The 72,089-nt window shown below is 35.4% G+C and overlaps 3 protein-coding genes across 5 annotated transcripts; all 3 read right to left on the bottom strand.

Moving 5' to 3' along the window:
• Positions 1-18,960: 18,960 nt before the first annotated feature.
• On the bottom strand, positions 18,961-32,117 carry LOC110455781 (collagen alpha-1(I) chain-like). Its single transcript, XM_021506139.1, has 7 exons — positions 31,927-32,117; positions 30,487-30,585; positions 28,491-29,124; positions 27,020-27,024; positions 22,631-22,699; positions 20,623-20,928; positions 18,961-19,473 (listed from the first exon to the last, which is right to left on the bottom strand). Exons 1-7 carry the CDS (start codon positions 32,069-32,071, stop codon positions 19,184-19,186), a joined length of 1,548 nt encoding a protein of 515 aa, XP_021361814.1. The 5' UTR covers positions 32,072-32,117; the 3' UTR covers positions 18,961-19,183.
• A 14,351-nt stretch (positions 32,118-46,468) lies between these two features.
• LOC110455799 (hippocalcin-like protein 1) lies at positions 46,469-51,168 on the bottom strand. 2 transcript variants are annotated; one of them, XM_021506179.1, is made up of 4 exons: positions 51,102-51,168; positions 49,477-49,544; positions 48,305-48,736; positions 46,469-47,794 (listed from the first exon to the last, which is right to left on the bottom strand). In XM_021506179.1, the coding sequence occupies exons 3-4, from the start codon at positions 48,680-48,682 to the stop codon at positions 47,603-47,605; spliced, it is 570 nt and encodes a 189-aa protein (XP_021361854.1). In that variant the 5' UTR covers positions 48,683-48,736; positions 49,477-49,544; positions 51,102-51,168; the 3' UTR covers positions 46,469-47,602. The 2 variants fall into 2 exon arrangements, with proteins under 2 accessions (XP_021361854.1, XP_021361853.1); XM_021506178.1 differs by having other exon boundaries at positions 49,477-49,566; positions 51,102-51,165.
• A 6,106-nt stretch (positions 51,169-57,274) lies between these two features.
• On the bottom strand, positions 57,275-71,168 carry LOC110455801 (neurocalcin-delta B-like). 2 transcript variants are annotated; one of them, XM_021506182.1, is made up of 4 exons: positions 70,922-71,168; positions 68,455-68,523; positions 60,297-60,680; positions 57,275-58,516 (listed from the first exon to the last, which is right to left on the bottom strand). In XM_021506182.1, exons 3-4 carry the CDS (start codon positions 60,654-60,656, stop codon positions 58,343-58,345), a joined length of 534 nt encoding a protein of 177 aa, XP_021361857.1. In that variant the 5' UTR covers positions 60,657-60,680; positions 68,455-68,523; positions 70,922-71,168; the 3' UTR covers positions 57,275-58,342. The 2 variants fall into 2 exon arrangements, with proteins under 2 accessions (XP_021361857.1, XP_021361858.1); XM_021506183.1 differs by lacking the exon at positions 68,455-68,523.
• Between the last annotated feature and the right edge of the window lie 921 nt (positions 71,169-72,089).

Genomic DNA, 72,089 nt, shown 5'->3' with positions numbered 1-72,089 from the left:
TCCTCAAGAGTATGTCTGTTATCTCTGATGTTAAACGGAAATAGTCGCATGAGTGACAGCCTCAGCAAACAAGGTTTGAAATAATTATCAAAGTCAATACGACAACAACAGGAAATAAAAAGCTCCAGATAGGAGATCAGGTCTTTTGTCGATCATAAGTCACATGAGGCAAGGTGAATACGTCTTTAATCAGGGCAGACACTAAAATCCCAAGGTCAAAATGACAACCATAAACGGCCTTAAATGAGAAAATAACCTAGCTAAGATATTTAATCGGACTATATCCCTAATGGAATCTTTACCTGCTGTAATGGTATTGCAGACAACTCCAACCCGAGTGTTAAAATTCTAGATTGTCTAATCCGAGGCTTACTTCAAGCCGAGGGTCAGACACTCAAGAACCTCATTTCGAGGGTTGAAATTTATGTGGCATACCCTCAACTTCGGGAAAAGTATTCTTTTCTCTCATCCTATCGATAATATGCCCCAAATCCATGGTTATCACTATTAACAATATGATTTCTTTCCTGATTTACACGTTATCTCGTCAGAAGCTGATTGTGACATCACACATTTTGTTACATTGTATAACGCCACGTCATATTGTTAGACTTGTATGACGCATAACTGCATATCTCCCAGCTGCAATGGGAATATTTATCTATTAACGAAAATGTGAAACTTCTAACAAGCAGTGATGAATCAGCTCTGACAGATATACTCTAAAATCAGGGCAGCCATCTATGCAAATATACATAAGGAAACAATCGACTGTCTTTGCAAATTAACTCTTAAATATATCAGTCGACAATATCAGTGACTTACGGTTATGTACACTAACTGTCAGTTGACGGAAAGGCCAAATCCACGTACATATATGTATCTACGCCTGTCTGTAAATCACCACAGTTCTGACCCTTCTGTTTGCATATACAGAAAGAAAAGTACAATATATGCATCGCATCTGAATCTGTAGAGACCAAATCACCATTAAAGTTTACTTTGAATGAAAAAATTGAGAGTTTTGAAATGCTTTCCTGTTCGTTATTCCTGATACTTCGATGGAGTATGCTAATCCAAGTAATAATTTCAAGAAAATGTGGCTTACCTGTGGATAAATACAGACACATCAAAACCAATGTTAAGAACCAAGGCACTCCCATGGTATCAGAGGCAGTTATATGTCATTTGTTCAAAGATTCTCCATCATGTTTTCATATTTTGAGTTGGATACTATTATCACTATATGTATACATGTAAATATTTGATGTATACCGCTATCAGCGACAGGGTATGTTCCTTGCTATTTCATTCATATCATGAGACTGTATTATCTAACGTTATCAAAATCAACAAATGTTAGTAGGTACACACGCTTGACGTGGTAATGTCCGATACTTTCTGTAAACAAATGATTCATTTATTCATTCGGGGTGGTCGGGTGGCGCTGTGGATAGCGCACTTGCCTTTCACCTTGTCGGCCGGGGTTCGATTTTTCGATAGGTCCCCAGTTCATATGCCTCCCCAACCCCATGATGTATCGACAAACCCCTTTATAAAACATCCTTGGCCCGAAAAATGGCATTAGTATAGCGAAGTGTTATTGTATGAGCAGCATTACTGTCTCGGTAAAGTTAATATTTTACTGTGTATATTAACATATGATAGTAAACGCGCACTGTCCTGACAATATGAAGCATTTAGTGTCCGTATGCTTAACAATGGTTTTGTTACTAAAAATAGTTTGTACCCGTATGGCAATCTAGTTGTTTTGACTAAAATATGACCAGAATATCATTGATATCATATTACTTTGTGCCATTATTTTGTATTTAAACCTGATTTACCGAAAGGGCACCTAAATCATATACGCACTGTATTTTGATAGAGATAAATTTATTTTATCAAAGCTGTTATATAATAAAAACGGGATACATCTATCACATTCACGATGGTGGTAGCTTATTGTAGGATTGGCTGGTAATTCAAAATTACTTAGATAACCATACAATTATATACCTGTAACTAACGTTCAGGTATGTCATAATAAGTTTAAAAAACAAACGAAATTTGACCAATAAATAAAAAGCGTAAGAATTTATATGATATTTGTAAGCCTCAAATTTACTAAAACTTTAGAAACAGTTTTCAATAATGAATTAATTGGTTGTATTAATTTCAGTAGACAATGGTATGGTCAGGATGAAACTCCAGACTAAGATATGATATTTTATCCTTTACGAGGATAAGAGTAGTTTTATACATGGGTACAATTATATAATGAAACCTAATACTACAAGAGATAGACTTCTGTTCGTTTAGTAACTCAATTCAAAGAAGTACTATCCCTCTGATCATAACATGTTTTGAAGTGCCACGATGAAATTTTATGTCGTAAAGTGTATTGAAACTTTCTGCCCAAAACGTGTGCACGTAATTGATCTCACATCTATTTAAAAGGTATTTTGCTTTGCGGGCTGTATAAACTGATCAACTAGAATTCTGTACTTTGTGTGCATGTATAATTTTTACATATATAATATACATTCTTATTCTAAATGAGAAAAAGATAATATATATTTAACAGAACTGCCTCGATATCTTTATTATCAGTCCACATGATATCGGTGTGTTTAATCAGACTACGTGTTATTCTAGTACAACACCACGCGCTGAAACAGGTTAACCAAAGTCCCCTTGAACTTCCCAGGTTATCTATGATTACACTTGACCCAGCCATCATCTGATATTTACACGAGCCTCAGAGTACCAACTAAGGCAGCGTGAAACCTTCACCATCCCCGGTATGTCGCACCTCCAGCTTAGCAAGCAGTATTAAAAATAAAGATCGTTCATAAACAATATCTTGAAAATATACATGGAGAAACTTTCTCACGTTGATTGATTGTGTCTCTTGAATACTGAAAATAGAAATTAAAATGTTCGCACCCATATTGGTATTAGTTTATAGGAAACATCTTATATTCGGTTTGCATTGTAAGCATCTAGAATGGAGTTTACCTAAATTGATACGTTTTATGATAACTAAGTATTCAACGAAATATATTAATGATGATAACAATGTATGTATCTATGTACAGTATATATTATGGTAGCTACGTAAAGTTAAATTTACAAAAAGAATTTCAAAAGCGACAAATATCGGAATGTATACAAAATCAAATTCAAATTCTAAATCGATGAAACTGGGGCAAAGTGTGAACAAAGAAGATTAACTTGGTGACTTGGCAAAAATAATAAAATAAGGTTCCCGGAAAGGTGCCCACTGCTTTATCGACTACCCACCATGTATATTAGTTCAAATCCAGGTAATGTTACGTTCCCAAAGAGATATCCGGCGAAGTGATAACAAATCCACAAGGATCACTTATGAGCGTAACCATGATGTTGCCATTCAGATCGAAACATGGAAAAGAAAAAGTCCCAATGACATCGTGAGATCATTCTTTGTTGTGAGTTCAGCCTTCAGATTTCGGTATCTACCATTGACATCGTGATGTTTTTAGCAAATTCTTTAAAACTAATTTGACTTAAAACAACGATAAGCTGACAGATTCATAGAAACGAAGCCCCGCCCTTCAACATTAACATATGGTTTATATAATATGTAAAAATATAAGAACCCTTAAGGAACACTTTTGAGTATATCAAAATGTAAACGTTAATGACGTACAATGAAAATTTATACTTCCCCATTAGACGATAAGGTCGTGATAGAGACCATAACGCTTCCCCATACTGATCATTAATCTCTTTAAAAAATCCTGATTTGTGATTAATCTCTCAGCATTCGATATCTGTCATGTGAATCGTGGTATTCAGAGAAGAAACAGTTCTCATTCTCAAACTCAGATTCCATGCTTAAGCCTTATGATGGTTCCGTTGAAATTATGAAAACTTCACATTTTGTCAGTGATTTGGATTTGCAATATTGGAGGGACTTTAGTTTAGTTTACTCTCGATATTTGACCTTGTCGCATGATGAAAGCGGGATTCAGGAAAATTTGCTTTAGCACAGAATCCATGCTGTAATATTGTTATGGTTTCATGAATGCGGACCCAGATGTTTCCACAGGATAGGAAGGGTAATCGCTTCAAAAACGGTACATACTCTATAAATCTAGGTCACATTACAGGTGATGTCAAACTCTCAAAGTGGAAACTGCGGTAATGATACTGAACTTACAATCCACAAGACTTATACCATATAATAAGAAGTTTCGATATTCAAAATAATTCCCAATAAGATTTCAATTAAATGATACACATGTTACGGTACCTAGAGTAATACTGTTCGGTAGAACACTGACAGGTTTCATTCTATGATACAAGACTGATCGGCCACATATTTGCTTATCTGTTTTTGTGTCTTTGGACAAAAATTCACCTTTTTATACAAAATAATTATTAAACATTGTTTACGTTATTAAATGATACCGATATAACCCAAACGGATTTTAACCAATTCTAAGTATATTTTGATCTGTAAACTGTCACCTAATCGGTACGAACTCCTTATCACTTGTTTCAAACCGTTTATAATGGTCGGATTGGTCGAGTGGTTAACACTTCGACCTTCCACACAGGCGGCCGGGGTTCGATCCCGAAGTCGTCGCACGCATAGAATATCAGAGAAATTGTTTTTCTCCTGCCCACACAACTCCAACAACCCAGGTGGAGTATAAAATGGTCTGGGGTGGATGTTACGGTATCTGGGATGTAGCATTCAACTGAGGTGGCACTATAAAAGATGCCGTTGGAACCACGGTCCCACTACAAATAGAACACAATACATCTCCAGCACACACGCAATCATATATACACAGGGAGATATTAGCCAGGTTGTATAGGACTAGTAGTTAGTGATAAGGCAGCTCCTGCGAATTCCTCAAAAAATGTATATCTTAATTGTGTTAATTGTATATCTATGTAGTGTAAAGCGCTTTAGAGTGGCTTATGTTAGCTAGATAGGGCGCTATATCAAATGGTGTATATTATTATTGTATTTAGTATTATGAACATAGGATTTCACCTTCTAATTTTTGTGGGTATGCATGGTGTTTTGATACCTTGACATCTTTATTTGTATATTGATGAATTTTCGTGGCGGATGACAGACCCGAGTATGTCTTTACTTGTTGAGGCAATAGTACATGTATGTTTTTCTTCTATTTCACTTACGCTTGTATTGTTAGTATCAAGGATATACAGTATAATTACAATAACTATGTATATCTCCATCATTAATTCTAATCTTTGACAATACTTTTAATAGTTCGTTAATCCCAAGACAATTCATAATAACGTAGCGATCTGGATAGACAAGGAGTTATAAAACAGTAGCTCCAGTAGGTAAAATAAACAGTTAAACTTTTATTATGCCTTTTTTCATACTTCATCATGTCATGTTAAATAATTATGCACAATAGTTTGTTGTTTTATTAATGTCCAAGCTCAACTTTAACATGCCTGTGTAGTATGTAGTACATACGTATCATAATGCTATTAGTATTACTGACTTTAAAACGTGCCGCTTTGTCGTTTAGGGAAAATGTTAAAGATGACAAATAATTTACAAATGGCATTTGTTTTACAGTGAAGATGTCATCCTTACTCAATAATCGAAAAACTTTAATCAGGCTTAACTATGACTAAGTGTCGCCGGAAATTTAGAAAATACGAAATGTTTCATATTGGTTCAAATTTGTTGACAAGGAAATATTTCGCTTAAAATACCACGAACAGTAATGTTAGTTATAATCACTTGGAGGTTCACTATCATGCAGATATACTGCATTCCGGAACAAGTGTTCGTGTTTTTTTTCTTTTATTGCATCAGAAGAATAATCATTGTAATCCGGACTAGGCTCATAGTATCCATGACGACGGTTCGCATAATCAGCGGCAAGGGTAATCCAAGTCCCCGACGTATTAGGAATTCGTGGTCTCCTTTTTTCACGGACAACTGCTGAATAATCGGGAGGCATATCCATCAATTTGTTCTGAATATTTGCAGAGTTTGAAGCACCTTCAGGTTCCGTTATAGCACCTTGTAAACGAAAAGCGTATCCCGGAGAACGCCACGTCAGGATAAACTCAGGAAGGTAGGAAGGTCTCTCTTCCTCATTGGAGCTAGTTTCAATCGGCTTTAGTTCATGTTTCCTCCTTAAAAGAAATGATTGATGTGATTTTAATAAATATGATATAAAGTGTTATCATATTGTTTGTCATGAAAGTATTTTCGTACAGTCTAACGAACGCTGAGGGTTAATTAACTCCTCTGACAAAAAACTCCTAGGGGCAAATCTTGCGAATTCGTTTTCTTCTCAAATTATTTTCTATTTAAAACCATCCCCTTGTAATCTAAGCTTTTTGTCTTTCTCTCATTTTAAAATGTAGTCCTACCTTACGAAATTGTAAATGCAGCAGCACATGGTTATCAATGTCAAAACACAGCAGGCGGATACCACTAGCAGTATGAGTGTGTCTGCAATTAGAATGAAAAGGTTTAAGTTTGTCATATTCATGTAACTAAGAAATTTGAAACATCAAAAGGTCATCTTAGTTTTTCAAATCAACTAACCCGTCTACATTTTTTTGGGCTCATTGCTTCTTTTTTCTGATGCCTTTTAAAGAGTGATATCATAATATTGACAAAACACAAGTATGTGGAGTGAGTTTCACATATTGACACAACACAAGTATTTGGAGTGAGTTTCACATATTGACAAAACACAAGTATTTGGAGTGAGTTTCACATATTGACAAAACACAAGTATTTGGAGTGAGTTTTACATATTGACAAAACACAAGTATTTGGAGTGAGTTTAACATATTGACACAACACAAGTATTTGGAGTGAGTTTCACATATTGACAAAACAAAAGTATTTGGAGTGAGTTTCACATATTGACAAAACACAAGTATTTGGAGTGAGTTTCACATATTGACACACCACAATCCTCCAAAGTTAGCTCTGTATGGTGATATATAATATTCTCAGTTTATCGCTCAGTATATTGACACCATAATCGAGATTATGGAGGCCTTTTTTTGAAGATTTTTTTTATTCCGAAAGCCTATACACATATTGTTATTATCAAGCGCGATTTCTGTCAATTTTTATTCTTTTACCGACATGATACATTCCTTATTGAGAGAGAACTCTGCAGACAATCATGACATATTACCGAGAGGGAGTCCGGACGTTTCCTCATTACTAGGATACTCAGAATGTTCTGTCGTGTGATGTATCATCGTAGTTGTTGTAGGTGTGGTCGTGGTTGTTGTTGGTGTGGCTGTCGTCGTCGTTGGTGTGGCTGTCGTTGTTGTTGGTATGGTTGTCGTCGTCGTCGTCGTTGTTGTTGCTGGTGTGGTCATGGTATCTGTTGTTGGTGTGGCTGTCGTTGTTGTTGGTGTGGCTGTCGTTGTTGTTGGTATGGTTGTCGTCGTTGTTGTTGGTGTGGTCGTCGTTGTTGTTGGTGTGGTCGTGGTTGTTGTTGGTATGGTTGTCGTCGTCGTCGTTGTTGTTGTTGGTGTGGTTGTGGTTGTTTTTGGTATGGTTGTCGTCGTTGTTGTTGGTGTGGTTGTCGTCGTTGTTGTTGGTGTGGTCGTCGGCGTTGTTGTTGTTGGTGTGGTCGTAGTTGTTGTTGTTGTGGTCGTGGTTGTTGTTGGTGTCGTTGTTGTTGGTGTGGTCGTAGTTGTTGTTGGTGTGGTCGTGGTTGTTGTTGGTATGGTTGTCGTCGTCGTCGTCGTTGTTGTTGTTGGTGTGTCTGTCGTTGTTGTTGGTATGGTCGTCGTCGTTGTTGTAATTGGTGTGGTCGTCGTCGTTGTAATTGGTGTGGTCGTCGTCGTTGTTGTTGGTGAGGTCGTCGTCGTTGTAATTGGTGTGGTCGTAGTTGTTGTTGTTGTGGTCGTGGTTGTTGTTGGTGTCGTTGTTGTTGGTGTGGTCGTAGTCGTTGTTGTTGTGGTCGTGGTTGTTGTTGGTGTCGTTGTTGTTGGTGTGGTCGTCGTAGTTGTTGTTGTTGATGTTGTTAGTGTTGTTGCAGTTGTTGTTGTTGTTGTTGGTTTGGTCGTAGTTTTGAATGGTGTGGTTGGTGTGGTTGTCGTCGTTGTTCGTGTGGTCGTCGTCGTTGTTGTTGGTGTGGTTGGTGTGGTTGTTGTTGTTGTTGATGTTGTTAGTGTTGTTGCAGTTGTTGTGGTTGTTGGTGTGGTCGTGGTTGTTGTTGGTGTGGTCGTCGTTGTTGTTGGTGTGGTCGTGGTTGTTGTCGGTGTGGCTGTCGTTGTTGTTGGTGTGGTCGTGGTTGTTGTTGGTGTGGTCGTGGTTGTTATTGGTGTGGTCGTGGTTGTTGTTGGTGTGGTCGTAGTTGTTGTAGGTGTGGTCGTAGTTATTGTTGGTGTGGTCGTCGTTGTTGTTGGTGTGGTCGTCGTTGTTGTTTGTGTGGTCGTCGTTGTTGTTGGTGTGGTTGTTGTTGTTGTTGATGTTGTTGTTGTTGTTGTTGCAGTTGTTGTGGTAGTTATTGTAGTTGCAGCTGTTGTTGATCTGGTCGTTGTTATTTGTGTAGGCGTTGTAGTCATCAGGTTTATTTGTGAGGTTGAAGCCATGGTGGTAGAATCAGGAATATCTGTAAACCATTGCATATCCGCATTTGGGATCGAATTGTTTTTTCTGTTATTTTTTTTAATTTCTTAATTAAGATGTCACGTGAACGTATTTGAAATATGTTTTTGTTAATGTCATTTACAAATTCATGCTTATTTGTACATTTCATAATAGTAAAAAAATACACACACGCCACAATGTTTCCTATTGGCTAGAGTTTGTGACATTATATTCCTTCTCCATGTGACGTCACTATTTCTGGTAGTACAGGTTTCATATCGTCTATTACATTATGGCGTTGTTAAACAATACAACAACTTGAGCATATGATTACTATGTAGTAGTTTTGATAAACAATAGAAACAGTAATCCAAAATGGATGCTGATGTATAATCTCACCGTATTCACAAATAAAGAAATACTTTTGATTGTTGCAATCTGAACGGCTCAAGGTCATCCGCCACGAGGAGGTTTCGTATTCGTAGCGTGCCAACATACAATCTCCTCCATCTACCGGCAATGTTACATTATGTAGCTGTGTTACATCAGAACTATACTCGGGTCCTAATAGCACAAAAACGAAATTAAACATCGGCTAGCTTTCGCAGAAACCATTAATACATTGTATCAACCAAACAATCTTTGATACAATTAAGAGTAGTTAGATATTGTATGCCTCTTTGGGTATATGATTTATTGTCATGCGCAGTAAAGTGGTGGTATATAACACATTGCATACTACTGCCAATGTAAGTTTTCTTACCGTAATCTTATTGGAAAGCATACCAGTGTTAACAGTTAAAATGGAATTCAACATCTAAATATCACTTTATGTATACACCTGTATGATCTGCATTGCCACTACATAAACAGCGGTGATTTGATGATCATGAGTATTTTGACGTCATGATTCATAATGCTAGAGATACATGTAGTAGGCCGATAATTTAAATTATTATCCAAATTATCAACGAAAACAAACATTGGGGTGAATTGCAATGTTTTAAAAATGATAATCCAAATCTGAATAGGATTGCAGACAGCTGTATATTCATAATACGCGTAAATCCTGTTCGGAATTATAGGGCTTCTCATCTGTAAAATTAAATTCTATACCTATGATAGAAATTCTAAATGCTTACTACATGACGGATCGCCCACCACTTTTAAAGCTCCTACTGGAAAGCCAACGCGTTAGGAACATCTTGGTAGTCGAAATGTCTCTCTTAAACCCCAAAGCTATCCAGTGATAATTCGTTTAACGGCCTACAGTTTACAAGTATGATAAACTTGATACTGCTGATTGATAGACACTATTTATACAAGTTATATACCGAAATGTAGCCACTTATCAGTGGCAAACAGCAATATACCAATATCACACCAATCTTCCTTTTACACGCCAACCTACCAGAGTCCCAACTCCAAACTTTATCACCTTTCTGCAGCTGACCTCCTATCCAGTAGTTCCCGTCGATGTTACTCGCCAATAGATGGGATCTAAGTATTTCGTTTATAGTTTGATTTTGTATGTGGGCTAAAAATGCTTTTGGTTTCGTAGTAAAACCGCTGATTATATTTGTATATTGAAGATGTGTGCATCTGTGATGAGCTTCCTCCCAGGTTACAAATCCTTTATCATCATCCCGGTTACCGCCGAAATAATAGCAATCATTGTCAATGGCTTTACATATGGACGGCGTGATACAAAACTCTGCTCCTTCACATTGTGTAATATTTTCTGAAAAAGGATGAAAGAACTGTTTGATATATAGGGTTGGAGGTAAATTCTAGGGTCGGTCGGGGTACCTTAAACACACAAAATTTGTTTAGCATTACCTTTCCAGAGTACCTGGTTTCGCTTCGTTTATTTTGACGAAGTTCACTATTTTTGGAATCGACTTTTATTTCTTTTTTGTCAAAGTATATTGACACTGTGGTTCTTTTAAGAAAAGTTCCATACTACATAACTATTTCAATCAATCAAATCCACCAATCTATCGACATCGCTTTTCAACACATGAAAAGAGCATTTGAAAGATTTACAAACACAATTTCAAAGTCATGTTCGCACGGAGGAAAATACCCGCACTCGCATGGCCAATGATATTTTCTTTTTTCACAACTACTGCTTTCAATCACCAAAATGACCCACAAATATTGCAGTATGAAAAAAACCATTGAACTGTTTCATACAGTTTCTGTAAGAATATTTTCAATGTAAATATTATATTTACGGAGCTGGCAGATGTATTTTGAGGGTATTCCATCTGTGTTTTGTCTATCCTGTTGTTCATCATTCCAATGGTATCTTCCGTATATATGATTCCCATTGTTTACTGCACCATACCTGTCAGGTAAGTAAAGAACTATAAATAACATTTAACGTTTCAAATATAAATATATATAGAAAATCAAAATCATGGCTCTATGTGATATGTTTGAGTATTGGAATTTTGAATAATGTTAAAATGTTCATTCGAGTTTTGATTTTATTTTATTTACATGAAATATCCATACCAATGTCAATGAAAAACATACTTTTTAAATGCACATTTTAAGTCTATCATAATTAAACATAAAAGGAAAAATATTTTATAAAAATATACACTTTATATACTGTAAAAAACCTGCCTAATTCGACAACCTGTGGAACGCAACACATAAGTCACATTAGAAAAATCGGAACACACAGATACTGTTTGTACAGTATTCATTAGAGCTAGGATAAAATGTGTCACTGGATCACGTGAAATGTCGAAATGCCCATGGGTCGGATTAGACAAGTTTCAATGTACTTGTTCAACCAACGTTTCTTAAATACCACATCATAATTCTGTTTTCATTGTCCTGCATGTAATTCGGTTCTCCTGGGTACCAGTCAAAGTAGGTGATAGGTGTATTTCCTAAAAATGATGGAAACTATCGTTCATATTGAATTTTAAATTAATATATAGCAGGAATAATTTTGTGAACTGACTTATCTACGAAATATTGGTGAAATTAGCAGTATTTATCCTATTTATAATTTGAAACGTTGGAAAGAAATAATCCCTCTATGCTAAAAAAAATCATCATTTTTTTTATCGCGTTAATTAACAAAATCTGTAATATATGCTTGAACAGAACAAATTAAATAAATCCCCCCCCCCTCCCCCCAATAAAAATGCTTTCCTGATTTTTTACGAAATGTTCGTGGGTACTTTCCTTCGTGGTTTGAAGCTATTCAGATGGTTTCGTGGTACAAACTTACGTGGACATCTTATATCAACAAACAGGGGACACGTACGTATATCATTCAAATTCGTTGTGGTCATTTTCCTGGTTCAATAGCAACCATGAAAACCACGAATATTTATACACAACGAACATTTCATGTTATACAGTATGCAAAGTATATATTTAGTACATATATCACGGAGGACTTAGTGGTTCAATCCTTTTTACTTTTCACAGGTAAAGCAGATGTAATTACATGTATCTTGTGATAGGAATCTTATTGAGGTTAGCTCACCTTCTTCCCATGTCCACGCATCACTTCGCCGAAGCCCTATCCAGTATTCTTTGTTACTAAGAACATCAGCCTTCGTTGAGTTTCGTTGTATCAATTTGAGCTCCTCAAGAATACTTCCAGAAGTTATAGAAACCAATGAACCGTTATATTGATGGCAATATTTCCGAGCATTGTTCCAAGTTTTGTTGTCTTGATAGAATGCATATTTCTTGGAATTGTCCGAGGTAGATGTAAAACACATGGCAGTCGTAGATCGGTTCGGACATTCAGAAACAGCTGCTGCTAATGATTGCAAATTAAATACTTTATTGAACCGTTTAGTATCGAAATATAAAATAATAATTTCAGAAAAGAAATCCGGTATGGTGAATTGTCATATCATCCTCGAAACAGTTATTTTTTTTACCTGGTTGTCGTTCTCTGTTTATCATTATCATAAATTTTCTAACATAAGCTGTAAGTAATAAGACGTTGGGTTGATAAACATATATTAAGTTGATACACACATTAACAATAGCTATACAATAATTAAATGTATAATATTTTTAAAACAAATACGCAAAAAATGCGTTTGCTTTTATGTTTACACATTTTGAGTATTATAAATGCTGTTTAACAACATTATTGATTGAAATGAATAACTTACCAAATCCGGACCGAAGACAACATATGAGAACTAAAATGAATAATATCCAGGAGAACATTTTATGATGTTAATTGTCGGATGAGGAGATATCTGTCTTTACGATGGTACGTGCGTGGGTTAGAGGGTATGATATAGCCTATGTGTTATCAACACCAGGGAAAGACAAGGCTATCACTCTCTTATGTTATATTTGATAAAACGACCCCCTACCTACTCCTGGTGTATGACTTGATACGCTATCTCTGACCTATTGTTAAAGTAATACAAGTTTTGTATGTGCTAAACCTGCCTAATCCGACCACTGTGAAGTCTGGCCTCATTTCTACTTCAACACAATGATCTAATCCCATTTCGTATGAAAACTACCACATACTGATTTAAATAATCAACGAAAAATAAACCACGATGAAATTGAATTCAAACACATGAGTTGTACTGTCGTGCCGATCAGTCATATTTTCTTACAATGTTTGTACTTCTTAGTTACCCCCCCCCCCCCCGCCCCCCTTTTATTTCAACCGGCGATTAAAGGTGCGAAGGAGGTCATTGGTTTTTATTATGCTCATAAGTGTACATGTACCTTGTAATTTCATTGTCATTACCTCAATTTTCACTTGCAGTACATAGTATTACTTAAAAGTGATCTAGAATAACATGACAGGTGTCATGAAATAGGCAGATGACGCTTACCTTTCTGTAACACCTGGTCTTAATCTTTATCCACCTTTTCTAGGGTAGCCGTGTAAATCTGTCCTCGCTCCATGTTTTGCCCTAGTTTGATCAAGTTTGAGGTTGTATTTTAATATTGTTCACCCATCAGAATTAACTTGCTGACTTTCTTTTTGAAACATCTTTCAGACGCATATACGTTCTGTTAATATTTCCCACAATGCCGAATTCAAAACGGTATCCAGTGGGCGTGTAATTTACATTTATATCGTTAGGTAAATAATGTATGAAGCTATTTATATCGTTAGGTTAATAATGTATGAAGGTATTTATGTCGTTAGGTATATAATGTATGAAGCTATTTATATCGTTAGGTAAATAATGTATGAAGCTATTTATATCGTTAGGTATATAATGTATGAAGCTATTTATATCGCTAGGTATATAATGTATGAAGCTATTCATATCGTTAGGTATTTAATGTATGAAGCTATTCATATCGTTAGGTAAATAATGTATGAAGCTATTTATATCGTTAGGTATATAATGTATGAAGCTATTTATATCGTTAGGTAAATAATGTATGAAGCTATTTATATCGTTAGGTATATAATGTATGAAGCTATTTATATCGTTAGGTAAATAATGTATGAAGCTATTTATATCGTTAGGTATATAATGTATGAAGCTATTTATATCGTTAGGTAAATAATGTATGAAGCTATTTATATCGTTAGGTATATAATGTATGAAGCTATTTATATCGTTAGGTAAATAATGTATGAAGCTATTTATATCGTTAGGTATATAATGTATGAAGCTATTTATATCGTTAGGTAAATAATGTATGAAGCTATTTATATCGTTAGGTATATAATGTATGAAGCTATTTATATCGTTAGGTATATAATGTATGAAGCTATTTATATCGTTAGGTAAATAATGTATGAAGCTATTTATATCGTTAGGTATATAATGTATGAAGCTATTTATATCGTTAGGTATATAATGTATGAAGCTATTCATATCGTTAGGTATATAATGTATGAAGCTATTTATATCGTTAGGTATATAATGTATGAAGCTATTTATATCGTTAGGTATATAATGTATGAAGCTATTTATATCGTTAGGTAAATAATGTATGAAGCTATTTATATCGTTAGGTAAATAATGTATGAAGCTATTTATATCGTTAGTTATATAATGTATGAAGCCATTTATATCGTTAGGTATATAATGTATGAAGCTATTTGTATCGTTAGGTATATAATGTATGAAGCCATTTATATCGTTAGGTAAATAATATATGAAGCTATTTATGACGCTGAAATGATGAACGCAACATACACAAATGAGGACAGTATGCCAAAAATAAATATCAAATGTACACTGTACAATCATACAGCTGTTTCGTCCTTCATCGGTGATGGTAGGCCCCCCCCCCCCCCCCCCCCCCCCCCAACAACTGAAAATCTGATATGTTCTTATCATGACAGAATAAATGCACCATAAAGGTACTACAGTCATGTGTGAAGTAAAGCTGACCTATGCCGCTGAATTGATCCTCTTTGACAGGGACACGTTCTGTACATTGTATTCCTACATTCTGGTGTAATTCAGGATAAAAGATTCGAGGATTCCAACTTAGATTAAGAAACGCACACCAGTACACCTGTCTCGTCCTCATGTTTATACAGGTAAATCGTATTTTTCCTTTTCATGTTGGTGTCTCATCGGATCCTGTTAGTGCATTTTGGTGTTTAATTTGAGTTCAGTTGTTTATACAGTTATAATTGATTTTTTATAGATGATGGAAGTCCGCATTATCTAGTGTTCTTTACACATGCACTTTATATTAGCTCCTGAAATCTTTTAGAATTTAAGAGATAAAAATTATCGATTTTTCTCATCTAATCATTTAATAATTATAATATTTTCTCCTTGAAGCAGAAAAGCTGTCTGTCGATTGCTTTATATTTCTAAATTTTCAAGTCAAACATCATTTCATCAATTGGAAATATTCGTTTTTATTTTTTATTAAAAAACAAAGAACTCTTAATACTCACACTAATTCAGATGCTTATTTTTATCAAAAGCTACGTTCATAACGGAAAAGAAGTTTCAACTGCATTGTTAAATCTTTCTGACAGTGGCGCAGGGGTACTCAGATTGAATACTTTTTGCAAGTCTTACTGTAAAAATAGAAAAAATACGCGGTAGAGGAATGCTTACGTTTTATCACCCGTTGAGAGAAATCTCCAAACGTGAACATATGGATGTTAAAGATATATAATATAATACATATATTTTAGAACCATTGTCAACGGGGAAGCTTCCACACCGCAATCAGTTAAAATAGTAACAACCCGACTATTTCCTTAGGCGGGAGTTTATACTTTTACTATATGATACAGTGTTGACGCCCAAAGACATCGTCCTCTCCAGCACCGAAAGACAATAGCTTTAACTGTTAACTGTAATGAAATTTGTGTAGTTCCATATCACAGTACTGACCAAAGATGGTGTGCTCCTTTTCAAAGTGCGCCAGGAAGCGGAGGCAACAGTTTGTGCAACATTAGAAAATAGAGCTCAGGTCGTCTTCAGGAAATGAAGGTATGGTCATTCATTGTTGATGTTGTTTCGTGAGTCGCTGAGTTTTATATAAGCAAACCTGTATTGACGAACGCATTCAGGAGCTCCCTAAAGAAGTCTCTCATTGTAAGTTGTCTATTCATTACAAGTTAAAGTTCTCATGAAAAGTGACAGCAACAAGGATTGTAAATTAATGGTTGCTTTGAATACAGGTGACCTCTTAATAGAGATGATTTCTCAGGAAGGTTTGAATAAAAGTTTCTTTTCAAGGAAAAATAATTTAATGATGACCATTTTATCCTTCACTTTAGTTTTCATTTCAGGAAATTTGATTGAATACTATGTGTAGTTACGGTAATAGTAGTGCAAGGGGAGTAACTCCCTCCGACGAAATAGTTGGGACGCTAATTTTAATGGTGTCTACTACAACAGCAACCAATGAAATTCATAATATTTCTGTTGAATTTCAGCTCTAACTCTTGTAATCGTATTAAATAAAGTTAGATAGGTTTATTTTGCAACATCGATATACCTATATATTTATTGATTTGTTGCATTGTGATGTTTTATACATTAAACATCAATTAAACTATTGCACTTTGTATTGACTGTTATAAAAAAAGAGTTTCCTTCCAATTTATGCCGTAAGAAATGGTTTTTATAGGACCCGTCTCTATTTTGCTACATTTCTATTTGGGATTCCAACACCCATGTATATTATTCCCCTTTACATTTCCTGCCACTGATGAGGTCCTGAATGGACGAAATTGTCGTTCTGGTGCGGTAAGTTTGGCTTTCAACATAGATTTACGATTAAAAAAATTTGAAGCTGTCCCTGCAGGTAGGGCGTGCGAATTGTACCTGCTGCGCCCATTGCATGTTCGTAAGAGGCGACTAAATTCGGGATTTTGTCTTTTCTCTTCTCTCTAAACAACTGTCTCCTTCATGATGTCTTCTTTGACGATGCCTCACTTTTGGCCTATAGTTGAGCGTTCGCCCCTGTGAGGCGGGCTTTGGGTTCTGTCCCCTGGCTGAGAAATACCAGAGTCTGTAAAAATAGTAGTTATTACTCCTGCTTAACGCTCAGCAATTTAGGAGTGGGACGACTGGTTCGCCCGTTGTCAGTATAATGTGACCGGGTGTGGTGTCCTGCTGGGTGTCTTCGGCAGTATGTTTCAGTGAGGTAGCACTATAAAGTCGGCATCAGTTCCGCCCTACCACAAGGAGACAAACACGAACATATTGCAGCCTCCCAAATTACACACGCATGCATCTTGCACACAGGGGAGGCCGTCCTTAAATGAGCATAGCTGTTTATAGGACGTTAAACGATACTAAACTAAACTAAACTAAATAAATGCTTCCTACATCGAATTTCTAGAAAAGTGTTAGATAAGTAAAAGAGATATTTATAGTGCAGTTATGTAAAAACAATTCTGTATGCTGCATAGGTGTAACACACAACCACTTACTCTGCCGTCACTTCATCTCAACTTGAAACTGAAAATCTACGCAGAGAATAGAATGTCCCGTTCAGATTGGACAATACTATGAGTGACGTCTTCACATGTGAAGATACAATATTTCGTATATCTTCACTGCATTATGATATGTTTTTATCAAATGGAGAATGTATGATATTTCACAAGTAAACTGTAATAAGTAAAGACACCGTAGGGTTTGCTATCATGTTTTTGAATACGGTATGCCGCCTTAATTTTCCCAGGAGGCTTCCACGCACGGGGAAGCACCGGAAGTGGACAAAATGTTTACAGATCAAACCCCGGCGGGATAAACGGCAGTATTTATAAACCTAAAAGGTATCCATGGCATTGCTTCAATCATATGATTAGATGAATGTGTACCAAAGGTTGTATTTAAAACTGCACCAAAACAAACCGCATATGTTTAACATTTTACTTAGTGAAAACCATATCGATTAGTCAACGGGAGATAACTCACAAAGCAAATGTGTGTATAACATAATAGCATCACCTAGAGATCATGTAATCTGTATAAGAGACGGGAGGCATTAGATATCATGACATCTGATATTTCCATGTATAAAGAGAGTAGTAAACATACTAGGCGAGTCGCCCGGTGACATTTTGAGATGTAACGTCAGGCACTAAAAGACTTGGGGCGTTATGGGTCATTATCGGCTTCATACAAAGGAAAAGTTTAATATCAATTTATTAACTATTCTTTTACAAACATCATATTTGTTAATAAGGGCTATCTTTTAGGGTGCAGATTTTTTCATTGCGCATGCGTAGATGGTCCACCATAGCAATACAATTGCGTTGTTATGCAGAAATAACCAACATATAATGTTTTTTGGATAGATGAAAGTCCCCACATGTGACAACCAAAAAATCCTTTCTCAGAATGACCACTGGTATATGACAATGTTTAAGCATACCTAATATTTGTTTGGTTGGTGAATGCGGAGGCCTTCAAAAATAAAATAGTATTTTGTTACATGATGTTTGCTTCAAAATGGTCAATTTTCAACATAAATAGCACACAAAGTAGATATTCACTCACTTTATTGTGAAAAGTGCGGCTTTATAACTCTCTTTGTTACGCTATTTCTGCTATACCAGTTGTCGAATGAATTTGAAATATCATATATGCGAACTTCCTTTAGCGCAGATTACGAATTTAACAATTAAAAAGGCCAGAAATCGCTTTAAAGTCAAAACTGCTTCGCTTTTTACCTCAACTTTATGTTTTTTATCAAGACATCTCTACTGGTGGGCGCCACCTAGCGAGTCAAACAACAAAGGGGAGTTACCCAGCTTGTTTCATTTCGATCAAACGGTTCTACCGAAATAAAACCATGTAAATGTAATTGCCACTATTATAATGTCGTAATACGATGAAAAGAAAAACATGACCAACAATTTATCAAGAAACCCACTTTATTTATTCACATCACAAGTACTTGTTTTCTCGATTTAAATACTTCACATTATTCCATTTCGAACATGATTTATAGTGGATGACGCTGATGGAAAGAATTCAAACATACAAAACAAAATTTTACAGAACTAATTTGATGGAATATGGAACTTGTTTTCTTTAACACAAACAGTGGAATATCGATCACATTAATTTAGATATTTTTAATTAATTATCCTTTGTATGGGGCAGGCCGGGGAGCTTGTGCGCTCCTATACTGAACGGCGTATGCTGGCCCTGGTGCTCCAGCGTATCCACGCTTTCCCGGTGTACCTTGGGGTCCTTGTCGTCCAGGTTTACCCGGTTCACCCATGGATCCCTGAGGTCCATGTGGGCCCCTGTTTCCCATTGGCCCTGGCTCACCTACTGCTCCTGGGGGTCCCATTGATCCAGGCTCACCAGCCATTCCTGGGTACCCTGTATACCCCATGAGGCCCTTATCTCCCTGGATTCCGGGGTAACCTGACAATTTAAACATTATATAGCTGTAGTCGACTGTCAATGTTGTGATAAATGTCTAATCAAATTATATAGCTGTAGTCGACTGTCAATGCTGTGATAAATGTCTAATCATATTATATAGCTGTAGTAGACTGGCAATGTTGTGATAGATGTCTTATCAAATTATAGCTGTAGTCGACTGGCAATGTTGTGATAGATGTCTAATCAAATCATATAGCTGTAGTCGACTGGCAATGTTGTGATAAATGTCTAATCAAATTATATAGCTGTAGTCGACTGTAAATTTTGTGATAAATGTCTGATCAAATTATATATAACGTGTTCAGGACAACTTTTTTGTGAGTTATGCCGTTTATTTACTAGAAAACAGTAAAAGTATGATTTTAAGATGTTTGAATGTTTTGGAGTATAACAACAAGTATAGACATTATACCAATAAAAGCTACTGGTATTCTTGATGTATCTGAGAATCAAAAATTACAAATACTATTTTTCACCTCTTGTATAAAAAATCCCCATTTGCATTATGACAATAATCTAAAGATATATCACCTGGAAATCTGTTGCACTGCTGTTAATTCACTATTTGCTGAGGAGAGCCCTTTGTTCAAACGAAATAATTGCGAGAATTGTAGTTCTCTAAATAAACCAGAGAAATAACCTTCATTTAAATGTGTTTATATATAAATAGGTAAATTTTATAATTTACAACAATTACAAAACAAGTTATCGCAACTGATATAAATCACTCTTGTTAGCCAGGATGGGAGCGCACAGAGGGTCCTAATAGGGGAGGAAACCAGAGCACTCGGTGAAAACTCACGTAGACGGGCAGGTGACCCAATGCCTCCGGATCGTCTTTATGAAAGGCGAATGCGCTATCCACTGCGCCACCCAATCAAATTAGTTTTACGTGGCTAATTATACCTTAGTTTTAGTACTCGACTCAAAGCAATGCTGGTAATTTGTACCTAGGTTGAGTATCCCCCCTTTGAATAAATATAGATATATAAATATACCGTCATATAGGGAACATCCGGGTAATCTTGGACACTTTTCACAATGTCCGACTTCAATGGCCGTCTGGTCGCAACTGAAGCGCCGGCTTGCCCCTAACGGTGACATGAGATTTACCACTTATTCACTGACCTTGTGATCCCATGTTTCCTGTAGCTCCCTCTTCTCCCTGGGGTCCGTGTGGTCCCGGCATTCCCTGTTCACCAGCATCTCCCTGCTCTCCCTGCCCTCCTACCAGTCCTTTGGATCCCTGGGGTCCGACGGCCCCGACCTCGCCTACTGAACCTGTATCCCCCTTGGGTCCCTGAGGGCCATGCTCGCCGACCGGTCCAGGAGCTCCTACAGCGCCCTGATCTCCCTTTTCTCCAGTATAACCTGGGTAGCCGGTAGGCCCCGCTGGACCAGCGGTCCCTGGATGTCCTGGGTGTCCGGGTGCTCCTGCAGATCAAATACAGTTTTTATTATTCAATGCAAACAAGTTAAATAATACAATGTAATTGTAATTTAAGAAACACTCGTTTTAACAACTTGAACAATTCATACAGATAAAGAATGTAAAAAAATAAATAAATATGATAGGAACTTTTGTCAAATATTAAAATGTTGAATAACACTAGACAACAGAAATCACTCAAGAAATAATAAAGATAAGTTTTCGGATTTGGGATATCTTAAACATAAATAAACAGCGGAAGTTGTTCGGATGTGAACATATCCCTATTACATGTACCGTAATTATTGAGCTAAACATTCTATTTTTCTGATATTATTATATTTATGAATAGTATCCCTCTCGATCATATACGAGTTAGAAAAACATCCTTTTACGTCTGAATAACTATTTCATGGCTGATAATAATAAAAAAAATAAATGAATTTCTAGCAATGAAATATAGAATTAAAGATAAAGAATAATAAGGGTTCCCAATTTCAGTTTTTGTTTTTGTTTTTGTGTTTGTTTTTTTTTACTCTCAGAGGAAAGCATTTCTAGATTTAAGGCAACTTAAATTAAATTTATCTCAGTAACTGTTTTTTCTATAAATTATGTAGAAATAAGGAATTTCCTTAAGTAACGGAATGTTCGTGAAACTTTGGCTTGGCTTGATGTTCGGACCCCCAGATAACTTATTATTGTCAATAGTAAGTGAGCTGGGGGTCGGACCATGAGGTATTGTTTTCATTCTGGGTCATAGGAACGTGGCAAGTCCCTGTGGTTTGGTGTAAAAATGCATGTGAGTGTATGTTTGTACTTACCTACTCGTCCGGGTGGACCTGTGTTCCAGCTACATGTATGCGAGGATGCATGTGAGTGTATGTTTGTACTTACCTACTCGTCCGGGTGGAGCTGTGTTCCAGCTACATATATGCGAGGATGTATGTGAGTGTATATGTGTACTTACCTACACTTCCGGGTGGACATGGAGGTCCAGCTTTGTAAAGATGTATGTGTGTATAGGTGTACTTACCTACACTTCCGGGTGGACATGGAGGTCCAGCTATGTGGGAACGTATGTGAGTGTAGGTGTACTTACCTACACTTCCGGGTGGACATGGAGGTCCAGCTATGTGGAGACGTATGTGAGTGTAGGTGTACTTACCTACACTTCCGGGTGGACCCCGAGGTCCAGCTATGTGGGGACGTATGTGAGTGTAGGTGTACTTACCTACACTTCCGGGAGGACCTAGGGGTCCAGCTTTGTAATGATGTATGTGAGTGTATGTTTGTACTTACCTACACTTCCGGGAGGACCTAGGAGTCCAGCTTTGTAATGATGTATGGTAGTATATGTGTGTACTTACCTACACCTCCGGGAGGATCTAGGGGTCCAGCTTTGTAATGATGTATGGAAGTATATGTGTTTACTTACCTACACCTCCGGGAGGACCTAGGAGTCCAGCTTTGTAAAGATGTATGGAAGTATATGTGTGTACTTACCTACACCTCCGGGAGGACCTATGGGTCCAGCTTTGTAATGATGTATGGAAGTATATGTGTGTACTTACGTACACTTCCGGGAGGACCTAGGAGTCCAGCTTTGTAATGATGTATGGAAGTATATGTGTGTTCTTACCTACACTTCCGGGAGGACCTAGGAGTCCAGCTTTGTAATTATGTATGTGAGTATATGTGTGTACTTACCTACACTTCCGGGTGGACCTGCGGGTCCAGCCATGTAAATGTGTCTCTTCTTCCTCAATTTACCATCCTCTTAAAACGAAAACAATATATTACAATAGTTACATTTTAAAACAAGTATTTCTGATATAATAATTGTTGTCAATATACATACACGTATATATATTATGATTCTCGGATTGAGAAATAATTGAAATATCTAAAATAGCAAGGATCTGTTGGATAATATGTCACACCATTATCGCTATCTGATCAAGATTTCACTCACAACTAAGGTAGTTTCTCTGTAACCCTTAGGGTATTGCAGACATTAAGTGGGAAGATACATTACGATGATGTCGCAGGAACAATATATTTATGACGTCAAAATCAGTTTTGCACTAGAGAAGTACTGTACAGATCAGGATAACAACATTATTGATAGGATAGAAGAAAATGCTTTCCTTACGGTTGAATGTACGCTAGAGAAATCGAAACCCCTGGGGTGAAATTCTTAAATGTCTAATCATTGTCTCAACGCAAGCCTCGGGTACCACACAAGAATACCATCACTCAGGGTGAGATTAGTCACAAAGTGAACTAGGATACACTACGATACAATGTCGACAGTTTTCATTTTTGTTTCTTTTTTCTGTTATTGTGATGCAGAAGTCAGTAGACATCATGATAGAATGTTCATTTAAACAACATCAATATTTGTCTTATTCTCAACCGTGGGGTTCGGAATCTGTGCCAAGCCCTTGTCACACGATCGCGATACGCTGTTACAGTAATGTGTTTCAGTTTCTGTGACATCGTATAGACTGTTTGCGGTTGTTGTTTTTTTGGAGTAAATTAGCGTGAAAATATCAAGGAAGTGATTTAATATTTGAATGAATACATTTTGTCATGTGAGAGTAGAAGTCTCCAATCATTGCCTGTTGAATTTAGTTGAAAACATGGCAAAGTATTTGTTATTAGTTTGAATTTTATGATAGTTTCGTGTGACTTATTCCGTCTTTGCGTATTGAGTTATCTTCTCTTGTGAGCAGGTATTGATTGTGACGTCATTGGTTTGTGTGAGAAAAATACGTTGTTTTCTCAAAAATTGATGACGTTACTCTCACAAACCAATGACGTAACAATCAATACCCGCTCACAAGAGAAGATAACTCTGCAATACGCAAAGACGGAATATAAACTAATATATTAAGATAAGAACATAATATTTACAAATGTTCGCCTTTAGAAAGGTTTGTTTCTATCGATGAAATATCATCACCGACGCTGGGACATCCTCGATATCCAGGGTCTACGCTCATTTTCTCTCTATGCACCCCTGGAATATGTCATAGCAAAATTGAAGGCTCGGTGTGCGCCACCTTGTTGATGAGACAAGAAGACTATAGTCCGATCCTTTGAAAAGAATCTCGCGGTCACGTAACGGCAAAATTTGACAGGCTTTGAAGTCGGGCGTCTCTCCTTTGTAATCTTCAAAGGACAGGTATCAGCCTAGCAATTGGTCAGTTTTTTACCCGAGACCAATCAAACAGCAATCTTCGTGCCTTCAATTTTGCTTTGACATATTCCAGGAGTGTAGAGAGCGAAAGTGAGCGTAACCCCTGGATATCGAGGATGACGCTGGGAGTTGTCATGCTGAAGTTGCAAAAGTGTGAAATAAACATCAAACCAAGTTCCGGGAGAATGAAATGATTCTTTGTAATGATACTTTCTAAAAGTTCAATAAGAAATTACCTTAATATCAACGAAACCATTATTCTAACTAAAAGAACAAGGAGAATAAGACCAGAGCCCTTATTCATGAAACCATTCTCAGGTTTTTTTTGTTTTTTTTTGTTTTTGTTTTTGTTTTTTTTATCTTTTGACATGATTTTAGCGAGTTACACGCAAGTTGGTATGAGCACAGAATGCATGCTTGAGCACGAGGACGGTTTAATGAATACGGGCCCAGGCGTTCCGGAAGGGTAAACATATTTTTTTATCGGTAGCACCCGCTATGTATATCTAGCTCAAAATGCAAGTAATAACAGCTGCTCAAAGCGTAAACTGGGGTACCAACGAAACAATTATGAAATACCCGATAATGTATACATATAAAATATAAATTTACTAAACAAACAGATAAATCGGTTACTGTTTATAAATCTTAATCGACTTTTATTTGTGTTCAAGCATAAAGTGTAAAGATAAATGTTTGAACCCAACAAGAACGTACCATTCCTCGGACTTGAACTTTATTTCAAATGTGTCTCCGCTCCACCTGGTAATTCTTTCTATATATATATATATTTCTTTTTCTATGGTCTATGTGTACATTTATTTTGCGAGTTTTATCGATATTGAGTTCCAAGTCCAGTTTTGTTTACCCTTCGGTATTCTGTTTCTTTCTATGGTTACAACGTTTCCTGTCGACAAAACTAGTGGAAATATCCTCATAAATGTGATTCTTATTAGATGCATTTATATTATCTTGTACAATATGTCGAGAATAATAAAAGTATGGAAGACTTGTTAAAATATTTGATATAATGTTCAAAAACTCAGATATTGAGACACTTATTGAAGTCAGATGGACTATGGTGGTTCTAAGACTGGTTAGCTTAGCGAAATAGATTACAAGGATTCAAGTATCCTCTTACAATATATCTACAATCCTAGCTTTATATCTCCTGAACAGCGTCGGGGTATCATCTGTGCAAATCGTTAACTCAAATACAAATTTCGGAATGGAAGAACTGTTAAAATTAGAAGTTTGGTCGACTTTTGAAGATAACACTGTTTTGGACAAACGGTAGGAATATTATCAAAATAAGCACACCGGAAAGCACAATTAGTTTTGTATTCTTACAATGGATATTTATATATTTATAAAGTAAGTGATATTAGATTGTGTTATTGTTTAATCTAAAGTAACATAACTCATTTCTAATGTAATATTCGAATACTTGTTTCAAATCGTTTCCCAATTAACTTATTAAGGAAAAAAATCAGAAAAAAATCTTTAATTAACATAGATATAAGATAAAGCTCTTTTATTTGTCAGTTTTCAAAATTCTGGTAAATTATTCAAGTAACGGGTTATCTAAAAGTTTAAAAATTGTTTCAGACTTTCCAATGTTAATCTTAAATTGTTTCAAAACTGTTAAATATAAAAACATCCAACATATGTTTGCGTTATGATATCATGAGTCAACAACTCGATAATTGAAGTGTCTGAGGATGTCATGTAGACAGCCATTTTACAAATTATACGATAATGTCTCCTTGTCTTACAGGAGACATCAAGCACGGATTTATTTTCAGTTACTCTTTCACCATAATGATATGCTGTAAAAAAGTGTATACACATTAATTTTATTGTTTCTTTCTCTGTGGTGTTTAAACGTTGTAAGATACAGATTTTGTTGACGTGCTGTATATGTTAAAGGTTTAAAATATTGTTTTCGTCACTGTTTTGTATTTACATTGTACCAAACATATAATATAAGTATATATGAATTTAGACCGACCCTGAAAACATGCCTTGGTACACAAGTTAGGAAGCACCTTTTCCTGTTGGCCAAAACATGCTTTACAGGTAACACCATATACAATGATTTATTGTTGCAAATTATTTCATAAATGAAAAATATAGTTCATTAAAAAACCTGTAACACATTATATTTTTCTACGCGAAATATAAAGACATGAAAATAGCCATAAGTGGCTGTCTAAATGACGGGGTCAAAGCACCGCCTAAGGTTCCATACCGAAAATGAAAATAGGCAGCGGCCAATTATCTAGTTTTAGGTTATGTATTATTTAAATCGACTTTTGTTGTGGAGCAAAGATTAGTTTACTTATGTAGCACAATTTCGGAGCCATACACGTGGTGAACGGTTCTTATATAATACATCATATCTATAATTCAAAATAATTGTCTGTTATACAGATGCCAAAATGCCTACTATGTCGATAACCCCCTCTGAAAGTAAGAGTCGAGTATTAAGGGATAACCTCATATTTTTCGAGTATGTTTCAAGTGAAGAAGTTCAAGCGTTCACGAAAAATTCAATGATATTAGCATATAGAGGGCGTTAAACGTTTTCCCGTTAAATATCGTTCATATTTCATGACCGGTGAAGAACTCTGATATATTCATCTACATATGTTTATAGAAAATCAGCCGCTTGGAAATCAGTGAATAGAAAATAGCAAATACCGTACTTATTAAACAGTAGAAATTGATATAATTTATTTACTGATTTTTTTTTTTTTTTTACTGTTTGATGGACGTAAATATCTGACTTTCCAACAATGTACTAGTTATACATGTAATATATGTATATATTATATATCACAGTGTACTAGTAATACATATTATATATGTATATATCATACATAACAATGTACTAGTACTACATATAATATATGTATATATCATACATAACAATGTACTAGTAATACATATATTATATGTATATATCATACATAACAGTGTACTAGTACTACATATATGTATATATCATAAATAACAATGTACTAGTACTACATATAGTATATGTATATATCATATATAACAATGTACTAGTAATACATATATGTATATATCATATATAACAATGTACTAGTACTACATATAATATATGTATATATCATACATAACAATGTACTAGTAATACATATATTATATGTATGTATCATACATAACAATGTACTAGTACTACATATAATATATGTATATATCATATATAACAATGTACTAGTAATACATATAATATATGTATATTTCATATATAACAATGTACTAGTAATACATATAATATATGTATATAGCATATATAACAATGTACTAGTAATACATATATGTATATATCATATATGACAATGTACTAGTAATACATATAATATATGTATATAGCATATATAACAATGTACTAGTAATACATATATGTATATATCATATATAACAATGTGCTAGTAATACATATAATATATGTATATATCATGCATAACAATGTACTAGTAATACATATAATATATGTATATATCATGCATAACAATGTACTAGTAATACATATAATATATGTATATCTCATATATAACAATGTACTAGTAATACATATATGTATATATCATATATGACAATGTACTAGTAATACATATAATATATGTATATAGCATATATAACAATGTACTAGTAATACATATAATATATGTATATTTCATATATAACAATGTACTAGTAATACATATAATATATGTATATAGCATATATAACAATGTACTAGTAATACATATATGTATATATCATATATAACAATGTGCTAGTAATACATATAATATATGTATATATCATATATAACAGTGTACTAGTAATACATATACTATATGCATATATCATACATAACAGTGTACTAGTAATACATATACTATATGTATATATCATATATAACAGTGTACGCTATTTATACACATTGAAGGGTTTGTTTTCACTTTATCGACAGAGATTATCATAACCTGAAACCCATTTTGTCTTTTTTCTTATTTCAAGAAGAGGAAAATATCATTTAAAACAAACTCACGAGGAGACGGAGTTATGGTTTTCTTGACACTGCTCTCCTGTTGTGTTCTGTAACACCCATTATTACATTTCTTGATGACAACCGTAAAAACAAAAGACACAATATCATTTTTTGTTTAATTTATTTTTGTCATTCACAATCACATGTAAGTTTTGACACATTTTATTCTTCTGATAGGGATTTATTGAAAATTAAAGAAAATATCATGTTGACTGTGCTACGAATCTTTTAGCGATGGAATAGAACCTATGAATGAAACGATGATTTTGGAATAGAAAAAAAAATCATTGTCAATAAACTAATATCCCTTATTAGTGGCTTGAGCTGGAGCTTGTTTGTAAGTCGCTGCTGGTGCAGCGTAATATTTAGGGGCCTGCGCCCTATATGCGTATACCGGTGCAGCTGCGGCGCCCGTGTATCCACGTGGTCCTGCTACGCCCTGTGATCCTGCAGGCCCTCGTGGTCCTGGATATCCTTGTCTTCCCTGTGGTCCTGGTGAGCCATTTGGTCCCTGTGGACCTTGTGGCCCGGTTGGTCCGTTTGGTCCCATAGGTCCAGTTGAACCAGTTTCACCAGGAGCTCCCTCTGCTCCCTGATCACCCTTCTCTCCATCCATTCCTGGCGCTCCCGGGGGACCGGCTGGACCATCCTGTCCCGTCTGTCCTTGAGGTCCGGAGGGCCCTTCCTCTCCAGGCATTCCAGGGAATCCCCTTTCACCAGTGGAACCAGTATATCCCTGATCTCCCTGTGGGCCAGGTGGGCCAGCGGGTCCTGGGGCCCCGACATCACCACTGTATCCCTGTGGTCCGTGAGGTCCATCGGACCCGGGAACTCCAGGGGCTCCGTGCTCTCCTTGACTTCCCTTTTCTCCCTGGGCGCCGGTGGCTCCCTGTGGACCAGCAGCGCCGGTGGAACCTGGCGCTCCTGGAGCACCTACAAGGAGATGAAAAAGGTCTTGAGACACATACTCACAAACAAATCTGCTTTAGATACACGAACCAATATCAAATCTCCAGATAGTTTTCATTATGAACATTCCCAAATACGATTAAAATTGTTTTCAATTACCACATTTTATAAAACTGTTTTAATTCCTTTTATTTACACCATACAATATATCCTACCTCTTAATGCAAATATCCTGCATGTATCATTACCAAGCAATGAGTCCATTTTTCAGTTTTAGTAAACATATGAAATTAATGCAGTTTTCCATCTTTGTTATTGAAATGGATAGACTCTCTTCAATTTATATTCTAAGTCTACCTATGAATGAGAAGTTTAATGGTGTAAATAAAGATGATTTTCTATGATAAAAAACCCACCAATATCTTATTTATTTTCAAGATGTTTTGATAAATCCCTTAACCATTAAAATAACAATAAATTCAGTTTATATTAAAACATATGGCTGGTTATTATTACTCGATTAAACATAAATAGTATATATTAGGGGCAATGTTTATCATCATTGGCTAACAGAAATGTTAGCATTTCTATAATCGATTGTGTTGATGCTTCTGTTTCACTGCAATACTTCAATTACTGCAATCATCCTTTTCAGAGGATAAACAGGCTGAATTATATAATAACCTATTGTTTTTAATATTAATCTAACCGACCTGATGAAATTTGCAGATGGATATATATTACATACATTTTAAAATATATAACTTGAATATTAATAGTTCTACCATTATATGTAAATATTTATATATTCATAATTATATCTGAAACTTTGAAATCTATTTTAGTGGAAAATGATAAAATAGGAGGAGTGTCAAAAGTCAAATTGAAAATAGAATTATCAATTTTCGTAGATAAATGTTAAAATGATTTTTCGATAGGATAGTTTGACTTAAAACCCAGGTACATAAAGGAGAAGCAGTCTTTATTACATACAAACTAGTTAGACTGTTTGCACAAATTTTTAAACAGTTGTTATGATAAAAATATATCTCTTCGATGAACATTTTCAGACTTATGGAGATAAAGAATAAAGAGTTTTACAATGGAAGATGCTGTTGGTTATTCCCATTAAGGAATTTAGGGTATAACATTTTTTTTGTGTCCTCATTATGCTTAATAAGTTTTCTTGGTAAACGTATTTCTTCATATTTCCCTCTATTGAAATAAAAAACGTGTTCTATCGCAAAATACTAATTCGTAATTTCACATTTAGAATTTTTTACTTCTTAGTGTTTGCTATTAATAAGTTAAAAACTCTTTCAAAATGAAAATAAAAAATAGAAAGCCGCGATAAGAAAGTTGATAATAAAAGACGGTAAGACTCACCAGTGGATCCCATGGGTCCTGGTGGACCTCTTGCAGCAGCGTAGTAGTAGCTACCACTTCTCTTCCTACGGTGTGCCGCCTCAATTATCTCATCGTCGTCTACAGCAAAGAAAAGTGAAGCATTGGTCTACTGGCGACACCCGAAAATCACGCACAGGTAGGCAAAACTCTTGTCTTGGATACCTGCTCTTTTAATTAAAACATCGCACACATATTTCAATAGCCGGTTCTCTCCCTATATTTATTTTGTCGGATTTGTGCCGTTATAGTTGTCCGATAGAAACGCGTTTGAAAATTATTCAAGTTTGGGTAGAGAACCGGTTTAATTTCGTCATTTTAGTAGGTCTTGCTACTGTTTTATTTAATTGGGTTGATATTTTTTTAGAATTAAAATTATATCCAGTTTGATTAATCAAATAATCTATACCGAAAAGGAAACTCCCTTCGTAGGGTGTTGTCAGGTAAGCTGACTAAAATGGTTTATCTTTATCAAGTGTTGATCCCGGTTGATGTTATATAGAATATATAATCATAACGGTTAGTCAAATCAAATATGGCGCTGTGCTAATAATGATAACATCCTTTAATTTAATAAAGCTACGATAGACGTGAGAAAATATATTAAAACAATCCTACAGCTGTAGCTGACCAATCGCAAACTATAATGCCTCATTTGATGTCACAAAAAAGAAAGCAAGTTTAAATAAAATCATATTTCTCGAACCAGTATATATATATATTTATGTGTGAGAAACATGTTTCATAGTTGATTAAATTTATCACCAGAAGAGTTGAGCTTCACCTCGATTGCTTTCCCTAGCTTGATCGGTTATTTTCCCTGAATCCTATGTATCAGTAGTGTGAATACACACACAGTAATGAAACCAATCCTCATTTAATGCATTTTTCAGGGATACGATAATAACAAGCAAGACTTTGGCTTTTACTTGATTAAATCATGGTGTCCACCAATTTCTAAAAACAGCACGAAGGAAATTATTTAAAAATGATATTATTTTACTTTAAAACACTGGAGACAAGTATATCAACAAATCAGTGCCCATTTGATTGAAAGATAACACTTATTCTATTGTAGCACAAGATTCATTTTGTATTGTTTCTTGTATTGTATTTATTTTATCTTAAAATATTTTGATATTACACATTTTTATTTTAAGGGTCAAACCATCCAGCAAAAAGTCTTTTCATGAAATGGAGAAACATAATATTCCTTATCAAACAATTCAAAACATTTATACTCATAGAAGTCTATTCTGATACTTTTCAGGGTAGCATATTTGCTTGCTAATTTGAAATGTTATATAGTCCTGCAACTGAAAAGAAGGAATAAAACATAGCCAACGAGCCTTACGCCAATGAACCCGCCGTTCTACACATTACAAATAAAACAAAAAGAAATAAAATAGCGTTAAAACTTACCTCCAGGAATAATACCGGCCACAAGGTTCTCTATCCTAGTTTGTAGTTCCTGAATCTTGCCCTCCAATTCTGCAAAGTCCGCTGCACTCGGCGCCACATACGTGGCAGCAAGGCCCAGAACGAAAAGGAGTAAACAAGCGTTCATGGTGAGGTCTAAACTAGTGATATGGTGACCTGAGACCAAGTCGATCCCTTATATACCTACCGTAATTAACAGACCGGGCCGGAATTACTCCTATCTTTTAGGGGTTGTCTTAATGCTTACGAGAAACGCTGCAGTGGCATTCTTTCGGGTCTGTTTCCGATCCTACAATCGACTTTACAAAGTCTGATTAACTCCGTTTAGTGATAACATTTTTTTACTGTTTTTTTTTCTAGGTCTGTACAATCCAGATTAAATTTATTGCCACAACAAAGTACATTCTCCTACCCAGATTCGATTTTGACTTTCTTTTATAAAGATGCTTGTTATCCATAAATTAATTTTAAACTTTTTACTTCATGAATTGTAATTTGAGAAAACAAAGCTAACAGTACTTGCACTACCTTTACTTTCAGTGTATTTGATACCGAACACTGTCGGTAGATGACCTGAGGAACCGCATCAATGTAACGTTACGAAGTGAAATGGTATACCCTTCATGTTTTAAATTTGCACTCTTTGGTTCTACATCTGTGTATTATATTAAATTAAAAACTTTTTTGTTCAGTGTATCTTGTCATCATCTCAAAGACCGTTTGGAAATGTTCCTAATGTTGTTATTGATGTATTTTGTCAAAGCTTAAACCATTATATCTGCAGGAAAGCGTAACCAAACAGCGTCTGACTCGCATGTTGATTAATATACAAGTACACCATAATATTTCTATCATCAGGTCACGATTTTGGGTAGTTTTTGCTATCCTATAGACGGTATACTTAATTTACAAATTGGTCTGACGTTGTAGTCTAAGTTAAAGGAGCATAATGACCTTTGAACCGATTCGAATTTTACTTAATTTGAATTAAAGTTAACTTCGATAAAGGAACGTTGAAAGTACACAATTAGAAACTTAATATAGAGATAGCACCAAGAAACGATGTCAAAATGCACCACAGCGTCAATGCACAGGAACAAAATATACCACAGCTTCGAAATATATACCACAGCGTCAGCATTCAAATAAAAAATATATAACGTCAAAATGTATGTACCACAGCGTAAACACATAAAGCACAACGGGGCACACTATACCCTAGCGTCGAAACAGATATCACAACTTCAACATAAAAGGACAAACTATAACACACAGCATCAACAGACAACGACAAAATATACCATAGCGTCAAAAGACAATGACAAAATATACAGTAACATCTACACACAACGACAAAATGTACCACAACATCAACGGACAATAACAAAATATACAATAGCGTCAACAGACAATTAAAATATACCATAGCATCAACAGACAAGGACAAAATATACCATAGTGTAAACAGACAAGGACAAAATATACCATAGTGTAAACAGACAATAACAAAATATACAACAGCATCTACACACAACGACAAAATGTACCATAGCGTCAACAGACAAGGACAAACCATACCATGGCGTTAAAGCACAACGACAAAATATACCATAGCATCAACAGACAAGGACAAAATATACCATAGTGTAAACAGACAATTGAAATATACCATAGCATCTACACACAACGACAAAATGTACCAAAGCATCAACAGACAATGACAAAATATACCATAGCGTCAACAGACAATTGAAATATACCATAGCATCTACACACAACGACAAAATGTACCACAACATCAACGGACAATAACAAAATATACCATAGCGTCAACAGACAATTGAAATATACCATAGCATCAACAGACAAGGACAAATTATACCACATCATCAACAGACAAGGACAAAATATACCATAGCGTCAACAGACAATTAAAATATACCATAGCGTCAACAGACAATGACAAGATATGCCACAGCATCAACAGACAATGACAAACCATACTATAGCGTCAACACACAACGACAAAAATACCATAGCGTCAACACACAACGACAAAATATACCACAGCATCAACAGACAATGACAAAATTTACCATAGCATCAACAGATAATGACAAAATATACCACAGCATCAACAGACAATAACAAAATTTACCATAGCATCATCAGACAATGACAAAATATACCATAGCGTCAACAGACAATGACAAAATATACCATTGCTAAAAAAGACAAAAAAGCGATTAGATTTAAAGGCCGAACTGAGGGGAGGAGGGAACAACAAAAAACATCATAAACTAGAATTTCCGGAAATGCAAGTGTGGCATCCACTTTAATCCTGGAAATGACATCGCTCATTTACGATCCAAGGCAGGTGTGTATGTCTTTTATGAACAATATCATTGTTACTAGCAAAAAATGCATAACACATACATATTTTGATCTATTATGACATGGAGATATATTTGTACACAATCCAAACACAATTATTAGAGTACTGCTAGTACTCGACGTACACTGCAAACAATGTAACTGTTTATAATATTAGTGTACAATGTTACTATTAAGGTCCTTGAGAATACAATGTAACTACTAGGTACCTAGTGTACAATATCACTTTTTTGTTGCTTAGTATACCACGTATTTATTCAGGTAAAAATAATATGGCATACCTCACAAATAATATTTATTGAAGAGTTATTATGAAAATTTCTGAAACGTTCTGTCATGATCAAATAGGAAAAATAATACCTAGCAAATAATAAAATTAATACATTTATTATTACAGTTATTTATACTAACCAAATCTTCATTTAACCGCCTCTCTCCCCCCCCCCCCCCCCCCCCCCCCCTCCAAAGGGAACGTTCCAAATATTTATTCAAAATACGAACAGAAGCCAAAAAATAATTAAATCACAAATAATAGTATTTTAACAGTAACTTAGGGATCCTCTCAAACGTTAATTCCACGCACGAGTACATCCTGAAGAGCAACCTTTATTTTCTTTAAATATTAGTGCGCTAAGGTAACCCGACCTAAATGGTCTGGGTTGTTCCTAATTGTTGATAGTTATCTGGCGATATGCAATACATCACTGTCAGATAGGGTATACAAGGTACATGAGATGACGCGTCACGATTAAAACTCTTATATTTGATATATTTATTTTTGGATATGGGTAATTTAAATTTATTTATTTATTTATTTTTTGTTTGTTTGTTATATTAATTTTTGTTTTGGTTTGCTTTTTTCAAAACTTTGCAAAACTGTAGACATCATTAGTTATCAAAAATATCATGTTGATTTCGATAAAGCGTAGATCACCCAACATAAGAAGCATATGAACCAATAGTGCAGACATTCAATAAAGCACAAAGAAAAGACTAGCAAATACATATACATTTTTTTTTATATGAAAATGTCGTTTGATGTTTCTAAATGACTTTTCTTTATCTGAAAAGTTTGTTGCACTTGCATTACTTGAACAGACACAGGAGGAAGCCAGCAGTCGATATTGCATTAAAACGCCATTTTAACATTTCTGTAAGGTGTTCTGCCTGTATGCACAATTAACGTTTAATGTTCCAAGACCTACAGTTATCGGCTATGACGCAAAGGTATAAGAGAGGAGGTGTAGCTGAAGGCGAGGGGCTAACCACAAAATGGCAGTTGAGGGGCAATCACGTGCACGCCCGCTGCACATTTGGCGGTTGCTGACCCCTCACGAAGGCGGACGCTGGCAGATTACAAATGGCCAGAAACGCTGAGTATACAAATTTCATCAACTTTCACAGTTTTATCTTATATTGTGTCGCACGCCCCGCTAAAGTAAGATTTCTTTTTCATTTGTATTGTCATATTCTTTATCAGTTACAAGGCAGTACATATATGTACTTAATCAAGTGCTTAACGGTTAACATATAGGAGTAAGTAAATATGTAAAAAAAAGTTTATTTCAATCACTTCAACATCTCTTTAACCTATCGTCATCACAACGTAAACATTCTCCCTTGTTATGATTGTGTTACTTTAAATCACTTGCTGCATATATTGTTGGCATTACTTTTACTGGGGAGGTAATCGAAGTTTAAATATTTCGCAATAATTTATTAAGTCCAGTGACATATAGAACTTATAGCGGTCGTTGTTCCTTTTTGCAGATATAAATGTATGTATGTGTATACGTTCATAGAGGAGCAATCATGAACATTATGTATTTTCTTCAGTTACAGCATATTCCTTCGGTGGATCAGCATTTAATTAAAAACAAACAAAAGAGAATAGCAAAGTGTTAACAATACCACATCTCGAACTCCAAATCGATAAAACGAGGGCAAAATGTGAACAAATGAAAGATTAACATGGGGACCCTTAAATAAGTACACGGAGAATAGGACCAGGTGTTCCGGAAGAGTAAACGCCTTCTGCATCATCATTGAAACCCACCATGGCAATGTAAGTCTAATCCAAGTAATGTCAAGTCCTTACGTAGAGAACTCGAGTAGTGAAAACAATACCACAAAGCACTCTCATGAGCATAATATAACATATCGACCCTCATATCACATAAAGAAATATAACAATTACATATAATTGTGTATATACCTTCGCAAAGAAGCTTTAATGATGAAAAGGTCGAAACCAATTTCTGCATTACTCTTTTTGTTTAATTGTACCGTAGACGATGGTTGTTGGCGCTGCTTCCCCTTAAGATAAGCCGATATCTTTTCAGGCGCCTTTCATTAACGTTGTCTGCTGATGATCAGCCATGGATGTTTTATCTTTTTCTCGCACTTACCTAAATGGAATTCAGACTTAACTTAGGTTTGGGTGTCTTTATTTCATTACAATGTTTATATCAAAGAAAGGGTATTTCACAGACGTCACATTTGAAATCCAATTAGTTTCTTCTTACCCTTTCCCACGAACTAAAGTATTTGCTAGGATTTTATTTTTAACTATATTATTATAATGTTTAAACACTGAAGAACATCAACTGCCGCTTTTTACTTACTAATTCCAGGCGTTTCCCATATTCACTAAATACAAAGGTTAACAAGTTGGCACTACAGAAGCTATTTAATGAGAACATTTACCTACCGCATCTTTGACATATCTCCAATTTTCTTTTCAACGAGTATTAAGTAAAGTAGGACGTATTGTGGTTGTTATGTTTCGGTTTTCATTAATTGCAACGCATGGGAAACCAATGCAGTATAATGACTTAATTGGTATTTAGTTATTATTGTTACAATATATCATCCATTATATTTAAATAAAATAAAATAAAATAAATAAATAAATATACAACATTTGATATAGCGCCCTATCTAGCTAACATAAGCCACTCTAAAGCGCTTTACAGTACATAGATAAACAATTTTATACAGTTAGCATATATATATATTACAATAAGCATATATATACTAATCAATACAATATTGAGGAATTCGCAGGAGCTGCCTTATCAGGCGCTAACTACTAGTCCTATGACACCTGGCTAATATCTCACTATGTGTGTATGTCTGTGTGTGTGCTGGAGATGTATTGTGTTCTGTTTGTAGTGGGACCGTGCTTCCAACAGTATCATTTATAGTGACACCTCACTTGAATGCTACAGTACAGATACCGCAACACCCACCTCAGACCATTTTATACTCCACCTGGGTTGTTGGAGTTGTGATAAGATAAGGTGATAAGAATGATTCCTGTAGATATGACACAATATTATGTTCAATGTTTTAAATTAAGTATGGGTGTGATTTATCCAAAATTAAAGTGAACATATCATACCACCAGGAGAAAGTATGTTCATGCTTCAGTAACATAACAACAATTTCATGCTATAGAAATTTAAAACAAACATTCCACATCAGCTGGTCCATCCAGCTCTGATGGCTTACAATGCAGAGTGGCTAGATTCAGAAGTTTATGATATGGAAAGCACTCTTTTTGCCATCACAAAATATATCCAAATCAAGGTTTTTTTTGCAGAAAATATTATCTAACAATTAAAGTGGGATTTTGTTATTGGAGTTATGGGATATTTATCTTCAAAACTAGTACACAACTGATGCAGGAAACGATTTACCCGATCTCACTTTTGTTTTCATATTTGGTAGTGGTATATTGTGTCTTTCCCTTTGTTTTGGTCTCTTCAGTATTCGGGTTGGTCTCCTCAGTACTAGGATTGTGTTTTCTCTGTGTTTGTATCGAAAAGAAATTTGGAACTTTTCGTCGTATATTCGCAATGAGGCATTTCAGTTCTACATATATCTTACTTATTAATTACATATGATTCCTTTCACAAAAAACAAAATAGATGGAAATATAAGACACGCCCATTTTTAACACAAACACGAAAAGATGAAACATCACACATAAAACCCCTGGAACAAAGAAACAATTTATGCACCACATCCTTACTAAAACAAAGTAAAAAAAAATACACATCGAGCATTAAACACCTAATCACCGAAACAAGATACTCATACTAATAACAAAACGTCCCAACATCCCTAACTGTACTGTTGTCCTTAACCCCTTAACATCCAACACGAGCTCACACCACGCCCAAATTCCTAAACCATAAACACATTTTATACAACACGCACATAACCTCTTAACAACATTGATAAACTACATCGCTCACTGATAAAACATGATATGGTTATTAAAACCTATAAAGAAAATTTCAAACAATGGCATGCATTAAATTCCTTTGCATTGCATGGATAAAATAATTAGATTATAATTATATTCAGTGTATAAACAGTATCAAAATATAAATGAAAGAAAAGATGATGCTTCTTTTCTGCAGTCGATGGAATTCATTGTTCTTTTTTTTTTACGTTTCAGCAATATAAAAGTCTTGTCGAGAACTACAATACAAAGATGATAACCATTCTGATAAGATTTCTCGGCAATAGGTCAAATTTGACACCTCATCATAGTGGATTGTTGGAATAATTCACATTATCTAGCCATTGCTGGTAGTCTATGGGGTCGTCTTACTGTTCGAGAAAGTCACAGAATGATCTTATAACCTCAGATATACAAATACTATCGTAACTTAAGTTACTGGAATTCTCTGATTACGATTAATCAATGCTACATACACTTTAATCCAGCAGACCAGGTGTCTAGTGCAGTAAAACCGGAAGTCTACTCCGTCACGGGAGAGCGAACACACGTGCAGCCTCCCTGACATACGGAGCACGGCTATCTTTAGAGAATACACAACAAAGGAACAGTGCTAGGTTGGCAAACGAGTTTTCACGCATGACTTCTTTTTATCCGATTAAGTAGTCGGATAACGGCTTAAGACCAGCCAATAGTACCAGAACAATTTAATTGTATGTTTTATTAAGCATTGTTATCTTAACCAGCTATTTAATTGATTATTGATAGCATTGCCGTGTTTTTATGTTGTTTCATTGTTTGATTGTAGTAAGTTTGAACATAGACATATCTATATTCCATTGTAAAGTATAATAACCGATGAAACTAAACCCATAAACAATTTCTAATTTAAATCTCGTAAGCTAACAAAAGAAAATTCATCTGTACTCCTAGCCATTTTTGTTCATTTGACTTCTACAAGAGTAACGGGGAGTATCTTATTCATACAAATTGAATTATCCTCAAACACTATCAAGAGAGGTACCTTTAACATCAAGAATAAGGAAAATGTAATCCGAGTAGCAAAATAATGTGCTTTATCGTATGTTGTTGAATGCTCTGTTGCTATACTTAAACCAGGACCATCAGAGACGGACTGGTAGTCACTCCAGTACAGTAATACAGAAAGGGAAAGCTATGGCAAACTCTTGTCTAATTTGACACTTCCTTTGCCACTTACTAAGAGATTTCAATTTCCCGTTTACTCTTGTCTTAATAATTATTCACAATTGACTGGCTTTTATAACAAAACCCCGTTATAAAGAGTGGAAACATAGGAGACTAACTGATGGTCACTTTATTATTACAATATAATAATAAAGATGTTTAAAATGTTACCACCCACAAACATACATTTTGTAATTCATGGTCACCTTTTATTTTTCCGATTAGTTCTTCTATTAATTTTATGAAAAAACTTATATCTCGAGCCAATGTTCAAATGTTGGTAGTAAAGTGTTATTAAAACAATTGTGATTTCAAGGTTTTTGTGCAAGTTATTAAATCTGAAAAGAATCGACTGTTTAATTAAAGGAAAGCACAGTACGGCAATGAGCTTATAACGATCAAATCATAAATTGCCCTATTCCTTTTTAATATATCTATGATAAGGTAAGGACGACAAAAGTGATATGCACTTAGTTGTATTTGGTCAAAAGTGACGGTTAATGAGAGTTGTACTATTTCCCATATATGTAGCCCAAATCACAATGTAATGTTTTTTGTTTTGTTTTGTAAATCTTTTTTTATAAAGCTGTTTTCAGCTGTTAGCAACTGTTAATATTCCTGAAGGTGTCAAATTATTTTCGCTATAATTTATTATTATTGATATGCGTTCGTTTATGGGTAATTACATTGATATACAATCATATTGTGTAATTAAAGATTTAGAAAACGACGTGTTACTCATGAATGCAAATATCCCAGCGTTTACTGTCAAATAGAAAGGTGATAATCAATATTGTTTCCCGATAGCACTGCTTGAAATAGTAACAGAGCACCGCGCATATCTGTTAGCTTAAATGCCTCTGATATTGATATTTCATTATGCCTCTTTTCATCTTAGAACGAGTTTAAAATATTGCTTATAGATCTAGAGCAGTCTGATATTTTAAGAAGATAACGTTTTGTATTTTATATTGGATTGTACTTAAAACAAAAGAGTCAAATCCGATCAGCATTCAATGACAACATATATTTGTAGCAATGTTTATTACAAACTTTCGCTGTATTTTTAGTGTTTTTTTAAATTTTATTTTAGCATATTATCGAATTTTAACAGATTAGCGTATTGATGAATTGGCGCACCCACAAACTATGCAATAGAGAACAACATAAATGAAATGCAAGTGGCGCATTGGTAAAAAAGCGCACTGTTTCATGCGCAAACACCATTATTACTAGACTAGCACTAATGTATGTACGTTTATTTAAGCATTGAACTGTTCAATGCTTATATTTACATTTACATGTATATAGTTTGTTTTGTATAGGACCTGAAGCAAAAATACGTTTGAATTTCCCGCTTATCATATCAGTGACGTCAGTAAGTTCAAATCCCAGAACAGCCGACATTTCCAGAAGAAATAATATAGTCCCTCGTGTTATTGAAAACCACACGCACATAAAATGGTTTGAACACAAACTTAATTATTTATTTCATATGAGTGTGTATATGTTGATTTTTTTTTAATAATTGCATAACTTCTGCTTGTTTAAAATTAAAGCTGTTTTTCGCGCATTGATAGATTACATGTATTTTGAAGTGATGCGGCGCTGAACGGACTTGATTGTTTCCTCGGAAACGCTTACGTTTCCTTCAACTGGAATATTACGTTATTTTCAGAAGCATTTATACTCGGAAATGTTTAATAAAAGTGGTCCTTTCAGTAGGTGATAACGATTCCAAGGACATTTCGTTTGAAATAGATTCCATGTCTAATCGGTCAGATTAGCACCGCTAGCAGACGACGTTCACAGGGGCTCGGTTTCGTTATTTTGAATAATGGATGACATAACTGAAAAACCACAACACTTAAAAATGTATTTATACACATTCTAAAACCTTGTCGATACGTCGACTTTTACAAGGTTTTAGAAATGCTGAATTTTAGTCTTGTGGTTATTCACTGATGTTATGCATAACTCAAAATCTCGAAACCGATCCCCTGTGTGATGACGTTGACAAACTTGGTTATTTCGTATATAGAATGCCGCTTACAATTATTTTGTGGTACCTGCACATCTTTTAATAAATTTATATTGTCATAATTTGTCAAGTTGCTTTATTTTTTTGCGATGACATATATTGCTAAATGCTAACGAACCCATAATATTTTCCGACTATAGGCCTTTTGATACCGAAAGTATCGTTCGGCCATGTTTGTTTACCTTGTACCAGCTGTATTCCTACACTGGCCGTATCACTGTAAATTGTAGTATACAGTCTCATATATTGCAATTCGGTTTACTAACGACATATAGGCAAATGCAACACAGAATGTAAATATAGTGAGGTCAATATCACTTTTTCAGGTTCATATCACATCATATTTACCAGCACCAAAGCCCATAACTGTTTTATTATATGCTTCAACAATAAAATAATACAAAACAAAACTCAAGGTTCTGATTTTTGTACGCATGCCTCCGTGTAAAATTTAGCCAGGTTTTAATTCAACAGTTCAGCGTCGTAGCTTTCGAAGACATTGTCTGGGTTCTTTTTCTTAAGATAAGGATGGAGGACATGCACTGCGTGTTCAATGGCCTTTTTATGTTAACAGCATTTTTACTTGAATAGTTTTGAACATTTTCTGATGTAACGGAGGAGAAACGTTCGCCAGCTGTCGTCTGACAGATCGCGTTCCGGTCTAACTGCGAATGCGCTACGACAGGTTCCGGGGAATTTCCAATTAGGCTATACTTAGAAATCGATATCTTTGAACACTGGTCACGTGTACATGATCCGATGTGCCTATGAAAACCCTTTATAACGGTAAAAATTTACAACAGATAATTTATTATTACTCATACTGGTTTTTCTTGTGCCAAAATTAATTTCAGCTACAAGGTTTCAGCCAACCTCGGGGACGGATAGTCTAACAGCAGAAATACTGATCCAAAGACTACACAGAGCGCAATACTGCCTGTAATATATCTTTGGTTCCATGACGCTCTCGTCATACATCACTACCTTACTCGAAAGCATTTTTGATAAAGCAAAGAGTCAGAGTTAATTAGATTCTTGGAACCCGGTCTAAATGGCTTGTTTTTAAAAAACCGAATTTACTAACACACTGCAAACCTCTATGGCAACCTTAATTTGTTATCATGGTAGTGTTGTGTTAAGACTAATGTGATATAAGCTGTCATATAAATAAATGATAGTTTTGGATAAATATGAATGGTTTTCTTCCAAGATAACGATATGAAAAATATTCTAAATCATGTATTACATAACGAATTGTATTGAGTGAAATATGATATGAAATGAACGTAAAAAGGCGATTGCAGCTTTAAAATTTTAATCAATTGTCAATAGATACACAAGGCAAAAACTGAATCACACTGCACCATACAGCTGTTTCGTCTATTAAGGATTCATTGGAGATGCTAGAGGCCAACAAGTTTGAAATCCAATTTGTCCGAGCTACTGTAAAACCTCTTAATAATGAATTTACGAATCAAGAAGAGTTTTGGTTAATTTCGAATTAATTAATCTGTAAAGTGTGTAAATTACGACCCATGCCACTACTCATAATCGATAAATATGGCCATCAATGTTACAACAAACATCGGGGACTAATTAATCCACCAGCAGAGTCGACCACCCTGTATCTGGAGAGATGAACGTAACTGTCACAGAGGTGAATGCACCAAAACTTGGTAATAGATAAGCAAACATGAAATGGTATCTCGGTCATATCATTTACATTCAATAAAAGAAACCACCTTGGCCTAGTGCCCCAAACCGGACCTAAGTATGAACGTTGTTCTGCACTGTGTGCTACTAGGTAATAGGACATGGTCCAATAGCATTTAACACATCATAACTTGTAGCCACCTCTGCTTTGCTACACCACAACCTGTTTTTCTATATAAACTACAGCCAAACCGACGTCAGAGAACACACCTTTTTAAGGGAAAACTGTATTAAGGGGCCACTTTTAAAAGCTTCCATTGCAGGTCTTTCCTGTAAACCGAAACTGTTTTCATAGACCATCTGCAATAAGACTTTATGGACTTTCCGAAGGTGATTTGAATACGAATTTTACAATACATACCCATGGAATTTTTAAACCTGATATTTAGGCTACACTCAACATTGAAAACATTTTATAGTCTTTGTCATGACCTAATTTTCAGGTCGCACGGTTCATAGAATAACAGTTTCTTCACTATTGATCTGAAATAAGGTGATTTTTTTTTTCAATTTTTGAAATAAACATGATTAAGGAGTTCCACGCATCACACATTCTGGTCCAGCAGTAGTTAAGACCCATTCGGATTTCTACCATTTTGGCTCCTACCATCACCGATAAGTCCTAGAAGGACAAAACAGCGGTATGGTGCAGTGTTATTAAATGTTGGCAGATTGTATCTAGTACCAACGTTGTTAGGTGCAATCACATGTGTATGATTTCATTGTCTACCTTGATTGAAAATCTGGTTTTATGTTCTTGTATGATCGTATGTAACCTACATCACTCACTCTCACATGAGAGCTCTCCTAACGAGATACATGTGGTGTAAGGGAAGCTTACTCAACCAGAACACCCGATTTAACCTTGTGGTAATGCATATCGTCTAGAGTTTCTATCCAGTCCTGGTATGTATTTCTAAATACCACAACGGGTATAGATGGTATAATAATAATAATGATTCGGGGTTCTTATATACCGCTTTATCACAACCTAGTGCTTAGGTCGTCTCAAAGCGGTTCACAAATTATTATCCATGGGTCATGTATATATCACATTGAAGAATCAATGACTATTCACTTGGTGTATTTGGAAAGGTTGGTATATATACTTTATATATCCAAAGTAACGGATAAATAATAGAAAGGACAATACTTGATACGTACAATAAGAAAAAGCACTTAACACAATGTCAACAGAGAAAATCGGACGTGGAAGTTGACATGAAAAAAAAAAACAATGGCAAAGGAGACACGTGAAAAACAATGGGAACAACAACAAAAATTTGGAAAAAAACAGGTGATTTTGAAGAGTTAACGTCCCCTTACATGAACCACATTAAACAACACTACATGGTATTATTCGCCTCATCACGTTTTTTGATTTTTCAAATATAATTAATATCCAGATCGAAACATAGAGGTAAAAAAAATTCCTATTCGAAATATATTAGTTAGCAATTAACATGATGAATACTACAAATGAAACAATTACGTCTGTTTCATAATAGTCATTTTTTTTAAAATATTAACCTCCCATAGTGTTACATATTTTCAGACAATTTTTGGTTCATGAAACATGGTTAGGATCGATATTTTGTAAGTACTTCGTCGTCGTATGTCATGAATTGTTTATATTTTCCTGGAAATACTAATAGTGTGACTAACCATGCGTGTATCGTGCGAGAGACAGCGTGACAATACCCAACCACTGTAGCAGTAAGGTCGACAGTTGGTATGACTTAATTGATCTATTGTGTCATTACTAAGTTCTAGACAAGTTCGCTTTTATCTTCTACAAAATCAATGGCTATGTATGAAACATGTTATTACTATTATTTATTTGAAGCAAACACATACTTTCGTCATGAATGTGTGTTTGGAAAAATAACCGTTGAATGACCAATGTGTGATATGCATCGTTCCTCATATTTAACGGGCATACATTTTCCTGTATGGGATAAGGATATCATAACTAATCCATAGAGTGTCCTTACTAGTCTTTGTAATGGCCTAATAATTCCAAAGGATGGAAGTTTAATAAGATCGTATATGGGTGTGGTCCGTGGACAGGGAAGTATGAACCCTCTGACTTTGGTTGTCCAGAACATAGACAGAGTGCTCGACCACTAAATCTTACCCGAGGGTTGTAATTTCCCTGTCCACGCACCACACCATCGTAAGATTCTTTTTCTCCCATATTCGAAATAAACATGCCAATGTCAATGCTCCAAACGTGTTCATATGCTTGTATTCTGTTACATACGCGGATGATTACAATTATGTTAATTTCACAGGGTGATGAACCCTGAACATAAAAGCAGAAATCCATTTAAAGCACCAAATTTGCAAAAGTTTTATATAATAAGTAAGAATATATTGTTATAAGTAAAAAAAACATTTATCACAATCAACATTACATGTCGCCGAAATCATATTCCCGACTTGCCTGGTGATAAGATAAACGTGGAGACGTCATAGCGCATGAAGGTTGTCTTTCCCCCCAGAGAATAACAGGTTTATCTTTTCACGAGTGAATTGCTGTCTTTAACGGGCAAGCAATGGAGAATGTCCTAACTAAGCAAGGATAGGTAATTTTATCCTAAATAGTCTAGATGATTCAAATACGCCCTGATCAGTTCAGAAACTTCATGCCTGATGTGTCCAGAGATTCGTTGCTTATCCGGACTCAATCTATCCGGAGAATTGAATTCATGTAGTAGCTCCAGACCGATGACTCCGTGATAATACAAGTGACTGTTTCTGATTCTTTATTAAGCATATTTCCTTAGAAGCCAAAGTGTTCTGGACTAGTTCCAAGGTATAAACAGGGTGACCTTGTATTCAATTATTGCCCGCCCTAACCGAAGCTATCTGTATTATCTGTTAGTTGATAAAGAAGACAGACACTGTTTGTTGGATTTATTTTTATTGTACATAAAGCACTTTTACATAAATTTCAAATAAAACAATTTCACAATTCAAATACTGATTAAATGATTGCATGTTTTCACCGTCAATAAAAGAAGTGATTGTGCAGCACATTATTTACATATTTATCACAAATTCAAAAACATATGCATACAAAAATGATTTTCATCGAAGAGGAAAATATGTTTGAAATAGAGGAATATATTTGTACTCACTTTCTGCAAACCTTTTTCATAAATAACTAATATATTTACGACACTTGTCTTATTTTTAAGAAAGAAATCATGACGGGTACTCTTTCAGCATATTTGCTTGTGGGTGTTTATGATAGCTTTACTTTTGTTTGATTTGGCCTTGTTTGCTGTTGTTTTATCGTACCAACATTGAGTTTAAATTTTCTGTGTGATATTTGAGTTAAAAATTTGATTGCTGTTGTATTTGAGATCGGATTTCGTTTGCTGTAATATTTCAGTTAAAAGTTTGCTTGCTATGGTACTTAAGGTCATGCTTTATTTGTTGAGGTATTTGAGTACAGATTTTCCCCGTTGAGGAATTTTGGGTGTATATTTAAGTTACTTTAAAGTAAAAAATATATATACATGTATACAATTTTTATTTCTGGAAAAATTGTTATTCTTATTTTAGTTCAGAAACCCACTTTCCATTTTAACAATGCTCCTCTGTATATGTTTTCTACACATTGTTAAAAATTCTATATTTACTGTCAAACAGTTTTACTGCTGTTACCCATTGCTTAAAGCAAATGACCTTGACCTATACGAAAGTCACATGTTTAATTCATCATCTTATTTAAGAAATACTTAACATGGAGAAGTCATGACAAATGATAATCTGTAATCTTATATATAAATACGAAACATAGAGAAGTCATGACATATGATAATCTGTAATCTTATATATAGATACAAAACATGGAGAAGTCATGACATATGATAATCTGTAATCTTATATATAAATACGAAAAATAGAGAAGTCTTGAGATATGATGATCTGTAATCTTATTTATAAATACTTAACATAGAGAAGTCATGACATATGATAATTTGTAATCTTATTTATAAATACGAAACATAGAGAAGTCATGACATATGATAATCTGAAGTTCACTGTGGATCGGGATTCAATTGCAACATGTTGAGGGCAAGGGGATCTGCCTTTGCACCCATTTGGAACTCCTGCCATGTTATTGAGCCGTCGCCGTTTTTGTCTATGTTTCCGAATAACTTGGTTGCCATCATTTCCGGCGTAGCGACATCTGGCGGTTTTACAATCGACGGTGTCATTCGGTAAATAGACTGAAATGAGATATTTGTTACAAGCTTAAAATACCGAAACACATCAGCATTTCAAAATGTATAAAGTCCTCGAAAATAAATTGCACAATAAACCCTCGTTAAATTGATACCATTTGTCTAGGGAATTATCGGTGTCATAAAAGGGTTGGCAATATATGAAATTAAGTATTTCCTGTTTGTCTGTCTATCTGGCAGATTAATATAAGTCAATATTATATCTAATACATGTCCATTAGCATGCATGATCATTTTAGATAAATATAGACATATAGATAAAAATACAGAACGGTATCGTTCTACCTAATAACTGAACTCAGGATTAAATAACACTGCAACATTTCGTTGTATTGCCACAATAAAATCTGATGTAATAATGATTTGTTAGGAAAACAAACAAAAAATAAGAAAAAGGGAGTTTGAAACAACTTGGTGTGAAATGAGGTGGTAAACCTGATGTCGACGTGTCGGTGTAATTTACAACACAAATTGGAAAAAATGACGAAAACGTACCGCCATCATATCTAACATTTCTTTCCTTGATATTGTCCCGTCTCCATCCACGTCATACATGGTGAAGGCCCACCTCAACTTCTGGTCGATATTATCTGTTGACGTCACACTAAGTCCAATCAAAAACTCTCTAAAGTCTACTTTGCCGTCCCTATTTGTGTCAAACGTTCTGAAGACGTGCTCAGCAAACTGTCCTGCGTCTGCGCCATACATCTTAGAGTAGACATCTTTGAACTCTTTAACGGTGAGATAGCTGCCCTTTTTACTTTGATGATATTCCTCATACCATTCTTTTATTTCTTTTTCAGAAAAGTCTGATTCTTTCTTCAGTTGTCGAATTACCTCTTTCGACAGACCCTTGTGAGACGAATTCCCCATTTTGACAAATAAGAGGATGGATTTCGTTATTACACAAAATGTATATGTTAAAATCTGTAAATTAAAACAAAAACACGGCAATCAATAAAGAAAGGTTTCATTGTATATTATCGACACTGGGTCAGCATATTTCACAGAAAATGAACAAAGGTCGATAAAACATCGGTTATAGCTATTCATCAACCATACTTATCACGTTGGCTGCTTGTTTTCTATGTTTGTTAACAAAGCATTAACAAGATCTGACCGTGCTACAGCGTTCAAAATCATATAATATTCATATCAGCTATGAATGTCATGGCCCAATTGCTTTCGTATTCCTAGGACATAAACCTAACGGGACAGACTACTGTCCAATACAGGACCTTAAGCAACGCCAAGATAAAAGGAAGCCAAACCTAATCCACGCATATCCTCCTTAATATTACTGTTTGTTGCATATTTGATTATTCGTCTGCCAATCCGGTACATCTTATTCTGCGAAGTTAAACGATTTTTCTATTTTGAAATATTCAGCCGCTGTAGTTAATGATATAATAGATTAATGACCGAAATGGTATATGTTATATCGAGGCATCGATATAATATACATATCAAAGCCAACATAATACGATTTGACGAACTGCCTGACATTATGTGTTGGGTTTCTGTGAATCATTCGTAGACAGCTGATTAATAAATACCTTCTGATTCAGTCAATACCAGGTCCATGCACATGTTTAAACCTGATGTAGAACCATGACATAGAAATATGATAGATGCGTGTAATAGATTGTAAACAGCTGTAACATTACCTGTATATATCTTCAAAGAAGTGCTGCCAATGTCCACTCGTTCACTTTGTTCGATATGTTGGGTATACCTTTTCCAGAACACATGCATCCCTTGTATTATGGGAAAGTACATGTAAGTCATCAATAATTCATCACAGGGTTACAGTAGACTAAATCATCATCGAACTACAGGTAAACCAAGGTATAACAGCTATCTATCTGTATATGTGTCTTTACGTGTGGGTTTGTCGATATATTTAGTAAAAAATGTTATTTGATATAACCAATATGTCTGTTGTCATTATCATAGTGCTCTGTTTATCATTGTGTTGGAATGAATAATAAAAGGATTAATCGATCGTTCACCATACCCGGCAATGAATGTTGGCATTTCCCAGACTTTTCATGGTTTGTTTGAAATACATGACATGGAAAAGAATAAATTGATCTCTGTTTGCCTAACCAGGAATAGGATGTCGGTTTTACCCAGATAGTCTTATTGATGTGCAAAAAAAGGGGACGAGGATATTTCATTTATGTATATGTATGAGATGAAAATGTAAAATGTAAATTCAAATACGTATTTTGTGAATTCTGATGATCAAATTAGGGAATAAACAGTTATTGAAAGCAACACTTAAAATTTAATGTCGTACTCGACGAATTTATGTATCTAAAATTTGTTTTCAGCATAAAAAAAACAGCATCGTTTTGAACACAAGAACCGCAACCTACTAATGTCACAGTTAATGATTTCCAGGGCTGAATTTCAAGTGTGAATTTAAGTGGCAAATAATCAAAGACATCGAAATGCTGTTATAAGTATTAAAATCCATTTCACGTGAGAGAAACGGTGTTTTACCTTTGTTTTTTCTGTATCAGTAAGGTTTTCTAGTTACCTGGGTTTGTACATGTAGCTGATGGTGTTATGTTTGGTACTGTAAGATATTGATTCAAGGTTGTTATATATGTATTATAAAAAGATGTCCATATGGATTACGTTGGTATGAAATAAACCTGAAGAGCCATGTGAAGAGTGAAAGTAGCTTGTTTTTCTCGTCGGTCGTTAGATCTTATTTTTTCTGAATGTATCATGTATACATATTATAATACATTTTGCATCATTGTTAGTCTGATAAATGTTATATTAAATGACATGTCTTAACGTTTGTATTTTATGTACGTATGACTTTCGTAGTGTTGTTACATTATGGCGAAGCTAATGTCTGTCCCTATCAAATATTCATTTTGCTGTTTCAATATTTTATAAAATGAGCCTTACTTTTGTTAAAAGCAATATCTAAACAGGTAACGCCACATTGTTAAAACAAAATGGTGGTCGGTAAACAAAACCAGTATAATCTCTTCAATCCAACCTGGGTACTTTAATGTTCTGTTCTCTCTTATCAAACAATTGGTATATGTAAGTGCCACATATTATGAAAACTACCAAGACAAATATGTTTATTCCGATGATATCCTATTTAGTATAGTAACTGTACATGCCGAGTCACAACGGTGTCGGATCGGTCAGGTTTTACTGTACTTAACAAAGTCAAAAATTCGTATTGAAAATAGATTGACAAACATCACAGCAAACTGAAGAAGGGGCAGAGATGAAAAGAATATCATAGCAACATACTTACCTCCAATGATGAAGAGCTCTCGGTATTCAATATCATTCGCTGCCGATGTTTGTTACGTTTGTAAAGCTCTCTTTCTGTCTGTCTGATGTCAAATCTCTCTTATATATGTACATAATCAATGACAGAATACGAATACGGCTTTTGGACAAAGGTCAACCTACCGGTAAACAGCATTGACGGGGTCAGAATTTAACAATCCCAACGTTCACGTCAACGTTCGATAAGGTCAAACCTGAATGTTAAATATTTGACTTCTGAACGCCTCCAGTGACCATCGTACATGGTTATTTTATAGATATTTAAATAATAAACAGACCGTAATCATCTTTCTATAGGGCGTGTTAGTAGATATACTTATCTTCGAATTGGATCCCTGGCTATGACGATGGTTTAGCGTACAAAATATATACGCGGAATATATACGACATCATCATAGTGAATAGTAAATATTTCAGGATGGCACTTTAAATGTAAACTAACTTAATGAATAAGACAGCCCGGATATCTTATACCGGTTTAACAGTTTGCTCAAAAACAGTCTACCATAAAATCTTTATTCGAGCTGTCTCCACCAAGAAATGTCAACATTTGCTTTTCGCCTTAATTGATAATTTTGAATTACGTGTTGATTTTTGTGACGTTGTACCAATAACGTCATCGTTGTTTTCTGTTTTGTATGGTATTGTGTAAAGCGTGCTTGCTATGGTATTGTAAATCAGGCTTATGTGTAGCTCCCACAAATTACAGTAGCCTCACACCACAATTTTGTTTCTGTATAAACCCAAGGCGATCATTACTTCTAAGTGCATGTTTTTAGGAATAAAGGCCGTTTGAGCGTTTGTTCATACTTGTATCAGAGAATAGAAAGCTGCGCTCTTATAAACATAGTTTCAGTTTTGTTGATTGTTATTTATAAGGAAGTACATGCATTGTACAGTGGTGATGTGGGGATACATGGATAGTGAGTAGTATCGTGTTACATAAAGAATGCAAATCAAAGACCAGGTGATATTTGACATGAATTTAATCAGCCCAACATCCAGATTCATTGAAATTGTACTATGATTTTCAAAATAGGATCCGTTACGGACCACAATAAACCGGAAGTCTACAACTGCAACAATACTCTGAGATTCATGTATTATATAAAACTACTGGTTCAAACCACACTGGGATCCATTCTGTCATTCAAATATACGAATATCAACATATACTACATAAGGCAACTATAAACTCAAAGAACATTATGACAAACAAAATTGGCGATGTCGATCATGTATGTCTTATAATTGTATACGACCATTTATGTATGTATTACATATCTTATATTATGTATTACATATCTTATATAATGTATAACATATCTTATATAATGGATAACATATCTTATATAAAATAGCAACGTCTGATTTATATTAGATGTCTTACATATCTTATTTAATATATACCATACATGATATGAGATGTATCCCATATTTTTTAAGATATATTATATAGTTATTAAATGAGCTACCATAAATAATTTTGTTTTCATATTTTAAAGTATAGATTTGGGAAGGCCTAGTAAACTGTAAGAACTTTGACTAATCAGTGTCAATAAAACATGTTTGAAAGAAATGAAAAAGTATATATCTTATATAACTACATATTGATGTGATATCAATTAGGAACATAAAGAGCTACAATATAATCTAACTGGTCACAGAATCACAAATTCACTTAAGATTAAGAACGCTCTAAATTCTCAAAATCAGATGTGTAATAAGTATCACTTCAAACGTTTTCAAAACTAGTTCAAATTTTGACTTGAAAAATCACACTTTGTTTGACGTAAAACAGTGGCCTGTTTGCAAAGTATTTAACTGTTAATGATTTTAAAGGAAAATTAAAATGTATACAAATGTAAAAAACTATCTTTGATTTATATTAATTGTGTTTCCGTGATAAAATTTACAATAAGCTGTCAGCAAAGATTCCTTTAGTTTAATAGTAAACAAGTAAGGTTTGTCTGTCCCTGTTGTCTTTCAGGACATTTGTTTGCCAACTTAAATCAAAATATGCTATTACTCCTTGTACTTATGTGGTCGATATATATATATAGAGAGTAAACCGGGTTGTCTCCCCTACCTTGTCACGCCGAGGTATGTTGAGCAATATAATGAGCTATACAAAGAACAAACCATAATATAATCATTGCAAGCATGTTAACATCTTAGCTATCTTAAAAAACAACCCTATCAAAATGTATACAGATGTTTATGAAAACATTTAATTAGTCATATATGTTATAGTTAAAGCTGTTTGGTAAGGAACGTGATTATGTTAAATGTAATATGATACATTATAATTGGGTGTGGGACTAGATACAAACTCAATCTCTGATGGCTGAAAATTGAATATATTTTTTTAATTTCAACCGATACCAAAGCAATGTTAAGTCCAGTCACAGCCAGATCTGTGTCATTCTTTACAGTTTAAACTTGAGTAAGTCTAGTCTTACTACACTAAAATAGAACGAGATTGTATTGATAGTATTACAATAAATGATTAATATCAATAAATTGTTATTAAGTGTCACCTTTTTGGCTCTAGCATCTCAAATGTGTCAAAGAAGAACAAAACAGCTATAGAGTTTAATTCATGGTTGGCACACTGTAACCTTTGCAAACGTGTATATGTGTGCAATTACGAGTGTGTCCGAGTCTAATCTTACAATACACATGTATATGATATTTTTTTTATTCATTTTATAAATTTGTCTCTATTGTATGTAAAACCCCAACCATGTGATTAAAATTTAGGCATACAAACATGTCCTCTTTAATACAAATAAAAGTTAGTTTGAAGCTCTTTTGGTGATGTAATACCGTATCGTCGTGAAATACTAGTAATGCATTTTGTTGAAAACATGAAGTAGAAACAGACAAAGAAAACTAAGGCATATTAAGCTCACACCTTGAACTAACGATGTCACTCCATTGTTACTTGTTTCATTACAATCATATGCGTTATGCGTGGATAAATACTTGATATGGGTTTCCTTGTTTGCTCGCACTGAATAAAAGCCACATTGTATTATAAAGAAATGTTTAACTTTCTGCCTTATGAAGAGTATGGCTTAGAATAACAACTACAATTAAGCTGCCGATATTCTCGATGATGTGTCGAACGTTACAAACTAGATATTAATTATTATAAGTTCGATTGTTCTATTCCGTTGCTATTTTCTAGTATAACCACTAAACATGACAGTTACAAAATGTAAATACTGTGTGTATTGCTAACGCCGAAAAGGGGACACTGTTAACGGACAAGTAACACTATTACATGCTTGCACGACAAAAAGCAGGACATCCAGCCTTGTCGCTAAACAATAAAGCTATAAGGTGAGTTTCGCAGCAACACTCAAGTGTTTCGTGCAGACGACCAGGGTTCGGTTCCCATATTTGTTGCAGCATGGCTTTTCAGAGAAAGAGTATTTCTCGTGTTCTCAAAACTTGGTTGGAGGCAGGTCACTGTGTCTGCTATGGAACATTCAAGTGAGGTGACACTATAGATAAAAATGCTGTTGAAATCACGATCCTGACGAAAAACAGAATAGTTACATTCAGCCACGCAGACTCTCATACATGTACATGTGGAGGTATTTGCTAGGTGATTTAGGACCAGTAGATAAGGCCCGATAAGGAACCTCCTGTGCAGTTTTGAATCATATTTGATTTTATCTAGCTAGAATAGAAGCTATATCAAATGTCATTTGAAAAATAAGAATGTTCAAACTTACATTTTGAATGAGACAAATAGTAGATCCAGTGAGCGATAAATACAAGTCTCTAGTTAGAGAGCATTCACATGATTACGTAAATATGACAGCAAACCAAAGTCTATGTTATATACAAGAACATAATGTACAATATATGTAGATTGTCGGTATATTATAAAATCAAAATCAGGTTAATTTTGTCTTTTTGTCTAAGTAACCTATTTAATTAGCTACAATATTGAAATCTTTTGAGGCCGAAAAAACTAATGAAATGAATGAAGGCTTTGACGTTTTGGTATGTTCGAAAGCAATGACATATATGTTAAGATTGAAAAATAAATAATTCTACGTAATTAGCCTATTATTCAACCTGAAAAACAAGGTATTGACAAAAAGACATAAACTAACACTTTTACAAATAAATGTGAGTATTGAGTCAAGTAAGTGTGATTGCTTGCACCAAAGAAAAACAACACATTTGAAAACCGTCAATGTGCTTTGAATACTTCAAGCACTGACAACTTGATCACCACTAGTATCAGTTTTACACTTACAAAACACGACATTTTGCATGCAAAGCTTACGCATTGTTGACATGTTCTGACGCGTCTGTGTAAGTATTTCACTAACATGTGTAGTTTTCCCCCTTATTTCCTAATGACTTATAATTACGGTAATAAAACTCCAATGTTACACAGGCTCCGGGGATCTGGGGAAAAGGAGGTTTAGGATTTCTTTGTTGTTACACAGGCTCCGGGGGGCTTGTTCTCGTTTCCCCCACTTTTTAAAATAACATGGGGGGAATAATGTTGTTAGAAGGATTATAGTCTGTTTCTAAGTAGTATGGGCAGTACTTACCTGTGCTTTTACCTGTGTTTACCTGTGTTGTTACCTGTGGTTTGAAGTTTTGTTATTTCCTAGAAATTTTTATTAAAACTTCTATCTAAGGTGGTGTTTTATCATATTTAATTAAAAAAAACATTATATAAGTTTTTTCAGATTTGTAATGATAAATGTTAAAATTATTTAAATATTAATCATATATATAAATATATATATTCAGTATTATATATATCCATTTTGTAGTCCTTGTGCTGCTGATAAGATGATAAGATGAAATGTGTTATTTCATTTTCTGGAACTTTAAAAATATTAATATAACTATTTATTAAATAATCTTTATTATTGTAACATTTAATAAGATGCCTACATTACCTTGTACAAAATGTAAGAATGTAATGTGTGACTAAGAGTGTGATGTTTAACAGCTAATTAATCAGTTAATTAATCAAAATTACTAGATGTTATAAGTATCTTATAACTATCATAAAAATCATTGAACATCTATAATTATCCAAGCTATCATTTCCATCCATGTGAGCTAAAAGTGATCACGGCCTATGCTAATTCAATTCAATTCATTACCAAATGCACATTGCATATAGGCGTACAGAAATATACATATAGATAAATACTTAACAAATATCTTGTACAATGGCCGAGAACATATGCAATAGATTCAATACATAATATTTATAAATTATGAAATTGTCATCAGTTTGGGGGAACTTTAAGGTTTTCCTAAGGTAACTTAGCGGACTCTTATGAAGCCTAATTTAGTTGCATAATTTAGTTGTTTATGAAATAATACAAATAAAGCCTTAATCTAATCAAATTTCTAGGAAATAACAAAACTTCAAAGTCAATCATACAACCTCAACATGAAGGTAGAACGAGTACTATATATTATATAATGAAATGAGATTATAACTTATTGTGAAATAAAAGACATAGATCTCAATCGCATTATACAGTAACAAAACGTTTATAGCAAGAATTTGATACAGCTTATATTTCATAATATACGACTTCTCTTAACAGTTGCCTGAATCAAGTACTTACTTAAATTTCTAATAAGTTTAAAATTTTTGCTAGACAGTAGCTCTATTAATTTAAACACAGAAGGACGAATACGATAATATGGCTTGATATACGATACTCTTAATTCTAAAAACACAGGACACATAAGAATGAAATGAAACTCATCCTCGACATCTCCAAGATCACATAAAGTACACAATCTCTGGTTTCGAGGCACTGCATTATATCTACCTCTCTCTATATTAAGGTTATGTGCTTGCAATCTATATTTCGCAAGAATACATTTATTTTTTCTAAATAGCGGTTTTGTAAAATACCATTGTAGATCAAAACGGTCAACAATGTGTTTATACAACAAACATTTTGAAGATGTCTCGAATATGTTTCTCATTTCCTGAATAAAACTATCCTTTATGCGTTGTATATATAATAATAAAAAAGATTTCTCATTTGGTACACATTGTGCCAACCACACATCTCCAAAACCCAACGTACACAAATCACGTCTCAGATGATAAACCCAATTTGCTTTACAATTTGGTTTCCTGTTATAAAGCTCTAAAAGTTCATCGTAACAGGCCCTCAAAATACAGTTATTAGTCTTTAATATTTGCAGACAGTACTTTACAATAGAAATCCTACGCTGTATATGCAAAGCGTAACGACCAAGTTCAAAATAAAACATGGCATTATTTACTGTTTTCCTGACACCCAATACGGTTTTCAAAAATAATAAATGTATATTTTCAATCTGCGGTGCAGGACTGTAACTCCATACTTCACACCCGTAATTCACAATACATGATATATAAGTATCAAATAAAGATAACATCTCTTACATTTGGGATAGATAACAACATCTGCCTCTTGGCTGTTGGACTTGGACTTTAAATTGGAGATATGATATACATTTGAGGGGGTCAATTTGAGATTGCTATTATTAAACTTTACTATTCTTAATATGTGAATATTGGTAATGTATTTTAAAACTGTAATATATTGTGAACTCTTATGTAGTTCTGTTATATTCTATATTATCTGTTTAAAAGTGTAATGTAAATATTTGACTGTAAACTCTACATATGTATAAGTATACAAATATATCGATTACATATAAAGATATTTAAACCTCAAAAAAGTATTAAAACCCTATTTTTACCCAACAAAGCTACAAGTCGCACAGGTAACTTTTACACAGGTAAGTTACCTGTGGGGTAAGTATAAAACAGACTATAATTGGTTTGCCATGGTCTTCCTAAATCAACATTTTCCTTTGTTATATAAAAAGTGGGGGAAACGAGAACACCCCCTCCGGGGGTCTGGGGAAAATGAGGTTTAGGATTTCTTTGTTGTTACACAGGCCCCGGGGGTCTGGGGAAAAGGAGGTTAAGGATTTCTTTGTTATACAGGCTCCGGGGGTCTGGGGAAAAGGAGGTGAAGGATTTCTTTGTTACACAGGCTCCGGGGGTCTGGGGAAAAGGAGGTTAAATATGTCTTTGTTACACAGGCTCCGGGGGTCTGGGGAAAATGAGGTTAAGGATTTCTTTGTTACACAGGCTCCGGTGGTCTGAGGAAAAGGAGGTTAATGATTTCTTTGTTACACAGGCTCCGGGGGTCTGGGGAAAAGGAGGTTAAGGATTTCTTTGTTGTTACGTGCTGCTTCATCGAATTCTTCGAACGAAATTTCGTCGTCATCATTCTTGTCCATAAACCTAAACAACCTGTCAGCGACCGTAGGTCCGTCATCTGTATTATACATCCGCGAGTAGGCCTGCGTAGGAAAAAAATACACAATCAAGTTCCTTGAGAAAAACACAAAGACGTTTTGTTGGTAGCATTATAAACACGTTTACAATTACATCTCAAACGTATGATAGAAGGCAGACGAAAACTAGTGCATACAAATTCATTGCCAATATTTACACTAGTTTTAAATATCCTAGTTTGTAAAGGGCAGACATGTAACTATACACACACAAGTATACGCATTTCCTACCGTACATAATAAATGTGAATAGGTGTGAAAGTAGAAATTTCATCTTTGTTATATATGTGGGGCATTTCTATTGTTGCAATCCTTAAATATAGTTTTACAGGTATAACTTACCTGGCTGTCCAAATAAGCCTGTCTGAACAGTCCATATTTAGTTTTACTTTAAAGTAACTGCTATTGTATGAAGCTTTACTTGTTTTCTACGATATACAGACATAAGCGACATCGACCTTAGCCTCGATCAATCCTTTGATACAGGACACTAAGTAAACTATAAATAAACATAAAACCTACCTGTGATATCATTATATAGTGCACACCTGTTAATCTTATAAATTGTGTAACGCTTACCTCTGATTCGTTATAAAGTCGTTAAACCAGTTTGTGGGGCTTATCGTTAAACGTTATAAAGTATATGGAGCTTATCTTTAAACCTTATGAAGTATATGGAGTTTATCTGTAAACCTTATGAAGTGTACGGGGCTTATCTTTAAACCTTATGAAGTGTACGGGGCTTATCTTTAAACGCTTTAAAGTATATGGAGCTTATCGTTAAACATTATGAAGTATATGGAGCTTATCTTTAAACCCTTATAAACTTACCTGGGATATCTGTACGCGAAGCTACCCTCCGATTCGTTATAAAGTATTTGGAGCGTATCTTTAAACCCGTATAAACTTACCTATGATATCTGTACGCGAAGCTAACCTCCTATTCGTTATAAAACATGTGGAGCTTATCTTTAAACCCGTATAAACTTACCTATGATATCTGTACGCGAAGCTACCCTCCGATTCGTTATAAAATATTTGGAGCTTATCTTTAAACCCGTATAAACTTACCTATGATATCTGTACGCGAAGCTACCCTCCGATTCGTTATAAAGTATGTGGAGCTTATCTTTAAACCCGTATAAACTTACCTATGATATCTGTACGCGAAGCTAACCTCCTATTCGTTATAAAGTATGTGGAGCTTATCTTTAAACCCTTCTAAACTTAACCATTGTATCAGTATTAGATAGAGAATGAAACATGCCTTTTTCCATATCACACCCATTATCAACCCGAGACTGAAATATCAGCACAAGGGCGAAGGCCCGAGGGCTGATATTGGTCGAGGGTTGATGCTTGGTGTGAAATGGAAAAAGACATGTTTTATTCTGTTTATTACATACTTACTAATAAAACTACTATCTTAAGCTATTTTTCTTTTGAAATATTGAAAAACGAAAAAATTCCAAAAGAGGTGTGATACAGGTTTTGCGGGCTGATTTTTGCGGGCTGATACGGGTTTTGAGGTGTGATACGGCGAGGGCTGATATGGGTAAGAGCAATTGTGTCGTATCGCATATACAAAAAAAAACAACGTATTTATTAGTAAGTATGAAATAAATATGCGAAGCTTACCTATGATTCTTTATAATGTGTGTGGAGCTTACATGTGATATCTGTATGCGAAGCTTACCTCTGATTCTTTATAATGGATGCGAAGCTTACCTGTGATATCTGTATGCGAAACTCACCTCTGATTCGTTATGATATGTGTGGAGCTTACCTGTGATATCTGTATAACTTCATCCCGAGATATTGTTCCGGATTTATCGATATCGTACATTTCGAATGCAAACTTTATTTTCTGATCTACGTTTTTTGCGTCGCTCATCAGTAGGCCTACAATAAACTCTCTCATGTCAACCTTGCCGTCACCGTCTGTGTCAAATTTATTGAACATGATGTCAGCAAACGATGATGCATCTCCAGGAAATACTTTATTGTACACCTTTCGGAATTTATCTCGAGACAAAAAACGACTTCCTCCACAGTTTTCTTTGTAAATCCTCTTCAATTCTACAATTTCCTCCTGCGATACTTGGAATTCCTCTGCTAGGCCTGCTACGTTGACACTGTTCCCCATGATGCCTTGTCAATATGGCTCGATCTGAAATGATAGAGAACCCGTGTTAAAGGAATAGTTATGTTAATTCAATGTTATACGAAAAACGTGAAATCATACTTAAATATAGGAAGACTTTATAATTCATATCAATTAATGAGTGCAAGGTTGTGTGCAATAAACTGAAATTTAACAGACTGAAACGTATTGATAATGGTATTGGCAAAGTATGTACAGTAACAAAATAATGATTTCATGAATAAAACGTCCTATAAAATGCCTCATGCTCACAGTTGTCAACATAAAAAAACACATAACTTGACAATTCTTATCTTAATAATAAATTCTACTAAATCAGATATGCTGTATATGTGAACGTATGTAACAAATGTACATGCACTGAAATCAGTCCTTGAAACTCTACCTGTTAATTAAAAGACTCAGTATTGTATACAGGATAATTTACATAATAAGTGCAATGTGGCGTTTTGATACTACCTACACGTTACATACCATTGACAAGGGTTTTAATACTCCGTGCAAGATTATTTACATACTGTGTACATGGCTAGTTTTATATTATGTACAGGGTTACCACACACTGTAGATAGGTTATTTGCATACAGGGTACAATGCTATTTCGGGCCGCATTGGTTGACAGCTGGTTAAGGCCTCTGACCATCTACGATCACTAGCCCTCCACTGTTCGATGCCTACCAGGGGCAGTCGGCAGATACTGGTCGCAGATCTGTGGGTTTTATCTGGGTACTCTAGCGTTCCTCCACAACCAAAACCATGCATGTTAATAGTACGTAAAACACAAACCAAAACTCACAAGGTTATATTTATCTACACATATAACAGGGTNGGGGGGGGGGGGGGGGGGGGGGGGGGGGGGTATTTATACTCTGGTCAAGATTGTTCACATAATGAGTCATTAATATCCATTCTACATGGTATTTTAAATAGTCTGCACACGGGCATTAACAGAGAACATGTCTTAATGATTATTTTAAATCGCGAACAGTATTATTTACATACTCCGCAACGGGTTATGAACATACCCTGTACAGAGTTATGTTCAAATTGGACTGGGTTATTAACGTACAGGGTTCAGATAAATATACGTAATGCGTATAGGGTTAAAACACGGTGTGTACGGTTATTTACTAACTATCTTAAGTTATACATAAGCCGTTCACTGTAATACATAAATTGTATAAGGTAATGCACACGCTACGAATAGTAATGTATACGCTTCTAACAGTACTGCATTCGCTACATACATAGTCTATACGCTACATAATATATACAGATGTACTACTCACATTTTGTGAAGGATCACTTTTATTTTTGGGCATATGTGAAAATGAATATTTTGTTTTGTTATACTGAGATTACTTATGAAAAATTGATTGTTCTTTTAATTATCGTAGTTACAGTCGGAAAATGAGCCACAGGAAAAGGGTTAAAATTGGTAACAACGAGGTATTCACTATAAAACTGAAATTGAACAAAACTCATCCTAAATAAACAGAAACTGTTTTAGTATCAGTTGTGACGGCCATAAGCATCAATTACAGCTTCACAACGTCTGCGCATGCCCCGAATGAGATCGCGTATCCGGTTTTGTGGGACAGCGTTCCACTCAGCTACTAAAGTTGTTCCCAGCTCCTGGAGCGTTCTTGGTTGAACATTTCTGGCAGAGAGAGCTGTCTGCAGCATGTCCCACACATGCTCGATGGGATTTAGATCCGGCGAGCGGGCTGGCCAATCTATTCGGTGAATAGTCTCTTGCTGTAGATACTGCTCAGTCACCCTTGCTCTATGTGGTCTAGCATTATCGTCCTTAAGGATGAAGCCAGGGCCGATAGCACCAGCGTAGGGTCTGACATAGGCATCAAGGATGTCATTGCAGTAAATCCGAACCGTAAGGGTACCATAATGGAAGACATGGAGGTCAGTCTCCCACGGAGGCCTATGCCTCCCCACACCATCACTGAACGTCCGCCATATCGGTCATGTTCTACAACGTTACCTGTCTGGAACCTCTCCCCAGGTTGTCTCCATACTCTAACGCGCCTGTCGGTGAAGTCGTTACAGAATCTGGACTTGTCAGTAAAAAGAACCAGTTCCCATTCCTGAAGTCCAAGTGCTGTGAGCTTGAGTCAAATCTAATCGGTCCCTAACATGGCGGGCAGTTAAGGGAACTCGTATTGCTGGTCTACATGAACCTTAAACCAGCCTCATGGAGATGGTTCCTAAGTGTCTGAGTGGAAGGGTTCCAGTTAGTTTGGAAACGATTCCACATTCTTGCCACCACACTTTGAGACACCCCAAGGTCTGATGCAACCTGACGTTGAGACATGCTAGCTTGCAACATTCCGAAGCCCCTATTTATTTCACCGTCATTTAACCGTTGTCTGGTTCGATTCTGTGCCATATTAAAACAAAAACACGCAAAGAATATTCATCAAATTGATTTCCTTAACAAGTTCAACAACGCCTTACTTAGCCTAGCTTAGCTTTTGAAAGGGGTGTACACGTGGAAAAGCGTTGATTTGGAAGGCTAACATATTCGCCCAAAACAGTAAGGAAGGAAAATATAATATCCTTTCTAACTTTCTGTTTTCTTTTCAAAATATAGGTGATCCTAAATAAAATACGAGTAGCATATATACGTTCGTACAGTAATTCATACAATACATACAGTAATTGATACGCTACATACATACGCTAAAAATAGTAATGTGTACGCTACATACAATAATACATACCCTACACACAGTTACCCATACGCTACACACCTACATAAGCTACATACAGTAATACATACTCTTTATGCAATAATTATACTAGTTAGGGGACTTGTGGTCAGTCTAGCAAGGGGCTAGTATTCAGTCTACCTAGGGGAGCTGGTAGTCAGTCTAGCTAGGGTACTGGTAGTCAGTCTAGCTAGGGGACTAGTATTCAGTCTAGCTAGGGAAATATTAGTCAGTCTACCTAGGGGACCGGTAGTCAGTCTAGACAGGGGACTGGTAGTCAGTCTACCTAGGGGACTAGTATTCAGTCAAGCTAGGAAAATGTTAGTCAGTCTGTCTAGGGGACTGGTAGTCAGTCTAGCTAGGGTACTAATATTTAGTCAAGCTAGTGGACTGGTAGTCAGTCTAGCTAGTGGACTGGTAGTCAGACTAGCTAGGAGACTGGTAGTCAGTCTAGCTAGGGGACTGGTGGTTATTCTATCAAGGGACTAATATTCAGTCTAGCTAGGGGACTGGTGGTCAGTCTAGCAAGAGACTTGTATTCAGTCTAGCTAGGGGACTGGAAGTCAGTCTAGCTAGGGTACTAGTATTTAGTCAAGCTAGTGGACTGGTAGTTAGTCTAGCTAGGAGACTGGTAGTCAGTCTAGTAGTCAGTCTAGCGAGGGTACTGGTAGTCAGTCTAGCTATTGGACTGGCAGTCAGTCTAGCTAGGAGACTGGCAGTCAGTCAAGCTAGGGTATTGGTGGTCAGTCTAGCTAGGAGACTGGTAGTCAGTCTAGCTAGGAGACTGGTAGTCGGTCTAGCAAGGGACTAGTATTCAGTCTAGCTAGGGGACTGGTGGTCAGTCTTGTTAGGTAACTGGTAGACAGTCTAGCTAGGGGACTGGAAGTCAATCTAGTTAGGTTACTAGTATTCAGTCTAGCTAGGGTACTGGTAGTCAGTCTATCAAGAGACTAGTATTCAGTCAGGCTAGTGGATTTGTAGTCAGTCTAGCTAGGGTGCTGGGAGTCAGTCTAGCTAGGAGACTTGAAGTCAGTCTAGTTAAGGGACTGGTGGTCAGTCTAGCAAGAGCCTAGTATTCAGTCTAGCTAGGGGACTGGTGGTCAGTCTATCAAGAGACTAGTATTCAGTCAGGCTAGTGGATTTGTAGTCAGTCTAGCTAGGGTGCTGGGAGTCAGTCTAGCTAGGAGACTTGAAGTCAGTCTAGTTAAGGGACTGGTGGTCAGTCTAGCAAGAGCCTAGTATTCAGTCTAGCTAGGGGACTGGTGGTCAGTCTAGCTATTGGACTGGCAGTCAGTCTAGCTAATTTATTGGTAGTCAGTCTAGCTAGTTTACTGTTAGACAGACTAGCTAGATGACTTGTAATCATTCTAGTTAGGAGACGAGTATTCAGTCAGGCTAGTGTACTGGTAGTCAGTCTAGCTAGGGGACTAGTATTTAGTCTAGCTATGGAAATGTTAGTCAGTCTAGCTAGGGTACTGATAGTCAGTCTATCAATAGACTAGTATTCAGTCAGGCTAGTGGACTGGTTGTCAGTCTAACTAGGGTACTGGGAGTCAGTCTAGCTAGGAGACTTGAAGTCAGTCTGGTTAGGTAACTGGTAGTCACTATAGCTAGGGGACTTGTAGTCAGTCTAGCTAGGGGACTGGTGGTCAGTCTAGTTAGGTAACTGGGGACTTGTAGTCAGTCTAGCTAGGGGCCTGGAAGTCAGTTTAGCTAGGAGACTTAAAGTCAGTCTAGTTAGGGGACTGGTGGTCAGTCGAGCAAGAGCCTAGTATTCAGTCAGGCTAGTGGACTGGTAGTCAGTCTAGATAGGGGACTAGTATTTAGTCAGGTTAGGGAAATGTTAGTCAGTCTACCAAGTGGACTGGAAGTCAGTCTACCTAGGGGAGCTGGTAGTCAGTCTAGGGTACTAATATTTAGACAGGCTAGTAGAATGGTAGTCAGTCTAGCTAGTGGACTGGGAGTCAGACTAGCTAGGAGACTGGTAATCAGTCTAGCTAGGGGACTGGTGGTCATTCTAGCAAGGGATTAATATTCAGTCTAGCTAGGGGACTGGTGGTCAGTCTAGCAAGGGACTTGTATTCAGTCTAGCTAGGGGACTGGAAGTCAGTCTAGCTAGGGTACTAGTATTTAGTCAAGCTAGTGGACTGGTAGTCAGTCTAGCTAGTGGACTGGTGGTCGGTCAAGCAAGTGACTGGTATTCAGTCTAGCTAGGAGACTGGTAGTCAGTCTAGCTAGGGTACTAGTATTTAGTCAAGCTAGTGGACTGGTAGTCTGTCTAGCTAGTGGACTGGTGGTCAGTCAAGCAAGTGACTGGTATTCAGTCTAGCTAGGGGACTGGCAGTCAGTCTAGCTAGGAGACTGGAAGTCAGTCTGGTTAGGGGACTGATGGTCAGTCTAGCAAGGGACTTATATTCAGTCTAGCTAGGGGACTGGTGGTCAGTCTAGCAAGGGACTAGTATTCAGTCTAGCTAGGGGACTGGAAGTCAGTCTAGCTAGGGGACTGGTGGTCAGTCTAGCTAGGTAACTGGTAGTCACTATAGCTAGGGGACTTGTAGTCAGTCTAGCTAGGGTACTGGGAGTCAGTTTAGCTAGGAGACTTAAAGTCAGTCTAGTTAGGGGACTGGTGGTCAGTCTAGTTAGGGGACTGGTGGTCAGTCGAGCAAGAGCCTAGTATTCAGTTAGGCTAGTGGACTGGTAGTCAGTCTAGATAGGGGACTAGTATTTAGTCAGGTTAGGGAAATGTTAGTCAGTCTACCAAGTGGACTGGAATTTAGTCTAGCTAGGGGACTGGCAGTCAGTCTAGCTAGAGGACTAGTATTCAGTCTAGCTAGAGAAATGTTAGTCAGTCTACCTAGGGGAGCTGGTAGTCAGTCTAGCCAGGGGACTGGTAGTCAGTCTAGCTAGGGGATTAGTATTCAGCCAAGCTAGGAAAATGTTATTCAGTCTAGCTAGGGGACTGGTAGTCAGTCTAGCTAGGGTACTAGTATTTAGTCAAGCTAGTGGACTGGTAGTCAGTCTAGCTAGGAGACTGGTAGTAAGTCTAGCTAGGGGACTGGTGGTCAGTCTAGCAAGGGACTAGTATTCAGTCTAGCTAGGGGACTGGTAGTCAGTCTAGTTGTGTAACTGGTAGTCACTCTAACTAGGGGACTGGTAGTCAGTCTAGCTAGGGTGTTGGCAGTCAGTCTAGCTAGGAGACTGGAAGTCAGTCTAATTAGGGGACTGGTGGTCAGTCTAGCTAGTGGACTGGTAGTGAGTCTAGCTATGAGACTGGTAGTCAGTCTAGCTATGGGACTGGTGGTCAGTCTAGCGAGGGTACTGGTAGTCACTATAGCTAGGGGACTTGTAGTCAGTCTAGCTAGGGTACTGGTAGTCAGTCTATCAAGAGACTAGTATTCAGTCAGGCTAGTGGATTGGTAGTCAGTCTAGCTAGGGTGCTGGAAGTCAGTCTAGCTAGGAGACTTGAAGTCAGTCTAGTTAAGGGACTGGTGGTCAGTCTAGCAAGAGCCTAGTATTCAGTCTAGCTAGGGGACTGGTGGTCAGTCTAGCTATTGGACTGGCAGTCAATCTAGCTAATTTATTGATAGTCAGTCTAGCTAGTTTACTGTTAGACAGACTAGCTAGATGACTTGTAATCAGCCTAGTTAGGAGACTAGTATTCAGTCAGGCTAGTGTACTGGTAGTCAGTCTAGCTAGGGGACTAGTATTTAGTCAAGCTAGGGAAATGTTAGTCGTCTACCAAGTGGACTGGAAGTCAGTCTAGCTAGGGGACTGGTAGTCAGTCTAGCTAGGGTACTAGTATTTAGTCAAACTAGTGGACTGGTAGTCAGTCTAGCTAGGAGACTGATAGTCAGTCTAGCTAGGAGACTGGTTGTCAGTCTAGCTAGTTTACTGGTAGTCAGTCTCGCTAGACAGCTGTATGTCTAACAAACCAAAACAAATTTCTTGTAACGGGGAAGTTGCATGATTCCAGTCGTCAGCATTTTATGCTGTTATTTAAGCCATTTGTCAACTGTAGGCATCTTTGTTTGTGTAAATGTTGACAGTGATTTAATATGAGTACCTGAGTATAATGCTGTTAATATACATAGAAGAGCAATACCCACATTACTGTTTGTTTGCCTTTTCCTTGATCCGTTAATAAAACAAACGTACCCCTTTTTAAAACCTTTAAATCAATAAGGCATTCCTAAACGACGATTGGTATACTATATGTTGATACTGTGTAATGTGTATTAGGGAACTAAGGATCCCTATCCTATTGCATACAACAAACTAACGAATTGGACAGTAGTTAACGTTTTTTTCACACGTACTATCATTATGATAAGACCCGCTTAATTTGGGTAGAACTGAAGTAGGAATAACCACCGATCAGCTATCTCATTTAATTTGGTTAGAGCGACATCATTACAATCAGAGATTCAAAGTGCGAATCCCGGTTCGGTCCCGATGTATTTTTACCGACAAAATACTTTTCTTAATAAACAAAATGTTTTAAAAGTACAACAGGATATTCTTTTCAGTAATGACTTATTATGATAAAGTCACGCCGGTACAAATTCATATTAACAGTTTTAGGCCGTGGTGCGTGGATCCTTAACGACGCAATGAATGCAATGAATATAATGAATGCAAATGGAAAATGCATTTCAATGTGAGTGTAAATTTTCAATATTTTAACAATCAACACGCCATTGATAGATCGGCTTTATATCACACTTAAGGGGGTTGTGTTTGCTTAGGTTATAAATTTATATTATCAGCGGCAATACACCAGAGGTGGTATGCACAATAAAAATGCTTGAAGGAAATTCAAGCACCCAGTAGTAAGATACATTGCGTTGGCAATCTGTGGGCTTTAATAGTCAAATATATGGATGAACAAACAAATATTGTTAAGTTCACTTCACTTCCGGGTACTACTAACGATATCGAAAAAACAGGATAGGTGAAAATCATATTACGTGACGTAATTACCGCAATGCATAGGTATATCGTAATTATAAAAAACATGCTCAATTTCCTTTATTAGACTCATAAAGTTTTCAAACCTTCAAATTCTATATCCGGTTGATGCAACTTCGTTCTTCAACAATAACTAGCTATACCTCTACGATACCCTGTGAAGACAAAACACAATTTTAATCAGGCTGATTTTTCACTACAGATTAATGTCTACAAAAACAGGCCAGGTATTAATTAGCGTGTCGAATATCAATGTCAAATATGAACGTCACATAAATATTCGTGTGTTATTATTGTATGTATTTGAGTTGCTTACAGTATTGGTGTGTTGTATATTAGTATCGGTGTTGTTTATAATCATATGTGTTATATATTTGTGTTGGTTATATTATCTGTGTATTGTATATTAGTATTGGTGTTGTTTATAATCAGATGTGTAATATATCTGTGTTGGTTATAGTATCTGTGTATTGTATGTTAGTATTGGTGTTGTTTATAACCAGATGTGTTATATAGTATTGATGTTGTTTATAACCAGATGTGTTATATATGTGTGTTGGTTATATTATCTGTGTATTGTATATAAGTATTGGTGTTGTTTATAACCAGATGTGTTATGTATTTGAGTTGGTTATAGTGTCTGCGTATTGTATATTAGTATCGGTGTTGTTTATAACCAGATATGTTATATATTTGTGTTGGTTATAGTATCTGTGTATTGTATATTAGTATTGGTGTTGTTTATAACCAGATGTGTTATGTATTTGAGTTGGTTATAGTGTCTGTGTATTGTATATTAGAATCGGTGTTGTTTATAACCAGATGTGGTATATATTTGAGTTGGTTATAGTATCTGTGTATTGTATATAAGTATTGGTGTTGTTTATAACCACATGTGTCATATAGTTGTATTGGTTATAGTTGCTATGTATTGTATATATGTATTGGTGTTGTTTATAACCAGATGTGTTATGTATTTGAGTTGGTTATAGTGTCTGCGTATTGTATATTAGTATCGGTGTTGTTTATAACCAGATGTGTTATATCTTTGTGTTGGTTATAGTATCTGTGTATTGTATATAAGTATTGGTGTTGTTTATAACCACATGTGTTATATAGTTGTATTGGTTATAGTTGCTATGTATTGTATATATGTATTGGTGTTGTTTATAACCAGATGTGTTATATATTTGAGTTGGTTATAGTATCTGTGTATTGTATATTAGTATTTGTGTTGTTTATAACCAGATGTGTTATATATCTGTGTTGGTTATAGTTTCTGTGTATTGTATATAAGTAATAGTGTTATTTATAACCATTTGTGTTATATATCTGTGTTGGTTATAGTATCTGTGTATTGTATATAAGTAATAGTGTTATTTATAACCAATTGTGTTATATATCTGTGTTGGTTATAGTATCTGTGTATTGTATATTAGTATTGGTGTTGTTTATAACCAGATGTGTTATGTATTTGAGTTGGTTATAGTATCTGTGTATTGTATATAAGTATTAGTGTTATTTATAACCAATTGTGTTATATATTTGTGTTGGTTAAAGTATCATAGGTATTGTATATTAGTATTGGTGTTGTTTATAACCAGATGTGTTATATATTTGTGTTGGTTATAGTATCTGTGTATTGTATATTAGTATTGGTGTTGTTTATAACCTGATGTGTTATATATTTGAGTTGGTTATAGTATCTGTGTATTGTATATAAGTATTAGTGTTATTTATAACCGATTGTGTTATATATTTGTGTTGGTTAAAGTATCATAGGTATTGTATATTAGTATTGGTGTTGTTTATAACCATATGTGTTATATATTTGTGTTGGTTATAGTATCTGTGTATTGTATATTAGTATTGATGTTGTTTATAACCAATTGTGTTATATATTTGTATTAGTTATAGTATCTGTGTATTGTATATTAGTATTGGTGTTGTTTATAACCTGATGTGTTATATATTTGAGTTGGTTATAGTATCTGGTTATTGTTTATTAGTATAGGTGTTGTTTATAACCAGATGTGTTATATATTTGAGTTGGTTATAGTATCTGTGTATTGTATATTAGTATTGGTGTTGTTTATAACCTGATGTGTTATATATTTGAGTTGGTTATAGTATTTGGTTATTGTTTATTAGTATAGGTGTTTTTTATAGCATCGTTGTATTAATAATTAATATTGTATTGGTACTTTATAGTATTTGTATTTTATGAATAAGTGTTGATGTGCTATGTATAAGTTGTGATATATATTAGTATTGGTGGGATATATATATTTATTATAAATATTGGTGTGTTATATGTATTAATGATTGTCGATAATCATTAAATGCAAAGATAAAGCATTCAGTATAGAAACGATAAACAAACATTAAAGAATCGATCAGTAAGATAGATAATACTTGATTCTTATATTACTAAAAGTAAAAGGTAAGAATGCATAATCATGCAGTTGTGGTCTCAATACAATTTGCTTCCGGGTAGAACTAACAATAATCACAAGGTTTTGCCGACGATCTGATAATAAAACGTAGTCTTACCTTGTCACATAGGTGCGTTTCGAATGTTAAAACAACTGCTAAAATCTCCTTAGACTGATAGAACTTTCAAATTTAACAGACTTATCCCAGTTGACGCAATTTTGTTCTTAGTGGTAAAATCGACTTCAACAATAACAAGTGTTACCACACCACCATACTCTGTGAATAACGAGTAATAACACGTGACCAAGGACAAAAGACAACTAGGAGCCCGGTCGATATTCAAGGTATCTACGATTTAGATTATACAAACCACAAGTCGGGTACGGTTTGGGTAATTGTTAGGTATGCGTTAAAGAACCTATACAGGTTTAATCAAGCTGAACTTACTCGTACATAGTAGTCGTATTTTAAATTGAACGGAGACCTGCTCATATCGTGTGACATTGGATTAGGTGGTTAAACATATTCGAAACAATAGTGTGACACAACACCGTAAGCTACGTAATGAACCCCTACAAGCGGAATTGATACAAATAAACAGAGCTATACATATATCACACCCAGCATAACAGCTACAGATTTCTATACAAACGGGTGTAGCATTGTGTCTAAGCTGTAGGTTTCATTTGAAAGAAAGGAACACATATTGTTATTTGATTTCACGCTTTGGTTTAAAAGACTTATATTTAGATACATTTCGGAATAAGATGGCTTTTGTTTTGAGCACAAACAGGAATTGAAATTAAAAAAGTGTGGTCGCATGGACGTGCTGATGTGTTGTTAGACACCCATTTTATGTATCTGGACAATGCCGTTGGTTTTTCTGTGTTTGTACGTTTTGTTTCTTGGGGCCATTAGCATTGCTGTTATTTATCTATTTGTTGTTCTACTTGTCCTATCGACCATTCGGGGTATCAACATGTTGTTAGGGTGTGTTTACAATGTTGTTTTTTGTATTTGATTACTGTAGTTTGTATTTTCATGTCTTTCAGTTCAGTTACGATGTCTATATATCTGTCCAGGAGCGTGCGAACTACCCCGAACTGCTGATGCAATGAGTGTGTTTCTGTATACCAGCAATTTCAATACCTGTTTGTGTTCAAAACAAGCATAACCCTTACTGTATATATAAGTAATCAACGGCATATAATTCAATATTCATGTCAGTATGGATGTGTGGTGTCGGCGTGATTCCTAAAGAAATCACTCATCAATGAAGGGTTTA

The sequence above is a fragment of the Mizuhopecten yessoensis genome, unplaced genomic scaffold, assembly GCF_002113885.1.
Source record: "Mizuhopecten yessoensis strain PY_sf001 unplaced genomic scaffold, ASM211388v2 scaffold8381, whole genome shotgun sequence".
NCBI classification, from domain to species: domain Eukaryota; kingdom Metazoa; phylum Mollusca; class Bivalvia; order Pectinida; family Pectinidae; genus Mizuhopecten; species Mizuhopecten yessoensis.
Note: the sequence above shows the minus strand (reverse complement) of the source record. Positions and strands in the feature narration are given on the sequence as shown.

Bases quoted from the DNA above. Each gene is read 5' to 3' on its own strand.
- LOC110455781 (XM_021506139.1), bottom strand. From the start codon at position 32,071: ATGAACGCTTGTTTACTCCTTTTCGTTCTGGGCCTTGCTGCCACGTAT. The intron at 30,586-31,926 runs GTAAGTTTTAAC...TCTTTGCTGTAG, and splicing joins GGCCGGTATTATTCCTGGAG to ACGACGATGAGATAATTGAG. The intron at 19,474-20,622 runs GTCAGTGAATAA...TTAAATTGTCAG, and splicing joins AGGAAACATGGGATCACAAG to GTTACCCCGGAATCCAGGGA.
- LOC110455801 (XM_021506182.1), bottom strand. From the start codon at position 60,656: ATGGGGAACAGTGTCAACGTAGCAGGCCTAGCAGAGGAATTCCAAGTA. The intron at 58,517-60,296 runs GTAAGCTCCACA...TTTCCTACGCAG, and splicing joins AAGTTATACAGATATCACAG to GCCTACTCGCGGATGTATAA.
- LOC110455799 (XM_021506179.1), bottom strand. From the start codon at position 48,682: ATGGGGAATTCGTCTCACAAGGGTCTGTCGAAAGAGGTAATTCGACAA. The intron at 47,795-48,304 runs GTACGTTTTCGT...ATCTCATTTCAG, and splicing joins AAATGTTAGATATGATGGCG to TCTATTTACCGAATGACACC.